The 72,089-nt window shown below is 44.3% G+C and overlaps 1 protein-coding gene across 2 annotated transcripts; it reads left to right on the top strand.

The window, feature by feature from the left end:
- Positions 1–28,540: 28,540 nt before the first annotated feature.
- On the top strand, positions 28,541–64,467 carry LOC147105262 (cysteine and glycine-rich protein 1-like). 2 transcript variants are annotated; one of them, XM_086011438.1, is made up of 6 exons: positions 28,541–28,649; positions 44,295–44,407; positions 51,810–51,978; positions 55,742–55,871; positions 59,740–59,833; positions 61,132–64,467. In XM_086011438.1, the coding sequence occupies exons 2-6, from the start codon at positions 44,296–44,298 to the stop codon at positions 61,206–61,208; spliced, it is 582 nt and encodes a 193-aa protein (XP_085867564.1). In that variant the 5' UTR covers positions 28,541–28,649; position 44,295; the 3' UTR covers positions 61,209–64,467. The 2 variants fall into 2 exon arrangements, with proteins under 2 accessions (XP_085867564.1, XP_085867565.1); XM_086011439.1 differs by lacking the exon at positions 28,541–28,649 and adding an exon at positions 40,811–40,884.
- Positions 64,468–72,089: the final 7,622 nt, after the last annotated feature.

The raw sequence follows: 72,089 nt of genomic DNA, 5'->3' as shown, positions 1-72,089 counted from the left end.
TGAAACAATTTCACCTAACCTCTTCCTTTGTGCATTTGGTGATAATCTTAAATTTATGCCTTTCAAATTTTACGGTCTGATTTTAACTGGGAGCGGGAGTTGTGCGGGCGAGGACTTGGAAGAAGGCAAACCGCCTGGACCTCTGCAGCATGAGGCATGGGTGATTTTAACTTCTGGGCCTCATCTGCATAGGCCCCATCAGTCTCCCGCCTCAACCTGGTGGGAAGTGGCAACTGGCTGGCAGCCGGGATAGGAATGTTGTTGGTTGGTAGGAGGTTACTGCCAGGTATCCGAAGGAGCACTCAGGTAAGCAGTTAGAAGGGGTGGGGTCGGGGGGTCCTCACTGTTGCGGGGGGTGGGGGGGGCGGTGGGGAAGCCCGGGGCAGTAGAGGCCTAATCTTTTCACATGGGGTTCAGAGGAGCACGCCTGCTGACACTGTTAAGGTGCTGACACTGAATAATGGAGTTAGAACAGGGTCAATTCATAATTAATAGAGGAAGCAATGAAACAAAATTCTTAGCCTGCATTTATGACTCCACATCATGATTAGATCATACAACCTTGGAAATATTTCTATATAGATAAACACCTGTTCAATATGTGTCCACCACAATCTGTAACCTCATGGCCTGGCATATCCCTTACTCTACCATTACCACCAAGCCAGGGGACCAACCCTGGTTCAATGAGGATTGTAGAAGAGCATGCCAGGAGCAGCACCAGGCATACCTAAAAATGAGGTGTCAACCTGGGGAAGCTGCAACATAGGACTACATGCATGCTAAACAATGGAAGCAGCATGCTATAGACAGAGCTAAGCGATCCCACAACCAATGGATCATATCAAAGCTCTGCCACATCCAGCCATGAATGGTGGTGGACCATTAAACAGCTGACGGGAGGAGGAGGCTCCATGAACATCCCCATCCTCAATGATGGCGGAGCCCAGCAGGCGAGTGCAAAAGACAAGGCTGAAGCGTTTGCAACCATCTTCAGCCAGAAGTGTCGAGTGGATGATCCATCGCAGCCTCCTCCTGAGGACCCCACCATCACTGAAGCCAGTCTTCAGCCAATTTGATCCACTCCACATGATATCAAGAAATGGCTGCGCACACTGGATACAGCAAAGGCTGTGGGCCCTGACAATATTCCGGCTATCGTGCTGAAGACTTGTGCTCCAGAACTAGCCGCGCCTCTAGCCAAGCTGTTCCAGTACAGCTACAACACTGGCATCTACCCGACAATGTGAAGAACTGCCCAGGTGTATGCTGTCCACAAAAAGCTGGACAAATCCAATCCGGCCAATTACCGCCCCATCAGTCTACTCTCAATCATCAGCAAAGTGATGGAAGATGTTGTTGACAGTGCTATCAAGCGGCACTTACTCACCAACTACCTGCTCACTGATGCTCAGTTTGGGTTCTGCCAGGACCACTTGGCTCCAGACCTCATTACAGCCTTGGTCCAAACGTGGACAAAAGAGCTGAATTCCAGAGGTGAGGCGAGAGTGACTGCCCTTGACACCAAGGCAGCATTTGACCGAGTATGGCATCAAGGAGCCCTAGTAAAACTGAAGTCAATGGGAATCGGGGGGGAAAACTCTCCACTGGCTAGAGTCATACCTAGCACAAAGGAAGATAGTTGTGGTGGTTGGTGGTCAATCATCACAGCCCCTGGACATCACTGCAGGAGTTCCTCAGGGCAGTGTCCTAGGCCCAACCATCTTCAGCTGCTTCATCAATGACCTTCCTTCCATCATAAGGTTAGAAGTAGGGATGTTCGCTGATGACTGCACAGTGTTCAGTGCCATTCGCAACTCCTCAGACAATGAAGCAGTCCATGCCCGTATGCAGCAAGACCTGGATGACATTCAGGCTTGGGTTGATAAGTGGCTGGTAACATTTGGGTCATAGAAGTGCCAGGCAATGACTATCTCCAACAAGAGCCAGCACCTCCCAAAACCACAACCTCTACTACCTACTGACTTGGAAATATATCGCCGTTCCTTCATAGTTGCTGGGTCAAAATCCTGGAACTCCCTCCCTAACAGTACTATGGGAGTACCTTCACCACGCGGACTGCAGCAGTTCAAGAAGGTAGCTCACCACCACCTTCTCAAAGGCAATTAGGGATGGGCAATAAATGCTGGGCTTACCAGCGACGCCCACAACCTAGGAATGAATAAAAAACAAACGGTGTCACAGCATCAGCACCAAAACACCTATTGCAATGTGTACATTAAAGGTTGAAGGCTGTGGTAAGAGGTGTGAAATTGGTAATATTCCAATCTTGTGATTGATGGGTCAAATTGCCTGAAGTGCTTTTAATCTTGGAAAATAAGAAAGACATCGTTACTGGATTTTTAGCAAAAACAATGAAAGAGACAGATTGATCTCAGCAGAGAGAGGAGAAAGAAAAAGCTTGTCTGTTTAGAAGCAATCAGGAGAACTCATTCAATTCTTCTTCATCATCATTATCATAATCATCAACAACAACAAGAATTTGCATTCATATAGTGCCTTTAATATTAAAAAAATAGACACTAAACCAAAAAAGATACAAGAAGGGGTCATCAAAAGGCTGGCTAAAGGGATGAGTTTTAAGTAAGTCTAGGCAGTTGAAGATACGGCCACCAACGATGGGATGAAGGGAGGGGGATCAGAGGAATGGAGAGTTTGGGTCAGGGGATGTAGCACTGGAGGAGGTTATAGAGCTAGGGAGAACTGAGGCCATTGAGAGATTTAAAGGGAATAATTTTAAATTTGAATCATTGGAGGAACAGGAGCCAATGTAGGTCAGTGAGGACAGGGGTGATGGGTGAACGGGATTTGATGCTGGATAGGATACAAGCAACAGAGTTTTGGATAGTCTGAAGTTTGTAGAGGGTGGGGGATCGGAGGCTGGCCATAAGAGCATTGCAGTAATTATGTCTGGAGGGGGAAAAAGCATGGATGAGGTTTCCGCAGCAAGGACTGAGGTAGAGGCAGAGGTGAGTGATGCTACAGAGGTGGAAATAGGCAGCCATTGTGATGGAGAGACTATGAGGTCAGAAGCTTAGCTCGGGGCTGAGGTTGGAACCGTCTGGTTCAGCCTGACAGTGGTGGCGACAGGGTGGAACTGATGGCGAGTTTATGAAGCATGTGGTGGAGGCCAAAGACGATGACTTTGGGCTTTCCATGGTTTATCTGGAGCAAATTGTGGTTCATCCAAGACTGAACTTTGGACAAGCAATCTGACAGCATAGAGGCAGTGGAAGGGTTAAGAGAAGTGGTGGAGAGGTAGAGCTGGGTGTCATCAGCATTCACCTGGAAACTGAGGTAAAAGAGGGAGCCAAGGATAGATCTTTAGGGGACTCCCAGGGTGAAGGTGTAGGGGTAGGAAGAGAAACCATTAGCAGAGATGCTCTGGCTTAGATCGGATAGGTCAGAATGGAGCCAAATGAGTATAGTCCCAGTGAGCTGGACAGTGGAGGAAAGGTTTGGAGGAGGATGGTAAGGTCAAATGTGTTGAAGACTGCAGTGAGGTCAGGAATGATGAAAAGAGATAAAGCACCATCACAATCACAGATAAAATGTATTTTCCAGTGTGCTGTTGCACCAGTACCAATTTCTCAAGGTTATTTTCAGTCTGAAAGAATGTTTGAGACTACACTGACAAAATCACATTTGGTAAAATCAGAAGATTAGTGGGAATTTACAAATACAAATACAAATGCAAGTCTAGAGATTGCTTTTGTGTTTTATTTAACTAACATTTAACATATTCATATGGTATTCCTCTGCTTGTGATTTTAACACAGACATTAACTTATTTATTTTAAATGGGCCAATGTCTCTGCTAAAATAGCAGGCAGAGGAATGTCTTACGATGCATTACACGCTCATCCATTATTATTGCCAACGTCATGTCTGAAAGACTATTCCACTACATGTTAAATCTGTATTGGATGTGTATTTTGTAAAATCACCTTTGTATTCAACAAAAATGTACCTGATGACGACTAACAGATTGTAAACACTTGTTATAACCTTACACATGCACCTTGATTCATTGTACCACATGTATTTTTGATATGTAACTTTTAAAGTTCTTTATATGATCACCTTTTTCATATTAATCAAACAAGTACTGTATACAGTAGTCATTAAAACCTAAAATTTGTCAAGCTTTGCAAAACTGAGAAAAAGAAGCATTCTGCCTCCACGCAATTAACACAGTGTGAGAATTAACTAAATGGTCTTCGGACTAAATAAGACACTGGGCTCGATTTTGTTACTGGGGCGGGCTGGGGTCGTGTAATCCGCTTTTCGTGTTAGCCACCCCATTCTAAATCGATGTGGGAGAATGAAGCAAATTTAACTTAAGTGGGCAATTGAGTTCCAGCGTGTGGGAACCCATGGCCCAATTAGTTTTTTCAGTCTGAAACTCGCCTCCGATGATGTCATCATTGCTGCTGCCTTTAAGGTCTGCAACAAGCCTTGCTTCTTCTGCAGACTGCCAACCTTTTGGCCTTTCATGTTAGAGGGACCTGGAGGCAGAATGACCCGCGACAGACCTAGGTCTGCTCCCAGGTTTGATGACGTTGCCTTGCAAGCTTTAGTGGAGGGAGCAAGAGCCAATAAAGAGGTGCTCTTCCCTTCTTCAGGGAGGAAGAAGCCTCCCCAGCAGATCAAGGATGTGTGGATCCAGGTGGCCCAGAAGGTCAACTCTTTGTCGATAGCCCGCAGAACCTGGCTTCAGTGCAGGAAGAGGTTTCATGACCTTCTGCGCACTGGAAAAGTGAGGATGACTTTCCCATCACCCTCAATCTGATCCCCATTGCCTCTCCTCACCAGCACTCAGCTTTAGCAATCTCTTCCTCCACATCCCACTTGACACTGACATCCATGCACTCTTACCCATTCCCTCTCTCTCTATGATCACATTCACCTAACTATTCAACTATGCAGCCCTCACTCTCCCTATCACTGTGATGCTATGAAAACAACTTACAATACACAGGGAGGACCCTTGGTCTTGCCACCTCACTCCATCTTTGTCTCCTTCTAAGCATCTATGCTATGGATTCTCTACACTCACTCATTCATTCTCACTCAAGCTCCACTTGTCTCCCTCATTGCAGGAAAAGAGAGCTCACAATAAGAGGGAAAGAGCAAGGACAGGAGGAGAGCCACCCTCAGTAGCCCAGCTCACCCCCTGGTAGGAGGCGGTCCTGGAGATCATGGGAGTGGAGGATGATGCGCAAGTGGGGGACGGACTGATGGGTGCATCACAGCAAGCTGGTGACAGAATAGTTTTCCATCTCTCTCATTGACATTGCATGAGTCGCTGATAATGATTCTGATGCTCTAACAAATGGACTTATGATCATCTGCAATATGCAATGTGCATGTAACCTTGGCATCACATCTCCGACTCTTTCCTTTACTCCCCCACAGGACCATCGCAAGCACCCGTCCCCACTAGCCAGGAGGAAGAGCCTGAGCATCCAGACTCCTCAGAGGAAGCTGCAACCTCTGAGGGCGCAGCATCAGCAGAATTCAGTGCACCCAGCACCAGCGCAGACATTCACACCTCGGTGGGACCTTCGCGAGATAGATTAGTGTTGTCACCTGGTGTATCACAGCTCACAAGTGAGCATCAGCAGATGGTGGAGACAGGGACAGTAGTGGAGAGTCCTAGTTGGAGGGCGCAGGACTCTGCCAGTTCGGCTCAGCTGCATGTCGACCCTCTGCCTCTGGGTCCATCCACAAGATCAGCGGTGCTGGAACTCCAGGAACAGATGCAGGAGTCTCTGGCAGGTTTTGTCTCCAGGGTCGCTGCAAGTGTGGAGTGAATGGAGGAGTCCATTGTGAACATGAGCAGAGCCTTTGTGGAGTCATTGGTGCATGAACGCCATGGAAAGGATGGCAACCTCCATGGAGGTGATAAGTCACCAGAGTGCAGAAAACATGGTGAGTGTTCTGGAGGAGCGATGATCATCTATTGAACAGAGAAACCAGACCTTCGTGGAAGTCCTTCTGAGTAGGACTGCCAGTGCAGATACGGGTCCCCATGGCCCCCCTGATGTGCAGCAAGATGCTCTCAAGCCACTTGCAAGCGCTGAGGGAGACCTGGCCCATGAGAGGGAGGTTGGTGGCAGACATCAAGGAAGTGGGGGCTCCTCTCCAAGCGCTCACACTTCCATGCCACTTGGTCAGAGCCCCACCAGAGTCCCCACCCAACTGAGATCGGCGTCTCAACCCCTGCACAGCCGCAGGAGCAGCAGACTGTTGGCGAGCCCTCACAGGTTCGCAACCCCAGAGGATGCCCGCCAAAGGTGTCGAGACAGGAGCAGCAAGAAAGTGAGCAAGGGGCCTCCACATCTGCTGAAGCCACAGGGGAAGCACCACGTAGGAGCGTGCGTAAGAGAAAGATACTGCATAAATAGTCACAAGGGTAGTCACTTGGGTGAAATTTGATGTTTAATGTTAAAAAGCCATCAGGTGGTTACTGTAAATAAAAAATCTGACGGCTACTGCTGCAGTTGTGGCGTGTGTCATTTCGCTAATGGGACTTCCACATTGAAGCACTCAGTAAAGGTTGCGAGAGGGGTTTCCCAGGAGGTCACACTGGAGATGGGTGTCAGGCTCCAAACTTCCACAGCTGTGGTTATTTTAGTGTATGTACCTTTAAGGGGAGAACTACTTTTTACAGCTCCTGTATACTGTAGTACCAGCAGTGACCACACCTGTATATAACCCTGAGTAGGGATCTGTACTGTTAGTTTTAGAGTAACCCTCATCCAGTAAACACCTGTTGATTGTTCCTCTGCAGTCTCTGTCTATTTATTGAAGGACACCATACATCAAGATTCACGGATTTAACATTGGCGACGAGTCGATTCGAACCTACCTGCACCTCTGCAGAAGAAGGCCGATTCCAGGGGCACGGGTGTCGACCATCCGGCGGAGACTCCAGCGAGACGGGCTGGCAGCAGGTACGGCGCAGGCCCTTCCCGGACGGCGGCGGCTGGAGCCGGCCGACGGCACAGGGGAAGGCCGAGCAGCGTCGACGGGGTAAGAGAGAGGGTAAAGCGCACAGGGCGCAGCCGGGGTTGAAGACCGAGTGGCGTCGACGGAAAAAAAAAGAGAGAGGGTAGAGCGCACGGGGTGCAGCCGGGGTTCAGGGCTGAGCGTCGTCAACGAGAGGCGCGCAGGAAAACGCTTCACTAAGATTGATCTGGCCCAGGCGTACCTGCAAATGGAGGTTGAAGAAGCCTCGAAACAGTACCTCACGATCAACACTCATAAAGGTCTCTACCAATACAACCGGCTGGTGTTCGGGGTAGCATCAGCTCCGGCTATTTGGCAAAGGGCAATGGATCAAGTCCTGCAAGGGATTCCAGGGACCCAGTGTTATTTGGACGACATCCTGGTCACGGGCGAAAATGACAGTGATCACCTCGCCAACCTGGAGCAGGTGCTCACTAGATTGAAGGAATATGGGCTCCGAGCTAATCGCCACAAATGCGAGTTTTTCCAGAAGCAGATCTCGTATTGTGGCCACGTTATTGATGAAGAGGGGTTACATAAGTCCCCTGAAAAGATTGAGGCAGTAGTCAAGGCTCCAGCACCGGAAAATGTGTCACAACTGAGGTCGTTCCTCGGGCTGGTGAACTACTACCATAAGTTCTTGCCGAAGTTGTCTACAGTACTACACCCACTGAACACCCTACTGCAAACGGGGGTACCATGGAAGTGGAATGAGCTTTCCAGAAGTGCAAAGAATTGATCACATCAAAAGATCTCATCTCATTTCAACCCAGCACTACCAATTCGGTTGGCGTGTGATGCATCACCCTATGGTATTGGAGCGGTGCTGTCGCACAAATTCCCGGACGGCTCGGAGAGGCCAGTAGCCTTTGCGTCTCGGTCACTAAGCTCAGCCGAGCGTAACGACGCCCAAATTGACAGGGAGGCCCTCAGCCTAGTGTGGGGAGTGAAAAAGTTCAACCACTATCTGCACGGGCAGAAGTTCACCTTGCTGACCGACCACCAACCACTTGTCTCCATCTTTAATCCAAAGAAGGGCATTCCGGTGATGACTGCGCAACGGCTACAAAGATGGTCCCTTTTTCTAGGGGTGAACCAATATGAAATAGAGTATAAGGGCACGAAACAGCATGGAAACGCTGATGGGCTATCACGCCTGCCACTGCCTACTGCGGAGGAAGCACCAGCAGTGGACCCTGTCGAAATATTTTATTCGACTATAATTGAACGCTTGCCGGTAACTAACGCGGATATAGAGAAGGAGACCCGAAATGACCCGACACTGTCTCGGGTATATGACTTGACGGTGAAGGGATGGCCAACACATGGCGACTCACTGTTGCCAGCATTCTCATCCAGAAGAGAACAGCTGCCAGTATGCCAGGGGACCTTGATGTGTGGATCCCGAGTGGTAATTCCACCCAAGTTAAGGGAGAGAGTGCTCAATGAGCTTCACGAAGGCCATCTGGGAGGGGTGAAAATGAAAAGCCTTGCTAGGGCTTACGTGTGGTGGCCGGGGATCGATCAGCAAATCGAGGACCTGACAAAGAGCTGCTCAGGATGCCAGAAGGTCCAAAATGCACCACCACATGCCCTTCTACACCCATGGGAGTGGCCCTCCTCTCCATGGCAACAGGTGCATATTGATTTTGCTGGTCCATTCATGGACTCAATGTTTTTAATAGCCGTGGATGCGCACTCGAAATGGCCTGAGGTGATCAAAATGTCGTCCACCACCACGGAGAAAATTATTGCAGTCCTACGGACCATATTTGCCAGGAACGGCTTGCCAGAGCAGATTTGCTCTGATAACAGACCATAGTTTGTGTCCGAAGAGTTTCAGAAATTTATGAAAAGGAATGGGGTAAGGCATTACACATCCGCCCTGTATCATCCAGCTACAAATGGATTGGCTGAGAGGTTCGTACAAACCTTTAAAAAGGCAATAAGGGCCATGTGCGATGACGACATTCCACTGCAGCATAAGGTGGACAATTTCCTGTTAGCCTACAGAAATGCGACACATGCAGTCACCAACCAGACCCCAGCCATGATGTTCTTTAACCGAAGGTTGAGACCTCGTCTGGATTTGCTCAGACCAAATGTACGAAGAGATGTTGAGAATAAGCAATTCCAGCACATCAATGAGAAGCCAACAAGGAGCTTCAATGTAGGGCAACCAGTCTTGGCCCGCGACTACCGAACAGAGAAATGGCAACCAGGAACGATATGCACACGGCAGGGGCCACTAATGTACACAGTGGATGTTGGGGAGAACATTGTGAGACGCCATGTCGACCAGATCCTAGAGTCACAGGAACGAGTCAACCCCATGCCTCGCGTACCTGGTAATGAACCCGACATACAGGTAGCATCTACCCCAGAAACAGTAGCATCGGAAGCTGATGAACCAACCGACGACAGGGGGCCAGAATCGCCTCTGCACCAAGAGCAAGACACTCAGGAAAGGCACTATCCAGAAAGGATCAGGAAGCCGCCCCAAGACTGAATTTATAAATGGACTATTTTCTGTTAATGTTGCATGTTAAAAGTGTTAATTGTTAAATGAATGTTATGGTACTGTTAATCTAAAAGGGGAGGAATTGTAGTGTATGTACCTTTAAGGGGAGAACTACTTTTTACAGCTCCTGTATACTGTAGTACTGGCAGTGACCACACCTGTATATAACCCTGAGTAGGGATCTGTACTGTTAGTTTTAGAGTAATCCTCATCCAGTAAACACCTGTTGATTGTTCCTCTGCAGTCTCTGTCTATTTATTGAAGGACACCATACATCAAGATTCACGGATTTAACAGTTATGCCTTCTAAAAGTTCCCCCAGACCTGAGACAACAAAGTCCTGCCACCTGCAAATGATGGCTGATCAAATATCCTATTTAATGGTGGAGCTGCAGCTAATAGTCAGCAATCCAATTGTGCTCCCAACAGGTTCCACCGTCGTGATTCAGAGCAGGCGTGCTTCACGTCGGAAAAGGGTTAAAATCACCAAGGCCTTTCAAAATGGGATAATAGAGGCAATTGTTAAGGGCCTTGAGGGCCTATCCCGCCTCTTGGAGGCAGGACGGAGACAGGAGCAGTGAACACGATTTCTTGAAAATTGCTTGGTGGCGGGATGGAGGCGGGGTTGGGCCCGCCCACCACTTTTTGCAATTTTAACACCCCACACGCCTCCATTCCTGCCTCCATGGCCCTGTGAATTTTGAGCCCACTGTCTTTACAATAGGGTCTCAGAATTACCAGGCCTGGAACCAGACAATATCTGTAGAACAGGAGGTAACAGGTCCTGAAGTTGCTGGCTAAGGCCTTGAGCAAAAGCAAGAGCCAGATAAGATAGAGGAACAGCCCTCTTCCTCTGTTGTAGGCTGATGATTGGTCGGCCATAAAGATATGACATCTTGAGGACCAGTGAACAGTCAATCACCCCTTGTCCATCAAAGATAGAGATGAGGAGTGGGCTGACTCTTTCCTTTGTCTGAAAGAAACTCGACAACCTATTGGCCACCTCACCCTTTGGACAGACCCCAATAGGGTAGATACCTGTGTCAATATTGGCCCCTGTAACCGCCCTCAAAAGTGCCATAAAAGGGGGACCACTTACGAGAGTTAGGCTGTACAGCACCAGGAGCAAGGTCTGACCCTGGAGAGGAACCAGACAGAAGTGGCCCACGAGAGGAGGATCCAAAACCAATCAGCGGTTACCCCAGGTGGGGTGAGGACAAGAAAAGGGCCAACGAACAGAGGATACCCCAGGCGGGGTGAGGCCAAGGCAAGGGCCAACGAACAGAGGATACCCAAGGCGGGGTGAGGTAGAAGAGACCCCAGATAGGGTGGAAGCTTCCTTCAAGACTCCTGTCAAAAGGGCACCAACTCTACCCAGGATGACACGGGTGATATAATTCTTGTTCTGTACTATAAACTACTGCTAAGGAACATATAAGTGCTGACCTTTGTGTAATACCTAATAATACACCACTGTACCATATTGGAGTCACGTCGAACAATTGGGAAAGGGTGCAAAAACCCTGACATGTCTACAATAATAACTTGGACTTATACAATACATTGAACATCTAAAATGTCCCAAGGTGCTTCAGAAATGGAAATAGGCAGATGTATGACAAACTATATAGGGAGAGATTAGGAGGGGTGACTGGAAGCCCCGTTTGAATTATGGATTTTGAGAAAGATTTTAAACAAATCAAGAAAAGTGGAGAAGCAAATGGGTTTAGGCAGGGAATTCCAGAGAGAGGGTCCAAGACATCTGAAAGCTCTGCCAATAACGATGGAGCAATGGGAGGCATACAAAAGACCAGAATGTGAGAACCAATGGGATAGGTGTATATATAAGACAAGAGGTGGTTGCAGTGATAGGGTGGGACAAGGCCATGGAGAGATTTGAAAGTGAGGAGTTTAAAGCTAATAATTTGGGGAAAAAGAAAGACTTGCATTTTTATAGCACCTTTCACGACCTCAGGACATCCCAAAGTGCTTTACAGACAATAAAGTACTTTTGAAATGTGGTCACTGTTGTAATGTAGGAAACGCAGCAGACAATTTTCACACAGCAAGCTCCCACAAACAGCAATGTGATAATGGCCAGAAAACCTGCTTTTAGTGATGTTGATTAAGGGATAAATATTGGCCAGGGCACCGGGGATAACTCCACTACTTTTCTTCAGATATTGCCATGGGATCTTTTATGTCCACCTGAGAAAGCAGACAGGGCGTCGGTTTAACTTTTCATCCGAAAGACAGCACCTCTGACAGTTCAGCATTCCCTCAGTACTGCACTGGAGTGTCAGCCTAGATTTTTGTGCTCAAGTCTCTTGGCGTGGGACTTGAACCTATAACCTTCTGACTCAGAAGGTGAGAGTGCTACCCACTGAGCCACAACTGAGCCAGTGTAGGTCAGCGAGGACAGGAGTGATGAGTGGGACTTAACGGGGGACAGGTCTGATTTGGTCTGAGTAATTGGCCAAGAAAGGGCAATGGAATCAACAGTAAGGAAGTGAAATTTATGGCAGGGGTGACTTTAATCTTCCTGATTTTATGTTGGAGGAAATTGTGGCTCATCCATGACAATGACAGTACAGAAGTGGTTGAAGGGTCAAGAGAGCTGGTGGAAAGGTAAATCTGAGCATCATAAGCATACATAATATGGAAGCTGACCATATTATAATGATCAGGGACAGCGTTTAGATTTGGAAGAGAATGGGCTCAAAGACAATACTTTGGAAGATAAGAAAAAAGATTTCTAGAAATGTGCTTGGAGGCTTGGATAGATAGGAGTGGAACCACACAAAGTGAGTCTCACAGAGCTGGACAATAATGGAGAGGCAATGGAGGAGAATGACGGGACCACATTATCAAATGCTGCAAAGAGATCAAGGAGGAGAAGCAGGAATAATGCACCACGGTCATAGAGGATGCCATTTGTGACTTTGGCCAGGTGTGCCTTGGGGCTGTAAGCATGGTGGTGACTGAACTTGAAGGATTCAAACAAGGAGTTTTGAGAGAGATAGACATGCAAATGGGAGGTGATAAAACAATCAAGCACATTAGAGAGGAAAGGAGGTTGGAGATGGGGCAGTATTTTCAGAGAACAGATGTAATATATTTGGCTGTGTCATCACTCCAACGCTCTTCTCGATCTTCCTTGCTGCAATGCTCCATCTCACCCTCAGTAAACTCCCCGCTGGAGTGGAGCTAATTTGCAGAACAAACGGGAAACTGTTCAACCTCCGTCACCTCCAGTCCAGATCAAAGGTCATCCCATCCTCTGTCATCGAATTACAGTATGTAGATGATGCTTGCGTCTGCGCACATTCTGAGGCCGAACTCAAAACCATCGTCAACACCTTCACCGGAGCGTACGAGAGCCACAACGAGGCCTTGGACAATGTGGACCACTTTCCATACCGCAGGAGCCTACTGTCAACAAGGGCAGATGTCGATGACAAAGTCCAACACCACCTTCAGTGTGCCAGTGCAGCCTTCGGTCGCCTGAGGAAGAGAGTGTTTGAAGACCAGGACCTTAAACTCGGCACCAAGCTCATGGTCTACAGAGCAGTAGTGATACCCGCCCTGCTGTATGCTTCAGAGACATGGACCATGTACAGCAGGCACCTCAAAGCACTGAAGAGGTACCACCAACGCTGCCTCCGCAAGATCCTGCAAATCCATTGGCAGGATAGGTGCACCAACGTCAGTGTTCTTGCTCAGGCCAATATTCCCAGCATTGACCACGCTCGATCAGCTCCGATGGATGGGTTACATCGTCCGCATGCCCGATATGAGACTCCCAAAACAAGTGCTCTACTCGGAGCTCTGACATGGCAAGAGAGTCACAGGTGGGCAGAGGAAACGCTTCAAGGACACCCTCAAAGCCTCCTTGAAAAAGTGCAACATCCCCACCGACTCCTGGGAATCCATGGCCCAAGACCGCACAAAGTGAAGGAGAAGTATCTGGGAAGGCGCCGAACACCTCGAGTCTCTTCGCCGGGAGCAAATGGAAGCCAAGTGCAGGCAGCGCAAGGAGCGCACGTCAACCTAAGCACCTCACCCACCCGCCCCTTCAACCACCGTCTGCCCCACCTGTGACAGAGACTGTAGGTCCCGCATTGGACTCATCAGTCACCTGAGAACTCATTTTTAATGTGGAAGCAAGTCATCCTCGGTTCCGAGGGACTGCCTAAGAAGAAGAAAAGATGTTTTCCAATGGTGGTGAGACCAGAATTCAGGGTCTTAAATATAAGATAGTCACTAATAAATCCAATAGGGAATTCAGAAGAAATTTCTTTACCCAGAGAGTGGTTAGAATGGGGGGGGGGGCGGGGTGGGGGGGAAATTTGTGGGCGCTAACAGAAATGCTGGTGTCACCAGCAACACAAGTTTTTTTTTATTCATTGATGGGATGTGGGCGTCGCTGGCTGGCTAGGCCTGCATTTAGTGCCCATCCCTAATTGCCCTTGAGAAGATGGTGGTGAGCCGCCTTCTTGAACCGCTGCAGTCCATATGGTGTAGGTACACCCACAATGCTGTTAGGAAGGGAGTTCCAGGATTTTGGCCCAGCGACAGTGAAGGAACGGCGATACAGGTCCAAGTCAGGATGATGTGTGGCTTGGAGGGGAACTTGTAGGTGGTGATGTTCCCATGCGTCTGCTGCCCTTGTCCTTCTAAGTGGTAGAGGTCGCGGGTTTGGAAGGTGCTGTTGAAGGAGCTTTGGCGAGTTGCTGCAGTGCATCTTGTAGATGGTACACACTGCAGCCACAGTGCGCCGGTGGTGGAGGGAGTGAATGTTGAAGGTGGATGGATGGAGTGCCAATCAAGCGGGCTGCTTTATCTTGAATGGTGTCGAGCTTCTTGAGTGTTGTTGGAGCTGCACTCATCCAGGTAAGTGGAGAGTATTCCATCACACTCCTGACTTGTGCCTTGTAGATGGTGGAAAGGCCTTGGGGAGTCAGGAGGTGAGACACTCGCTGCAGAATTCCCAGCCTCTGGCCTGCTCTTGTAGCCACAGTATTTATATGGCTGGTCCAGTTCAGTTTCTGGTCAATGGTAACCCCCAGGATGTTGATAGTGGGGGATTCAGCGATGGTAATGCCACTGAATGTCAAGGGGAGATGGTTAGAATCTCGCTTGTTGGAGATGGTCATTGCCTGGCACTTGTGTGGTGCGAATGTTACTTGCCACTTGTCAGCCCAAGTCTGAATGTTAATGGCCACCGAAAATGGCCACAGTGCTACGGTAGAATAATTGGCTCTGGGGTTGGAGATGTGGAGCGCAGCACTAACTTACTGTGCAATGCCCTCCTGGTGGCATTAATGGAGGCCTCGACCCGAAGTTCCTGTCCATAGTCGACGTTGCTGCTTCTTACAGCCTCTGGGATTGAGGCTGTGGAGTTTGCCAGGCATTGTGGGCAATTAAAGCGGCTATGAATTAAAAGGGCAATGTATTCAACACTAATAAAAATTAAAATCAAGTGAAAAAAATGCATTTCTCATTCCTTACAGCCTTTCAAAAAATATATACATTAAAAATAATTCCCAAATGGCAGTCTTCAGCTCTTAAAGCTGAATTGTCTTCCACATCTAAAAAAATGGTTAAAGTGCTTCAGCACTAACACAAATGGCTCAACAAGCTAGGGAAGGGACACCCAGGGTCTCGCACACAGCACTCCAGCTGTGTGCAAGGGGTCAGCTCTGCAAGAGAGGTCCTCTACCACAGGGGCCAGGAGGTATTCCAGCAAGAATGATGTGAGACCACATCACCGAGGCCAGCAGTGTCGTCCCCACTACCTGGCTCCAGTGCCCAATGAAGCTTCATGACCTCAGACCAGTGGTCAAGATCAGTGAATGCATCTTCAAAAGCCGTCTCCTGCCAACTCCATCACTAGCCTCAAATACGGCTCAATGTACAGCTCCCCCCGCCCCCATCACCCACCTACCAACAATCTGTATTAATCACGAGGCACATCTCCCATTTCAAGCTTCACCTCACCCGCTTGGAGGAGACGGTGCAGGCCATTCTTGGCAGGGGCATGGCTGAGCCCTTGGACAGTGGCGGGACTGAAAGGATACAAGATGCGGATATCCTCGTATGTTATCCTCCTTCTCACATACACCTCTTGCTTTCCTGCCCTCCCCTCACCACAACTGCACCCTTGTGCCTTCCTCATTTCACACACTCAGGAAATGTAGCCTGCCCAGCCAATGAGTGACCAAGAAGAGGCAGAGGAGAGAGAAGAAGAACAAGAAGAAGATTGATTTGACACTCCCAGCCACCAGCCCCTCAAGGTCAACCAGCAAGGCCATTTGCAATGTCCCCCACTGAAAGTCAGCAGCCTTTCACCAGCCATGCTACAGCCACTGGGGTAGCACTGTGTGATTTCAGTAGGATAGGCAAAGGCACACACAAGACAGTCACTAAGGGAATGCATAAGGGTGATGAGGTGATTTCTTGGTGTCATATTGGATGGATAGATGTATAAAGTTGGATTGGAAAGTTTGCTTTGTGGTGGCTTTTATTTTAGCATCATGGCCAAGAGGATGCTGTGATGGTCAGTAACAGAGGGAAGGTAAGGTGTGGGGCTAATGTTGAAAGGGGAATTGGGGTTGTGGTCACTGGGACCACAGGCGAATGATTCCATCCCGGATATCCTGGCCACAAAGGGACTGTCTGGGTTGCATGCTTCTTTCTGCTTCCTCCTCTTCTGCTTCTTCCTATTTTGTGCCTTCCTCTTCTGTGTCTTCCTCCTCCCTCTGCGAGCAGATGCTGTAAATCTGAAATGCCAGCATAAAATGCTGGAAATACTCAGCAGCTCAGCCAGCATCTTGACCTGAGATGTGAACTTCGTTTCTCTCTCCACGGATGTTGTCTGACCTGTTGAGTATTTGCAGCATTTTCTGTTTTCTCAGAGGCCTTCCTTTACCATCCGAGGCCTTGAAAGCATCCAGCAGCACTCCCTACACACTTAAAAAAACTTTTAATATCTATTGCAGCAAGCCACTACTTCAATAAAATGAAAAAAAAAAGTCCAAAAGCTTGAATGCAAACTTAACTGAAAAATGTCTGCGTCCCTTTAAGAGGTGCTGACAGGGCCTCTGTCAGTCTCTTTACACACTGGATTTCCCTGGCGTGGTTATGGTCACTCAGCACTGGGGTTGAAGTAGGATGTGGGGATGTTAAGTTGGCGCTGCACGCTGACTGACATCTCCAATCCACCATTTTTTTTTGCAGGGCGTTAATACTTATCGGCAGCACTACGGAGAGGAGCAAAATGGAGAATGCTGCGGGACCCGCCATCAGCTGGCGAAAGAGCAGCGATTACCACTCTTTCGCAATTTTTGCCGGTAACAGGTGGCATTAAGTCCTTGAATTTTTTGCCCTGGAACTCTCTAGCACAAGGTATAGTTGAGGCGACTCGCATAGCATAGATGTATTTAAGGGGAAGCTAGATAAACATGAGGGAGAAAGGAATAGACGGTTATGCTGATAGGATTAGATGAAAAGGGGTGGGACGAGGCTCATGTGGAGCATAAACACTGACATAAACCTGTTGGGCCGAATGGCCTGTTTCTGTGCTGTAGATTTTATGCAATTCTATGTCACTCTATCGGTTGAGGGGGTGTTTTTAAGAAGGGATTGATGACAATGTTTTGAAAGGGAAAGAGACGGTACCTGAGAAACTAGAAACAGGAGCAATGTTAGCTAGCATGGTAGTCGGAGGATGGCTACCCTTTAAAGTGTAATTATAAAATCTGGTTTTCTGATTATGGGATAAATGTGATTGCGTTGGCCCAATGGATAGGCTCGCCCCTGCCTGCAACATAGACGATTGGTCTGGCCAAAATATTTCATGGGAGTTCTTCCCTCTAATTTGAATAGACTACAGGCACAGTAAAAACTTGGCCAATGGATGTGACGTAAATCACACCTGGTTGGGAATCAGGAAGCCCACTGAGACAACAGCTAGGCATTAAAGAGGAAGTTGTGGTTAGACTGAAATTGATCAGAGTGGCACAATGGAGACGTGGGTAATACTGAGATCAAGTATGGCACAAAACGAAGTTAAGAACTCGCACGCCCTCTGGGAGCAACTATTGCAAGCTTTGTGCACAATAATTGCCCTTTTGCATACATTCTTTCATTGTACCAAAACTGGAAGTTATAGCTGGTTAACCATTTCCCCTTTCAGACTCATTGGGCTGGATTTTCATTGAGGAGGCGGGTAGGAGGCGGGACTACAACTTTCGGGGTTGTAGTCCTGCCTCCATCGAGTTCCAGCCAACCCATGCGATTTTGACTTGATTGACCTTGTTGAGCCCGCCCAGCGGCCATTCTGCTTTCTGTGCCGGTGAGATGAGGGACTCCCGAGACCTGAAGGAAGGAAGGCTGTAAAGGTAAGTAAAACTTCTTTAAACACTTTAAACACACCAAACACACTTACCTCTGCACTCATGCACCCATCACTCACCTGAACACCGGACATCTCGACACTCCAAGCCCTTCAGCCCGACGGCCTGCCTCGCTAACTTGGTGTGGTTTAGAGCTGTCGGGAATCCCACACTTCAAGAATGAAAATAGGGATTAGGCTAAAAACTGCCTGTTAACTACCTGTTAACAGGCAGTTAATTGGCACTAATCCCCTTCCCGCCTCGGGGAGGCGGGTCCCAGTGCGGGTTGGGTACCCACCTCCTTTGAAACTGGCATGGAGGCGGGTTGGGGGTGGGATGGGTTCGTGCCCCCTGATTTCGGGATTTTAACCCCCCACACGCCTCCAATCCCGCCTCCACGGCCCAATGAAAATCCTGCCCAGTCTCTCAACATTATTTTTGACTTTTTGGTTAATTATTTCACCATTTTTACTGAATTTTTCAACTTCTGGTGGCTGTAGAACAGCAAGCAGATTATCAGACTTCCAGCTAATGCCCTCTTCTGCTGTTGGGAGGTCTCTCAGTGGGGTCAGCACTCAGCAGACACAGATGCAGAGGTTAGCGCAGGTATCATAAATCCGTCTCCTCCCTCTGAGTATTTCTTCTCCCAAAAATGTAGCCTGGATAAAGGCAATTGATGATATTTCTGTGACCAGATACCAGCTGAATATTAATTGAATACAAATCCTTTCATTCCGTGTAGCCCTTAGATATAATGAATATTGATGCTCATATGGATGCCATCTGCAACACCTTGTACATGAGGAAAGCCTACCAGCTAGTGAAAGCTCTTTGGCCCATCCACCTGCCTTTGTTCTGCTTTTGGTTTTGTTTTAACCCTAGATTTTTTTTTAGCCTCTGTGTTGCAGACGACACTTGTACATGAGCTGTAGCTCAATATTCCAATGTTTTCAGCTTCTTAGAGGTAAAAGTTAGAGCATGTCCAGGTAACAAACAGAGAAACCTTTTCCGATTATTTCAGCTATTGGTTCTATGTTGTGTCTTCACAGGATCGTCTGTGACTTCGAAAAGCAGCAGAAGAACACTACACTAGACTTTGTCTTTAGCTTAATTGCCAAATAAGCTTATTAAACAGTTATAGAACAAGAAAATAGTGGCATTAACACAATATTTTATTTGATAGTAGTTAAGCTTGGCTAGTTCCCCAATGTAACAGAAAATAATAAATAATTCCCAACTGGTATGCTAAACTATGATATAACTCATTTTCATGCAGTGAATCTTTTTCCTTTCCTTGGTCACTAATTCACTTCACGTTTCACAGATTATAAAAGGACAGACTGATAAATACCTTCAAAAAAGTCACCAGGACCCAGTGAATTTAAAGAACTGTCTGAAAAGCCCATTTTCACAGTCATATTACTCTCCTCAAGCCTTGACTCTGGCTCTGACTCATTCCTCATGGAGTTCAGCTGAAATGGCTCCGATTTGGACTTGCTCATGATTGGCCTCTGTGATATTCAATGCCTCTCCAATCACTGCTCTCATTGGTTCATGGAATCCACCCTTTCTGTCATGTGTCACCATAGATGAAAGTTTATAACAAGACATTAATCTATCATCCTCTTTCAGGTGCTGTGGGGAATTTTCAACACTTTCTGTTAGTTTTATTGTTCTGGAAATCTTGATCTTTATCTACTTGCTTATTGTTAATGAAGTACTGTCATCGTGGAATTGAGAATAAAACCATTCATAGGAGCAAAATTAATCAAGAAAATATATTGGCCCAGATTTTGCTGCCAAAATATCAATGAGTTTAATGGTTATTAATGTGTAAATCTTGTGGCAAGGAAGAGATACCCCATGAATTGTGAATTGACGATTTATGACACTCTGCTGTTAGCATCGCGAAAACAACAGCTCGCCCTCAACCTCCCCATGAGTTTCATGAAATTGCTGCATTTGTGCATTAATTGTCTATTAAACTCGCCACAGAAAGTTAGGGCTGCTATCACAAGATACTCATGAATAAGGAAAACTATTTGACTCATGTCCCTCCAGAAGCCCTTACAGTCCTCCCATTTTAACATCTAATTGTCTCTTAAATGATTCCAGGGTTTTCGCCTCCACTAATGTATCTGGAAGTTGACTCCAAGTGTTGCTCACAAACTTTGTTTAACTCATTCTTTAATTTCTGGGCTGCCTCCTACAATTGGACTCCTCTTTTTAGTGTGGTATCATCTGCGAATTTTATCATCTTGCATTGACATTCTGAATCCAAGTCATTGATATACATTTGAAAAGATAGTGATTTCGACACTGAGCCCTGGAGCACCCAGTGCTTCATCCCACCTCACTGCAACAGAACTCCTCTAACCAATAATCATGGTTTATTACCCTTCTGCAAATTTCCCAACTTTTACACTGAATCCAAAGCTTTCAAAATAACTAGTAACCTTTTGTGTGGAACTTTATGAAATGCCTTTTGGGAGTTTACCAAGGCCCACTTGTTATCACTATTTTTAAAGTAAAATATTCAATTTCTGAATTATTTTGATGTTGTCTCCAGCACTGCACTAATGCTGTCCTCTCTGTAGCAAGGTAGCTGAAAAAGTATTAGTAGCTGTAATGGAGTAGAAAAGGAAAAGAGGGAAGAAATATAATAGCCAATTTGTCCACTGCTAAATTAATGTTACCATAAAGTGTGGTGGTAACACTACTTAACAGTTATATTCATGTAAACAATTGCTTACACTTAAATGGAGCACAGCTGTAGAAAGGATTAAATTGGTAATCTGATGTGCAACAACACGATCACCAAGGAAACCAGTTTTAAACACAAAGAGAAAAGCTAGCGGTACATGCTTAGCAAAAGGGAGGGGAAAATATCTTTGACTATTGTGACATAAATCACAAATTACACAGAGATGCTATTGAAAAGTGAAATTGTGAAGGAGCATGTAATATAAATGTGCCTTTATGCCTTGTTTGAGCCGAGTATAAAGGTCAAGCCTACCAGCTCATTACATTGATTGAAGACTCATGGGCCAAAGTATGTAATGTTGACCTTTATAATACTGTAAATGATAAGTTCCATGTTCAAAATGATATAGGTAATCCATAGATTGAAATCAATTGAAAGTGAACTAATTTGCATTATCCACTACCAATGAAACTCTTGTTTATCATATTTAAAATTTCTCTTATGACATTATGGGATTTAATTAATTTTATTTACTCAAGAAGCAATGTAAAGGCCAAGGTCCTTCGTACAGCATACCAAGTTTGAAAAGAGTACGGGAAAGGATGAGATGAATTATTATCAATTGGGTGAAGTCAAGCATAGGTTTTAAAAGCCTAAAGGTTGTAAAAGGAAGAAAGACTGAGGGAGGTAAGGAGTGCCACAGTTTTGAGGTCCTTGGGAAGAAATGAGTTCAAGCAGGGAACTGTAGAATTGGTCTTGATTTTAAAACAGTGAGAAAGATTGCCATGCAGGGTGGTGTTTCCAGACAGCAAGAGGGAACGATTCCTAAAAGCCCTGACTATGCTAGAATCGATAAAGTAGGAATTGGAAAGGAACACTGTGACAGAGAATTGGATCTAGAGATGAGACAGATTGCTTATCAGATGACAACATTTCTCTGTATCCTGTCCAAGAGTGAGGGAGAGGTACTAGAAGAGCTTCTCTAACTTTGAGAGCATTATTCGTTATTCTTGGGAGGAATTGGCTTTATAGGTGTTGAGAGTTGTCAATGGGCAAGAAAGAAGTGTTTGGCATGTAAAAGGAAACCAAGCTTCTTGGGGCAGTTGAACATTGTTGGTGGTAAGGCAAAGAAGATGGTAAAACCATTGGCAAAGTTCAAGCCAAGTGGGAAACTAAAAATGTTTTTCTTTCAATCAAGGTAAGATATGTCAGTGCTGGAAAATGGAACACTTTCTGATCTGGGGGCATTCATTGTTAGCATTGAGCATTCAGTTATTGTGCCATTGGAAGGAAACTTCTGTGGATTTTCCTTTCTGCACACCACCCAGGCACTGCTAACACCCAGGTGGTAAAGACAAATATCTACCCCATTGTGTTTAGCTTGTGGACTATAATGTAGGAATATTATACCCCTATGTAACTGGCTTAATGCATTCCGAATCCTTGGGCCACTTTCTGTGACCTGCTGGTACAAGGTGTGCTATCTTCTTCTTAGGCAGTCCCTCGGGACTTGCTTCCACACTAAAAATTAGTTCTCAGGTGATTGATGAGTCCAATGCGGGATCTACAGTCTCTGTCACAGGTGGGGCAGACGGTGGTTAAAGGGGCGGGTGGGTGGGGTGCTTGGGTTGACGTGCGCTCCTTCCGCTGTTGCGCTTGGTTTCCGCTTGCTCCCGGCGAAGAGACTCGAGGTGTTCGGCGCCTGGTGTGCATAAGGTGTGCTATGGGGAGGGTGGGTCAGGGGAGAAGGAGAATTCCTGATCCTTTGTAACTGATATGTTGTTTCATGTCTGTTAGATGTATCAATGTCATCAATGTCTTGTTCAGTAGCCCAGTCTGTATATAGTATGAAAAATGTAAATTTTGAAAATTAACATTCCAGAATCCGAGGAGCATTAAAAACGAGAGCAACTGTCTTTGTCAGTGGTGTCAACTTGTTTACTTTACTGGCTGGGCTCTGCACTTATCATTCCTCTTTAGATGTTTATTAGTAATCTACTTTAAATGAACTGTTCTTTTCAGATTGTACAGCCAAGCCTATTATTCACTTACAGACCTTGATGTCCAGGGTACAAGGAACACATTCTGCAGTTATCTTAGGCAGTATGTTTTGCTTTCTGAAGTTGTTAAAATGTTGTTTTGAGAATAAGCATAAATAATTTACTTAAATAAATAGGCACTTTACAGCCTTCTGGACTCAACATCGAGTTCAACAATTTCAGAGACCATAACCTCTGCCCCTATTTTTTCACGTGGCAGCTGTTGATGATTCTGCCATTCCCATTTACACCTCTTCTCGACTCATCTTTTGTTTCTTTACTTGTCCCAATACCATCTCTTTTTGCCTTGCACCATCATCCCTTTTGTCAAGGTTGTGGCTTTTCATTGCTATGGTCTTCTCCTTTATTGTAATAAGGGTGACCCCTGTGAATATCTTCATGCTGCTGTGCCATGGCTGGGATGGTAGCAGGACCTGAAGCAGCAGTTTGGGTGTCCATTCAGTATGCCCCCGAGGGAGCTGGTAAATGGGCAGCATAACTGTGCCAAGTGGTGGGTGGAGGAACAGAGAAACAAGTGTGAGCATGAGGAATGATGGTATGGGAATGGGAGGAGGTTGCTGGATCAGCTGGCTTTTCCTTATTCTTGGTGGCATGGAGTATTTGAGTGGTCAGGGGAGGGGTGATTCTTGCTCTGTGGTGGGTAAACTGTTGTCTGTGGCTCAGAGAAGGGCCAGGCTAATTTCTTCAGCAGCTGTCAAAGGGGCTTATAGCTGTATCATCTAATCTGCATCCAAATAAGCCATATCACAAGAGGGTGCAGAGTGACACTGTACTGAATACAGCCTCCATCACTAAGTGTAAAGGAATAACAGCATTCTGATCAAATAAAGAAGCAGCAAAACCATTGTTGAATCAAAAAAGCCAAAGATAAAGTCAATTGGCAATAGCAGCCTGCCCCATAAGACTGATTTGCTCATTCCCGTTTTGTGCTACCATGTAAGACAAATGTATATCCCATAGCATCTAAACAGCAGCTCTGCAATCAGTAGCACCAGGTTTTTCTGGAAGCACTTTGCCCCTGACTGCACGTCGTGCTATTAGAAGACATTTGACTGCAAAGGTCTCTGGTATTTATTCATTTAAATTTTTGCACCCTCATCAGGTGCAGTCAGATTCAGACACCGGAAAAGCTATGGAAGAAGATAGTCACAAGACCAAAATGGCAGCAAATGATTAACAAGCTCCTTTCCTCTGCATGCATTGCACCCAACTTTGCCACTATTTGGAAGCTGGGTCGAGCAAAATCATCCCTGAGATGTTTACCAGATAGTGTTGCATGGGTGAAATGTTTCTAATAGAAATTGCTGACAAGCCACAGGTGTGGCTATGGTGACACCATTGAGCCACATGCATTAATTTTGGTCAGAAACGCCTTGTGTATGCTCACACAATACAAATAAGTATACTTCACATGTACATTCAGTAATCAAGGAGGTAAAGCACTCACAATGATCAAAAAACACTTGCACACTCTGCTTTACGTCTTACATCTTTACGAACAAAGGTTAAATTGCAAGCTTACACCATACAAATATAAATATCGTGATCACGTGCCCAACGACAGTGTCTATGACACATTTTTATTTACTAATCAGAAATGCAAGTTGCCACATCTGGATTCCCATTTAGCCACATGTGGCTAGTGACTAATATATTGGACAACACAGCTCTATAGATAGCACTATAATGTTAAGTTACTAAAAGTAATTTAATGGACTATACAGATAATAAATGTTAGGGAATAATGTTAGCTTGTTAATAAAGATTTATGGTTAAGAGAACACTGTCTTGACCTTTTCACGTGCAGCATAATAAAAGCATTAGTAAACCATCTGGAGGCAAAAAATAAAGTAATACTGTTTCAAAATTGCACTGCTGCATGAGAATAAAAGAGCATCGTAACCTTTTATTATCTTTTGAGCAACTGCACCACTGAAGCCAGATTTCAAATGATTGCCGGCTAGCATAATGTACTAACTGTCACTTTGCTGGCCCACAGATAAATTTCACTGAATATGTTAAAGCATCACCTCAGATATTAAAACTTTCACTTTGATAAATATCAGTAGTCCAGTAATGTAAACAATAACAGCAGCTTGCATCAAATAGCACCTTTAATGTAGAAATATGTCCCAAAGCACTTCACAGAGGCATAATCAAAAAATAGATACCGAGCCAAGGAAGAACATATTATTTGGGAAAGATTTGAGTTTTAAGCAGGGTCTTAAAGGAGGAGAGAGAGGTGGAGGGGTTTAGGGAGGGATTTCCAGACCTTGGGGCCTGGGTGGCTGAAGGCACAAACGCCAAAGTTGGGGTGAAGAGGGAGGGGGGAGGGTTCATACAAGGCCAGAATCAAAGAACTGAGAGATTGGGGTGGGGTGGGGGGTGTTTAGTGCTGGAAGAGGTCAGGAGAGATGGTGGAGAAGTAGAGTTAGGTGTCATTAACATACATGTGGAAGCTAACCCCATGTCTGCAGATAATGTCACCAAGGGACAACGTATAGATGAGGAGATTCTTTTCGTTCTAAGGAATTGTGGGAATGATGAGCACAAATTTAGAAGGTGACAATATGTTCAAGGGTTTGGAGAGGAAAGGGACGTTTCAGAACGGGTGGTAAAGCGGTTGAGGGTGGATTTTTTGAGGTGGTGGGTGATAATGATAGCTTTGAAAGGGACAGGGGCAGTACATGAGGAGAGGGAACAATGCCAGCTAGCATAGCGGTTAGCAAGATAATTTGAGTGGTCAGGAGTTTATTAGGCAAAAAGGTGAAAGGAGCAGGAATTGGGTCTCATGGATGAGATGAGCTCAAAGAGGGCATATGGGGTGATGGCAGGGAAGTTAGAGAGAGAGAGAGGCAGGTTCAGAACTAGGCCAGAGGGGAGCCTAGGGAGAGATTTAGCTTGATGGCAAAAGTTGAAGTAGCTGAATGTGTGGTCACAATCTTGGTGATGTGGAAGTTCATGAAGCTCCTGCACTTGTATTTGGAGGTGAGGGTGGAGGGGCAGGGGAGAGGGGATAAAGAGGATGGTGACTTCAGAGCAGGGAGGGGAGTGTGATTGAGAATGAGTTGTAGAATCATTGTCATAGAGTCATAATGGCACAGAAGGGGGCCATTCGGCCCATCGAGTCCATGCCGGCTCTTTGTAGAGCAATCCAGTCAGTCCCATTCCCCTGCTCTATCCCCGTAGAATATGAAATCATTGATTTGGCATCCCTGTTTGGCATAAAAATAAAACAAAGAAGGTGACTCAAATGTGGCTAACAAGGGAAATTAGGGATAGAATAAGATCCAAGGAGAGGACATATAAATTGGCCAGAAAAAGCAGCAAACCTGAGGATTGGGAGCAGTTTAGGATTCAGCAAAGGAGGACAAAGGGGTTAATTAAGAGGGGGAAAATAGATTATGAGAGTAAGCTTGCAGGGAACATAAAAACTGACTGTAAAAACTTCTATAGATATGCAAAGAGAAAAAGATTGGTGAAGTCAAGCGTAGGTCCCTTGCAGTCAGAATCAGGGGAATTTATAATGGGGAACAAAGAAATGGCAGACCAATTAAAAACATGCTTTGGTTCTGTCTTCACAAAGGAGGATACAAATAACCTCCTAGAGCTGCTGGGGAACATAGGGTCTAATGAGAGGGAGGAACTGAATGAAATCAGTATTTGTAGGGAAATGGTGTTAGGGAAATTGACGGGATTGAAGGCCGATAAATCCCCAGGGCCTGATAATCTACATCCTAGGGTACTTAAGGAAGTGGCCCGAGAAATAGGAGATGCATTGCTGGTCATCTTCCAAAATTCGATAGACTCTGGAACAGTTCCCATGGATTCGAGGGTAGCTAATGTTACCCCACTATTTAAAAAAGGTGGTAGAGAAAAAATGGGGGATTATAGACCGGTAAGCCTGACATCGGTAGTGGGGAAAATGCTAGAGTCCATTATAAAAGATGTAATAGCAGAGCACTTGGAAAACAGTGACAGGATCGGACAAAGTCAACATGGATTTACAAAAGGCAAATCTACTGGAATTTTTTGAGGATGTAACTGGTAGAATAGATAAGGGAGAACCAGTGGATGTGGTGTATTTGGACTTTCAGAAGGCTTTCGATAAGGTCCCGCATAAGAGATTAGCGTGTAAAGTTAAAGCACATGGGATTGGGGGCAAGGTACTGACTTGGATAGAGAACTGGTTGGCAGACAGGAAGCAAAGAGTTGGAATAAACGGGTCTTTTTCCGAGTGGCAGGCAGTGACTAGTGGGGTACCGCAGGGATCAGTGCTAGGACCCCAGCTATTCACAATATATATTAATTATGATCTAGATGAGGGAACTAGATGTAATATCTCCAAGTTTGCAGACGACACAAAGCTGGGTGGGCGTGTGTGCTGTGAGGAGGATGCCGAGAAACTCCAGTATGATTTGGACAGGTTGGGTGATTGGGCAGATGCATGGCAGATGCAGTATAATGTGGATAAATGCGAGGTTATCCACTTTGGTGGCAAAAACAGGAAGGCAGGTTATTATCTGAATGGCAATAGATTGGGAAAAGGGGAAGTGCAACGAGACCTGGGTGTCCTTGTGCACCAGTCACTGAAGGTAAGCATGCAGGTGCAGTAGGTGGTTAAGAAGGCAAATGGTATGTTGGCCTTCATAGCGAGAGGATTCGAGTACAGGAGCAAGGATGTCTTGCTGCAGTTGTACAGGGCCTAGGTGAGACCCCACCTTGAGTATTGTGTGCAGTTTTGTTCGCCTTATCTGAGGAAGGATGTTCTTGCCATGGAGGGAGTGCAGCGAAGATTCACCAGACTGATACCTGGGATAGCAGGAATGACATATGAGGAGAGATTGGGTCGATTGGGCTTATATTCGCTGGAGTTTAGAAGAATGAGAGGGGATCTCATTGAAACTTATAAAATTCAAACAGGACTAGACAGACTAGATGCAGGAAGGATGTTCCCGATGGCGGGAGGAGTCCGGAACCAGGGGTCACAGTCTAAAGATATGGGGTAAGCCATTTCGGACAGAGATGAGGCGGAATTTCTTCACCCAGAGTGGTGAACCTGTGGAAATCTCTACCACAAAAGGCAGTTAAGGCCAATTCATTAAATATATTCAAGGAGTTAGATATATTTCTTAAGGCTAAAGGGATCAAGGGGGTATGGGGAGAAAGCAGGGACAGGGTACTGAATTTGGATGATCAGCCATGATCTCATTAAATGGCGGAGCAGGCTCGAGGGGCCGAATGGCCTACTCCTGCTCCTATCTTCTATGTTTCTGAGATTTCTGAGGAATTGCTAAGTGCAGATGTGAAGTTCGAATGGCGGGAGAATATCTCGGAAAAACACCAGTTGGGGCTTGGTGGGGGGATGCGCAAGAATTATAAATGATAGGTGAGCGGGCTGGAACAGGGTGAGGTGTTCAAAGGAGGGAAAATGCCAGAGGAATAGGGTGTAAAATCCATTGGGTCTGTCAACAAGTTTGATTTGAGACAGACGGTGAATTAATTTTTTTTTTAAGCAATTTTTGTGTGAAAAATACCTCCCCTCATTTAGCACAACTTGATCATGAAGCAACCACATAAATCATGGCAGAAACTTCTTACAGTAACAAAATAACACATGGTTTTTTTATTCGTCCTCGTCAAACAAAAGAGAAGGGCTGGCAAGTGTTTCCTACACCCTTTTAATTAACAGTTACGAATCAAAATAAACTATCTTACTTGTAAGTGTTTAAATTATTAAGGCTTTAAAAACCGAGAAAAAAATGTTTTGGCGTGAAAACTTTAGACATGATAACGTCATCCTTAGTGCTGAGTGCAAAGCGACGAGGCGTTGTCTTTGGCCACAGTTCCGCCTTAAATTCAGTGCTGAATGCACAGCAGCATTTTCACGGAGCGAGTGGGATTCAGGGCGCAGTGAGCAGTTCCAACAGCAGGTAAACTTCGAAAGTGATACACGGGTTGTTTATTGCAAATGTATTGGTACGATTCTGTCAATTTCAGGTGCAAACAGGCAGGTGGCTGGAGAATGGGTTGCGACGTTTTTTTTTCCTTTCTCTAAGCCATAAGCAAAACTTTCCAATGACATTTTTTTTTTCTGGGCTTTTTCTTTGCCGGAGCGCAGTTCAGTAGAATTACGTTGCAAGTGATGGGCAGGCAGGCAGGCTGCTGCGCGCAGGAGTTGTCCGTTTTTTAGTCCAGTTTCCATATAAGGTAAAACTCAAAAGATACGGAGATCGAGATGACTTTATGCAAACTTGTTTCCCCTGGAGGGGAGCGAACCAACTGTTGATAAGAGGTAATAGGAAACGTAATGGTCTAGTTGGAATTGGGGTAGTCCCCAAACCATGTGAGCTGTTTGTAACGATAGTAACGAAACGGCTGTATTAAAATCGCTTGCCAAAGTTGAAGTGGATTTGGTTTGGGATTTTTGTGGTTGCTGTTATAGTGGTAAATGGTATATCCCTTTTTGCGCACACTCAATTTTATTGCACAGCACATACAGATTTTAAAACACCCCTGCTTTTGCAAAGCCCAGATATTAAGGACTTCTGAAATAAAAAAAGTTATAATCTCAAATTAAAAAATAATTTTTTAATTTTAAGTTAGAAAAATACAAGCTGGAGCTCACTGGATGACTGAAGAAATTGAGATTAAAATGAAAAAGAAGGCTTATGATCAATGTCAAGTTAATAATGCAGTTGAGAAACGAGCAGTGTGTAGAGGAGAACTGAAAAAGAAATCGGTGGAGCAGAGACTATGAGAAGATTAGCAGGCAACATAAAAGGGAACACTATAATAAAGTATTATAAACAAAGAGTAAAAGGATAGTCAAAGAAAGGGTATGGCCAAGTATGGATTAAAAAAAGAAATCTTGTGGAGGCAGAGGGCATGAGTGAGGTACTAAATGAGTACTTTGCATCTGACTTTAGTAAATAAGAGATGCTTCCAATGTCACAGTAAAGGGGGGGTTAAAGAAATTGGATAGGAGAGAAATAGATAGAGGAGGTACCTAAACAGCTGGCAGCACTCAAAGTAGAAAAGTCAGCCAGGTCAGATGGGATGCATCCTAGATTGCTGAGGGAAGTAAAGGTGGAGACTGCTGAGGCTTTGGCCACGATCTTTCAATCCTCCTCGGATATGGGAGTGGTGCCAGATGACTAGAGGGTTGCAAATGTTTACGTCCCTGTTCCAAAAAAGTAGCGGTAAACCGGTAGCTGCTGGCCAGTCAGCCTAACATCAGTAGTGAGGAAACCTCGATAATCCAGGGAAAAATTAATTGTCATTTGGAAGGACAAGAATTAATAAATGCCAGCCAATGTGGATTTGTAAGGCATCTCCTGTCTGTGAAATAATAGAGGGTTGATGAAGGTAGAACAGTTGGTGTGTATGAACTTTCAGAAGGCATTTTGATAAAAGTGCCACATAATAGACTAGTTAGCAAAATTTGAAGCACCTGGGATTAACGGGGCAGTGGTAGTGTGGAAATGGAATTGGCTAAGAGGGAGAAAGCAGAGAGTAGTGATGAATAGTTGTTTATTAGACTGGAGGGAAGTATACTGTGGCATTACCCAGGGGTCATTATTGGGATCGCTGCTCTTTTTTTTGCTATATATTAATGACTTGGACTTGGGTATAGGGGGTAGAATTTCAAAGTTTGCATATGAGACAAAGCTTGGCAATGTAGTAAACAGTGATGTGGATGGTAGCAGACTTCAGGAAGACCTAGGTAGACTGGTGAAATGGGCAGACACATGGCAGATTCAGGAACAGAGACACCTTGGGGTTCACATACACAAATCTTGAAGGTAGCAGGACATTTGAGAAGGCTGTTTTTAAAAAAAAAAAAAAAGTACAAAAGCAAGGAAGCTTTGGTAAACCTTTTATAAATAACTGGTTAGGCTGCAGCTAGAGTATTGCATCCATTTCTGGGTACCACACTTTAGAAAGGATGTCAAGGCCTTGGCGAAGAGCAGAGGAGATTTACTAGAATGGTAGGGATGAGTGACTTCAGTTCAGTTATGTGGAGGGATTAGTGAAGCTTGGTTTGTTCTCCTTGGAGGAGAGAAGGTTAAAGGGAGATTTAATTAAATATTTAAAATGATGCACTTTGATGGGGAGATTTTGAGTGTCCTTGCCTGGTGGTAATTGTTTCAATATGGGATCGGTAGCCTCACCGCCTCTAACATGGTGATGTGGCTGGTTCCATTTTAAAAGGGGCCTACTAGTGGGTGTCCAGAGTGCCTGTCTGTTTCAGGCGATGGGCTCTTTTTTAATATGGAAACCGGGGTCCTATGACATGAAACTGGGGTCCTATGAGATCAATCGGACCCTGATTGCCACTTAAGGTAGGAACTGCACAGTGCAGGTTCTTATCAGTTCCATGGGAGATTGGGAAAAGATACCCTCGAAAGGCAAGTCTTGAATTATTTTTGCTCCTGCTCCTTCTGGACCACTGATGCCCTGGAACCCCCATCCTCACAGAATCACAGAAACCCCACAGTGCAGATAGAGGCCATTTCGGCCCATCGAGCCTGCACCGACACATATCCCACCCGATCCCTGTAACCCCTACACCAACACATATCCCACCCTATCCCCGTAACCCCACGTATTTAATCCCCCTAACACTAAGGGTCAATTTATCATAGCCAATCAACCTAACCCGCACATCTTTGGACTGTGGGAGGAAACCGGAGCACCCGGAGAAAACCCACGCAAACACGGGGAGAATGTGCAAACTCCACACAGGCAGTCACCCGAGGCCGAACTCGAACCTGGGTCCCTGGCGCTGTGAGGCAACAGTGCTAACCACTATGCCACCGTGTTGCCCTGTGATGATTTCCTACCAACAGCTTGCCTTGTTGGCAGCAGCTCTGGCCTGCGATTTCCAATATTAAGTCTGCCATGCTGTGTCACGATACCTGTTTGCTGCCGTGTAACTTGCACGGTGAATGTAAATGAAGCTGGAGACTTCATCACAGGGGCCTGTTCCTTGCCAGAATGGCTGAGCGACTAGCGCGCTCTCCCAGTGGGTCGGCTAAAAGTCAAAACCGTCATGTTTCTGTTGGTGAAAACACCTTTCCGATGTGATTTTTCAACTCCTGGTCGGTTACAGTGCAGCCTGTCTTTTGCTTCAAAGGTGTTGTGCATGGGACTTTCTCCAAGCTACCTCTGCAATCTCCACCAGCTCGATGTCCAGTGCTCTCACTCCATTCTTCTGACTGGTTTATTTTGTGTCCCCAACTCCCTCTGCTCCACTGTTGGCTCAATGGAATTCATACTGCAAATATGGCCCTGTTTCTATTTGTGATGGTGATTGATCTGTTGTGCATTTTCATTTTTTTTATTGGAAGCAAGGTTTAGTTTTTTCGACCCCCCCCCCCCCCCCCCAAAAACCTCCGGCCAATAACTATGGAGTTTCAGATCTCTGCTGGATCTTAGTGAGGAAAGGGAAGCGGGTGTGTTTGTAGAGTATAGGTGGAATTGTAGGACACGTTCTGATGGATTGATTTTACACCATCTTGAAACCAGTTACCTTTTTTTGTGGGTGTCGCTGGCAAGGCCTGCATTTATTGTCCATCCCTAACTGCCCTTGCGAAGGTGGTGGTGAGTCGTTACCTTGAACCCGCTGCAGTCCGTGTAGTGAAGGTACTTCTACAGTGCTGTTGGGGAGGGAGTTCCAGGTTTTTGACCCAGCGACAATGAAGGAATGACTAATACTTCCAAGTCAGGATGGTGTGTGACTTGGAGGGGTACTTGGAGGTGGTGGTGTTCCTATGCGCCTGCTGCTCTTGGCCTTTCTAGGTGGAAGAGGTTGCGGGTTTGGGAGATGCTGCTGAAGAAGCCTTGGTGAGTTGCTACAGTGCATTTTGTAGATGGTACACACTGCAGCTACGGTACGTTGGTGGTGGAGGGAGTGACTGTTTAAAGTGGTGGATGGGATGCCACTAAAGCGGACTGCTTTGTCCTGGATGGTGTTGAGCTTCTTGTGGTGTTGGAGCTGCACTCATCCAGGCAAGTGGTGAGTATTCCATCACATTCCTGACTTGTGTCTTGTAGATGGTGGAAAGGCTTTGGGGAATCAGGAGGCGAGACACTCGCCACAGAATACCTAGCCTCTGACCTTCTTTTGTTGCCACAGTATTTGTGGCTGGTCCAGTTAAGTTTCTGGTCAATGGTGACCCCCAAGATGTTGATGGTGGGGAATTCGGCAATGGTAATGCTGTTGAATGTCAAGGGGCGGTGGTTAGACTCTTGCTTGTTAGAGATAGTCATTGCCTGGCACTTGTGTGGCACGAATGTTACTTGCACTTATCAGCCCAAGCCTGAACATCGTCCAGGTCTTGTTGCATGCAGGCATGGACTGCTTCACTATCTGAGGAGTTTCTGCCTTTGCTCTGAAATGTGAAGGAGGAAATGGTGGGATTTTCTACTCTGCAGTTACCATTCTGCTCCTCACTCTCCCCTCCCCACCCCCTGGTCCTTAGAATGAATGGGCACAAAATTGTAGGCTGGCGAGCACAGAAGTGGAAATCCCAGCCAGCATGTTTTGAAAGTGAACCGGGCAGCAAATAGCAGTGCATTCTGTTACTTCCCCTCCTGGTTTCAATGTGTGTTAATTACAGAAATCCCACAAGAAGAATGTTCGCATATCCTAAGTTTCTGGAGGATGTTTAGCAGAATGCCTACAATGGTTTCATTTCATGTTGACCTTTTTCAAGGGGCGTTGGCATGTCCCTTTTTATTTTATGCAGAAGAGTGTGCACTGACTGAATTGATGATTTGTGTGTTAATTAATCTTTTTACTTTTGATGGGTATCTTTGTCTTGCCATTGTTTTAGAGTTGACAGTGCTTCCTTGGACTTGTGCACAAAGAGAATTGGAATATTGATGTATCTGAAACTGTGTAAAAGTTCTGGTGTGACCGCATTTGTAATACTTTTGTCTGGGATTGGTCACTTGGATTCACAAGACGTTTGAAAGGCTTCATAGAAGGTCAAAAGTATGATGCCAGTTTCAGATAATGAAGTAAATATTCTTTTGGGGGTAGGGGAGAAACTACTGAAGGCCATTGTAAGTCTGTCTTGTGTATGTTTGAGAGGGTTTTTTATGATCGTATGGAGGCACGCAACTTTCAAATAACAAATTTGAAGAAGTCAACTATCTTGCATCTGACTGCCACATAGCCCAAGTGCACATATAATTAGCTGAATTCAAGTGAAATGGCTGCAGGAAGATGACCAATGTGGGATTGATGTAACTTTAAGGGCATGAGCAGGCCCTATATATTGACTGCTATACATTCTCCTTGCTTTATCCACCTTTTTAATCGTTGGTGATGTAGCAATATAGTAACTAAATATATACTCCTTGTATAGGTCCTGAGTGGCCACTTTTAGTCCGGCTGACCTGTTTGATTTCTCATACGGTACAATAATTGCATGTTGGTTGAGGTTTGAATTTCAAGGTAGTGACCCAATAGCATTTGCCGTGTCATAGTTGGTGTTTTAGAAATAGATGAGAATTAAGTCTGCTGTAGAAGCCCTGAGTTGCATTTGGTATACTTTTTGTGAAATATTTTTGTAACTAAATACATATTCTTTTGTAGGAATATCTAGTGTGCTAAATAAAGTGGTAGCTTCTCTTTCTTCACCACCCCACATGCAATACTCCCTTACTGAAGGCACTGATGCATATTGGGGTGCAGTTTGTCATTGCCACCACTCCTCTGACAGCTCACCCAACTGGTCATTCTTTATCCATGTGTTGTCAGGCTATTGGTCCTTGGGAGACCCTGCAGTTGAACATGACCCTGGCTTCACCTTGCATCCATATGTATGCACAACAGGGGCCATTGGCTAGTGATCAGGATTGGGAACTTGGGCTTCTCTTACCCACAATCTAATTTCCTAATCCAGGGCAGTGCATTGCCCATTGCTGTGCTGGCTAAAATTGGTGAACTTGGCACAGAGCAGGAATTAAATCTTGCAGGACTGTATAACTCAATAATGCACCATATTAGGGAGTCAAACTAATGGTAGTTACAACGATTTTTACATATGGCGATGCTTCAGTCCTCCAACCTGTAAATTCTTGCCCAATAGCCAAATGATTCTTTGGGTTAGGGTCCCAGTGGTAATATGGTTTGTGAACCCAGTAACTTTCATCTTTTTGTGGTTTAACTTTATCCCAGTTCTTTGTGGCCACACCTATCCCTCAAGACCACTACCAGATGGAACAAAGGAAACATTTTGGCTGGTGAATTTCCCACATTCTGTCAGAATTCTAAGAGCAGGTCAAAGGTCAGCTGTCCACTTTCTTAACTAAGGAATGATGTACCAGAGAAGATGAGGTGGGGCTGGTGGGAAGGAATGGAGAGAAGGCATCACAGTATGACCTTGTCTTGCTGCAAAGCTATAAGCACAACAGAGCCTTTAAATTCCAGTGCTGCCTTCAAACGGTATCACTGTCTTTTGAAATAAGAGTCCACTCGCCATGAATACTGGGGCAGTCCAAAATGCTCAAGTCAATTATTGAAGCAGTATTGTCATCTTGAACTTTTGTTTTGAATGGAGAGGAGGAAAAGCTTTCTTTTTTACAAATCTCATGTTCAAGTGAAGACCTCTTCCTGCTTTTTCTTTAAGATTGTGCCTCCTACACTGATCTGAACGTTCCAATTCATGTTATCACTTCACACAAAGCCGATTTGACTATAGGTGGGGCGGTTGAAAATTCCAGTGTCTTGTATTAAGAGGCAACATTCCATGCCATTCTCATGTCTCGCCTGACTAGCTCTACACTATAATTAACATGTATGAATCGTAGCAAATTGTCAGTTGTTTATTCCAGTTATTGTGTAGTTTAAAGGAAAAATAATGCTGCCCTCTTGGACTAATAGCTTGATGCAATTGTCTGATTCTGGCCTACCCTAGGAATCTCTGGGTATTTTGCTTGGTAACCAAGTAGAAAGTATTTTTAAATGAAACTGCTTGCTTTGAGTGTACAAACATTCCTTTTTTTAAAAAAAAAAAAAAAAAAAAAAATGAATTGTGGTGTCCTAACTTTAAAATGCTGTGTAGCTTTACTTTTTTGACTGGAACCTGACAAACTTGCTATTATACTGGTATGAATTTAAAAGCAAATTTAAGACAATGTGCTGTTTTATTATATTACACCGACTGGCTTTACATTGACACCATTTTAAAACTGTTGCACATGGGAAGACACTTGGAGGGAAAAATTGGGTTGCTTTGCGACTCTTGTTGGCGCCCCTGGGGGGTGCAAATGCCTGGGCGCCGCTAACGCCCCCTGCTAAATTCAGCAGGAGGTTAGCGGTAGCTGGTAGTGCGCTGCGCCGGCGATGATGACGTCATCGTGCGCAGTGCCCCGTCTGCACCCTGGCCGCAAACTTCCCTTGCGCCCCCTGACCCGCAAACTTCCCTTGCGTCCCCCTATCGCCTGGCGATGGGACTGACCGGATCAGGGGGTGGCTTTGCAGCAGCGGGCGGCAGCCCTACTTAAAGGGCAGGTGTCAGGCGGCCATTTTAATTTTGGCCGACTGCCAGCACCTGCCCACTTTTAACATTTCTACGCGGGGTGCTGGCCGCGATCGCTTAGCCTGGCATTCTGCTTGGAGGCTAGGCTGTTTTCCCGGCACCCTGCTCCCCAGTGGCCCAGTAGGGCCCCGGTGCGTGCAGCGCTAGGCCCCACCTTTAATCAAGTGAGGAGGCCTGCAATGACATGGCGCTGCTGCACGTAGCGCCGCGACATTGAGTAGTAGCGCCCCAAGAAGGAGGTGGAGTGCTTCCAGTAGAGCTCCACCACCTTGAGGCGCTACTACTGAATTTACAGGGGAGGGGTACTAACATTTTCGGGGGCTCAAATGAGTGCCCTGGCGATGTTGGCGCCCCCCAATTTTTCCTCCTTGATGCCTGCCTCTAGCACTCTCCAATTTAGGGTAAACTGAGCCCAGCTGCCACCACCTAAAATGTTAACGTTTTCTGGTAAAAGATTAACTCAACTGTTGACTCTTTACTAGATGTTAAACTTTCAAAGATAACTACCCTGTTGGTCTATTGGGTAAAGTCAGCTCCCGTATTAACCTGAAGGTCTCCGATTTGATTCCTAGTTAATGCAAAGTTAAGGAGCCCAGCTGGAATTATATTTTGGTTTCGGTGCCCTGGACTAGGGCAAGAAATCAGCAAGGGGCTCCCTGTCCTGAATTATATCAGCAAATCCTTGGGTAATGTTTAAAATTTAATTTTGACTCTTGATGATGTTGCATTCGGTGTACTAGAGCCAAAGACGTGTGAGACCTCCCCTTCAAATTGCGCATCATCATAAAGTAGTTTAAGTTTTGCAGTAATGCAATGTACAGTATGCTATATTAAATAAGTTGATCAAAATGTGCCAGTAATGGAATATGAGGAATAGCTGTACAGATTATGCCTCTAAATCGGCAGCTTCTGATTTTTAAACGCTTCACGGATGCAGTTTCTAATGGGCAGGCAATAAGTGCACAACTTGGTTTTGGATCCATTCTCTTCAATGTAAAATGATGTGTTACTGTGTGTCTTTTAAGATGGTTTCCCCCCCCCCCCCCCCCCCCCTTTCCTTAGAGACTTTTCAGGATAGAAAACCTCAGGATTGCTTTTATTGTGTAGTAGATACTTTTCATCCAGACCAACGGTTAATCTGTTTTCTGCAATCTTGTTTAGTTTCAGATTGTATTTATACTAAAAATGTTTTGATATAAAATCCCACTGGGAAAGTTGGTAATAAATGCAGTGGACTCCTAATATTGCTGTGCCTTGTCATGTGTTATTCAAAAAACAGCCTTGATCAGATGTATTGTCTGTATTCAGCCTTCACTACAGTACAAAGTACATTTAGTTTTTACAGGAAAAGTGTTTAATTATTGAGCAGAACACTGAATGAGCCCACATAATTCATGAAGTAGCCTTTCTGCAACTTTTGTGTCAAGGGGCGGGGGGTTGCGTGGTAATGAGGTGGCCAGCTTGGGAGGGGGTGGTGTGCAAGTGAATGGCTTGCCTCCACTAATGTTGACTAAGAATTAAGTCTGTTCCATTAATTATAGGGACTATGGCCCATATATTAAGATGGAGCCTGGTAGCAGGTGAAGAACCCTGCAAGACCGGGTTCTGGAGGCCCTGTCAATTATAACATTTGGGCCTCATTTAAATAATTCGATACAGACTCTTGCTGTGCACGGGAGTGGAAATTTAGCAGCAGAAGGCTGCAGCTGGGGACCCATGGTGGGGTGGGGGTGCTGCTGGGAGTAGTGGTAAAATCGAGGCCTGTAAGTACATTCAACCCATCCAGTTTATTTGCCACAGACCACCACGTAAAATCTTTGTCAGGGACTCTATGGCCGCGATTTTGCCGGCGCTCAGTGTGCGCATTCGGAGGCAGGTCCGCTGTCAAAATCTAAATGATTGACAGCGGGTTGGGAACCCGCCTCCATGTAAGTTTCCAAAGTGTCTGGTCTGCGATTTCAGAACAGATCCGACACCAAGCAGCGGGGGAGGCATTTAAGATAGTTAAATGCTTGTTCAACATTTGTTAACTACTATTTTGCCAGCCTATTTCTATTTTACCACTTTTTTTAACGGGCTTCACGTCATTTGGCGATCATGTCAGGGAAGTAGGTCGGGTTCTCTGTCTCCCCATTGCTGTGAATAGGTGACTGCTGCAAAAGTGTTATGAAAGCTACCATTTAACAGCTGGTCACTTTCCAAAGTCAGGAAGCTTGAGCCTTCAGGACTTGGAAGACACTTTTTGAGCTTTATGCAGTTTGGAGCAAACTCTGTATCCACTGTCACCACCTTGGAGCAAGCTCTCTCACCATTGACATAGCTTCTGTCTCTCGACTTCAGCTGCCATCTATTACAGCCATGGTGTGGAGATGCCAGAGTTGGACTGGGGTGGACAAATGTAAGAAGTCACACAACACCAGGTTATAGTTCAACAGCTTTATTTGAAATCGCAAGCTTTCGGAGCGCTGCTCCTTCGTCAGGTGAAGTGGACCACTTCACCTGATGAAGGAGCAGCGCTCCGAAAGCGTGCGATTTCAAATAAAGCTGTTGGACTATAACCTGGTGTTGTGTGACTTCTTACATCTATTACAGCAACATTGGTGCCCTTGGAAAAAATCTCACTTTGGTCCTCTGAATCCCACCACAATCAGCACCAACATCACCAATAATAATACCAACCTTCTCCACAATCACCTAATGCTGCACAGGGCATCAGCACCCGACAACATTGCTGCCCGGGAGGCTAGCGATGACATCACCATGGCCAGATTTACTTCTCTTGACGCTGTACACCCTGGCTGCCACATGATGATGCACCAGGTTGACACCACCCCACACCAACATCATAAAGCATCCCTACAAGGATTCCTTTCACACTCATCACAATTGGGGGGTGGGGGGGGAAGGTTATGGGCTCTATTTTTCCAAGCCCCGAGGAGGCGGGAGTGGTGGGAAAATTGCAGAATCGGGGCAGGAACCCATCCCGCCTACGTGCCATGTCCCAGGAGGCAGATACCCGACCTGTGCTGGGAGCCGCCGCCTCCCCAAGGTGGGAAGGGGATTAGTGCCAATTAACTGTTATTGAACAGGCAGTTTTTTTTTTGCCTAATCCCTATTTTTAGCCCTGAAGTGTTGGCTGTCCGATGGCTCCGAACCATGCCAAGTTAGAGGCGGACCATTGGTCTGCCGGGGGTGGAGGGGTCGAGATGTCTGTTGTGCAGAAGTAAGTGTGTGAGGTAAGTGTAAAGTGTTTTAATAAGTTTTACTTTCTCCTGCAGGCTTCCTTCCTTCAGTTCTCAGGAGTCCCTCCGCTCACTGGCACATAAAGCAGAATGGCCACTGAACTGTCAAAAGCTGCAGCCTCTGCTTTCTGGTCTAGAGAGCTCTCTAACTGAGTCGAGTAGAAGGACTCCAGTTAGCAGATTCAGTGTTTGACAGCTTCACAGAGCTGTCAAATGCTGATTTTTCATCTGTCAAAAGCTCTTGACAGCTGAAATGTCAATCGCTGACATAACCAGGTGTCCCTTAATTGGCCTGCTGAGCCCGTTGGGCAGGCTTAACAAGGTAAATCAAGGGAAAATAGTGTGGGTTGGCCACCAGTCAATGGAGGCAGGACTACAACCCAAAAAGTGGGAGTCCCGCCTCCAAGTTCCCCATTGATAAAATCGAGCCCTATGTCTCAACATTCACTGGAACTCACTAAGACACTTCTCAAAAGTGAGCACAGATCTGTCCAAAAAGGTAGTGTTGCAAATATAGATTTTAATGTTTGATAATGCATTAACAGAAACTTCATATGAATATTGGCTAAACCACCCAGGTGCCTACCCTTGTGTGTTTATGCTGCAGTAGGATGAGGAGTGTGAGGGGTGGCTAGTGAGATGGGGATGTGATGATGTAGATAGAGAGGGATGGGTGGAGGAGCAAGATAAGTTGGTGTGAGTACAGATGTGCAGGAGTAGGATGGGGATGTGTTGAGTGGAACAGCAGGATGAGTTTGTGGATTTGCAGTAACATTTCATGATCTAATGAGATCATTGAAAGATTTGTGTCACAGCAGCCTGTTCCTCCTGACGACATCCCTGCTTGTGCCCTCCTGTGCAATGTGCAACCAGGCTGCGTTGATCTCCTGGGGTGATCTCTTCTGCCCATGGGAAGGGAAGAGAACCTCCCTGCTTGCTGTGACTCCCTCCAAAAGCATTTGGAGAGCCTGGGTGCAAGCATCCACCTTTGTGCAGTGCTTGTCAGTGTTTGCAGCACCTCAATGCTGTAGAACACTGACAGTAGAACTGTCAAGATCAATTTGGACATGGTTCCTTTAAGGAAACTGGCTAATGACACATCATCAAATTACGTCATCAGAACCGCTTCCTATTAATTGGCCGGGAACCTTGCAGGGCAGGTTTAACCAGCCCAGTCAATGAAAAATCTGTGTGGGCTGGAGCAGGCAGTGGGCTGGAACCGCGACGATGACCTGGGCCGCCTCGGTTGGCAAAATCGTGGCCTGTATCAAGTAAATCCAGCACAACTATACAATACCTTCAAGCTTATTCCTGATGATTCAGCGCATGACTTGATGTACTTCTGTGGTATAAAGACTAGAAGGCCCCAGGTTTGACCACTGCAGAGTGCTGAAGTATTAATACTATCAATTATACTGTATAAAGTCTGTGGAAGGAACAGATTTGTTGGGCAAAAAAATAACTTTTTTTAATAAATGTGCCTTTTAGGAGAGATAATACTTGTCCACTGAAAATTGATCTGTTCTTGCATGTTTAAGATTCGTTCAGTTGACCTATAGATAGGGCCTCCGTACCATTAAAGGGACTTGTTGCTGATACAGAAGTAGTGTGAATACAACAGCTGAGAAATTTTTTTTGTAACAAATTACATTGAAGTGCCTTTATTATTAAGAAAATCCAATATATTTTTAGCTTTGGGCTACGCATAAAGATAATTGCATGTCATGCATGAAAAACTTTAATGTTAAAGTTGAATTCGTCTTCAATAAGCCGACTCGTCAGTGTGTTTAAAACCAAAGTACAATTGGCAGTGGTGCAGGGTATTGACAGTGTGCCCCGGCACTTGACCTGGTAAGTTAATGATCACGGTAGCTCAAGTAATTGACCAAAAAGAAGGAAATTAAAGGCGCTCCAAGCCGCTGTCACTTAACGTTTGTTTTTTCTTTACAACTGAAAATTTGATCTCTGTCGCATCCCTTCACGTCATCTGTGTAATTATGACCGTATGCTCTAATTTGCATTACATTGGAGCCCTGATTTGGAAACTGCTAAATAACATGGCTATTGTTTCTGTGTCCTGTGGTTTGTTGTCTAATTGGCAAATTAGGTTCAGTTGGAAATGGTTTATCTGTTTTTGTTTTTTTTCCATCCCTATTCAAAGTTACACATATCATAGATGAAACGAGAATATTCTTCTGGCCAATCCTTCAGCTCACATTCTTGTTTTAACAAGCTTTGGAGCTGCAATTAGTCATTTGGGTTTTAAGCACTTTCAAACAATCATATGTAATGGGTGCAGTTGGACTAACTGTCTCGCCTTCAAAAATTGCATCAAAGGCATACTTTATTTTATGGCGTTGACTTCATTTTTCCCTTCAAGACTCTGATCAAAGTATTTGTGCAGTAATACCATAAAAATGCCTGAAGCAAATTCTGTTCAGACTTGATTGTGTCTGTCCTGCCTTGCATTGCATGTCGACTAGTTGTTTAATCTGTTACGTAGAATCTTTCCAGAATTCTGGATTCACTCAGGATATTTTTTTCCAATGCCTGGAGTAAAGACCTGTGTTTTATTGAAGTTTTAAGTTGCTGCAAAATCGATTTTTGAAGAGGTCCCATATTAAAGTTATCTTTCTCTTACACTCCCCCACATCAACTTGCAGGTTACCTACAGCTGAATGAACTGACTATTGCCTGCAAAGGCAACTGTTTATTTAATGTTGTTTTATCCTTTTTACTTTTTTTTAACTTTTACCAACGTAGTGTAAAAGAACACTTTTTTTTTTATTATAGTTGAGTCTTAATTTAAAATTAAGATCATTAGTGCCTTGTGGAGAACAGCATAAGCCCCCCTCCAAAAAAATTAAAACATTGCGTTGCTCCCAGTCTTGCAAACATTGGATCAAAAATGTATTCATCCTTATTTGGCAATACTAAAAGTAATCGCTATTTGATAAATGTACAACTCTGATGACAAAGTGAAACTGCTTACTGGAACTGACCCCAGAACACTCGTTCTCTGGATGACATGGTTCATTAACTTATGCAGTGATCTTATTTTACACTTTAAATCATAGCTCCATTTATGCTGCTTTCATTGTGCAACATGTAAGGACCACTTTTCACTTGAAAGCAATCACCCCAGGAAATGCTCTCTAGTACCTCACACATCTGGGAGCTTAGACAGTGGGCCAGAATTGGCTGGCAAAATATTAGTGCATTTAATGTGCTCGTCGTTCTTAATGTGTAAATCATCCAGCAACTTGTGGCGAGGAAGCGATAACCCGTGAGTTGCAAATCGGCATGATTTGTGCTGCTCTGCCATTAGCCTCAACAGTAGCTTGCCATCAACCTTCCCCCCCCCCCCCCCCGGCCTCCCCAATGAGTTTCAAGAAATTGCTGCCTTTGTGTTACTGCAGCAAGTTTAATTGGTAATTAAGTTAGGGCTGGTACTTAACAGTGTAAGGAACCATTTTAATGATGCAATTTATGTTCCTGCAATGCTACTCAACCTCTCTGGACCAGAAAGGAAGCAGTTGAATCTGTGGAGTCTCATTCCTTCAGGTTGTAAATTGCTCTTGGCAATTTAAAAAAAAATTATTCTTGGTTTCCTTTTTTTTTCTCTCAAGCCAATCTTTCATTCCCTCTATTTCTCTTTTCTGTACCTAATTTGACACTAATTCACCCTATTTCCTTCTTTCTTTCTCAATCCTTTTGGTTAATGAGAGACTGTTGGTCCCGTTGTTCACCTAAGGTCCCAGATACTCCGTTGCCCTCGCTGCATCGTTATCAGGTCACACTTCCAGCAATTTGCAGTGCAAAATTTTTTTGCACTAAGTTAGGGGGAAAATTCTAACAAACGGGGCATGCCGCAAGATGCCCCGCTCCATCAAATTCTGAGCCAAAGTGTTGGCCAGCTCTTTTGACCGAGAGGTATCATATAGCCAAATCTGATCTCCTCTAGACCCAAGACCAACACGCTTACACTTTTTACAGTAAGGAGTGATGGAATTACCATTTTCCCTGCCCCCCCCCCCCCCCCCCCCCGCAACAACTACTGTAGTTAACCCCCCTACCTTGGCCTAGAGCAGCCAATTCCACGCCAACCAGAGTTGTCTAGGACCTTTCTGGCCTGTATGATGCAGTACTCCATCCTGAGGTGCATTTGCTGTGGCTCAGTTGGTAGTGCACTCCTCGGAGTCAGAAGGTTGTGGGTTCACAGTCCCACTCCAGGGACTTGAGCACATAAAGCTAGGTTGACACTCCAGTGCAGTGCTGAGGGAATGCTGCACTGTTGGAGGTGCCGTCTTTAGATGAGACATTAATCCGAGGCTCAGTCTGCGCGCTCGGTGGACGTAAAAGATTCCATGGCACTATTTTGAAGAAAAGTGCGGGAGTTATCCCCGGTGTACTGGCCAATATTTATCCCTCAACCAACATAACAAAAACAGATTATTTGGTCATCATCACATTGCTGTTTGTGGGACCTTGCTGTGTGCAAATTGGCTGCCGCGTTTCCTACATTACAACAGTGACTCCATTCTAAAAGTACTTCATTGGCTGTAAAGCGCTTTGAGATGTCCGGTGGTCGTGAAGGACACTATAGAAATGCAAGTCTTTACCTGAGTAATCAATCCTCTTTTTCTTAAAACAATAGTGCAGTAGCTGATAAATGCGCTTGTTTTTAACTGCCACTTGCTGAGTTTCAAATGTTGCGCATGACCAATGACCATATCCTATTAAGATGTTCAGGAAGAAATGTGTTTGTTCTTTATTATAGAATGCCAAACTTTGGTGGTGGAAATAAATGTGGCGTCTGCCAGAAGACTGTATACTTTGCTGAGGAGGTGCAGTGTGATGGGAAATACTTTCACAAGTCCTGTTTCCGATGCAGTGAGTATTTTATGGAATTTGAACTATTTCTGCTGTTTTGATACCCAATAGTTAAATGGCAGGTTCTGTAAATCACTAATGAAAAGTTGACTTTTTTTTTTGGAAGTATTTCCATTCTCCGTTTGTTACAGAATAAGATTTTTGAGGAGCAATAATCAAACCCACAATATTGACCTTTTTACTCTCTCGGAGCCCAAACAGTGAATTTTCACTGAAATATTGAAGAGAAGGATTACCCAAGTTGAGTCAGCATTTATTTAAAAAAAATAAAAATAAATAAATAAATAAATTCCAGTATTATGTGCACTTCAAATTTCAATACACAGGATTTGCTGGTAATAGAGTAGTCTGCAATGTCCCTAATACATTTAATTAGTGAATTTTATAATCTCATTTGTAGATTGATGCTGCACTCAAAACCCACAGCTCTGGCATGTCTGAATCATTCTATTTTCTCTTCTCTTTCCTGCTCCCTCTCTGCTATATCTCCCTCTTTCCCTCCCACCCTGTTGATGACCTCCTCAGTACCTTTAAAACATATAGACCAGAAGGAACCGGACTGCTCTCCTCTCTTTTTTTTTTCTTTCTTTTTCCCCCCCCCCCCCCCCCGGGGCCCTGCATCGAGTCCTTGAGCCTCCCCAGGCCCAACCTTGCCTCTCCCTCCCAGCAGTGGCACCCCAGGAGCTCCCTTCCCAGCACTAATTTCATGCTGGGACAGTTACTCTTTGTTCTCAGACTCCAGACACAATTTCTACTCCTTCCTGCCAGTTGCGAGTGAGAGACATTGACGGATTATTGAAATAAGCCAAGGAGTTAAAATGGCCCCATACTGAGCTCTCTGCAGGGGTTTTGCTCCTTCCCCGTGTGGGTGCCCTGCATTAAAATCGACCCTGGTATCTCAACTCTGTCATTCTTGTATAAATGGCAGAGTAGGCTATACTCTTTTTTTTTAAAATTAATCTATGCTGTTGGGGTAACGTAAAGGAAACCACTGTTTGTTTTTGACCTACGATCACTGGAGTGTCTGGGGGTGGGGGGGGAAGGGAAATGTGCCATTGGCATCTTTTGGCTTAATGAGTATAAAGTTCACCCCCTTCATTTATCTTTTTTGAAGAAAGATCTACTCCAGCACCATTTTCCCCCATACTTGTCAGCGTCCTGTTTGCTTAATAGGAATTATTGTGTAAACTGAAATATTGCTCAGCAAAGCATTCTGGTCCACTGATGTTTTGAGGCGCTGTTGTGTACATTACCTCATAGCAACTAACTGGCTGAACAGTGAGCAATTTCTTGACCTCATCTTTGTGCTTGGAAGGAATTGTCTCTATTACTAATCTCTGTACCACAAAATAATAAGTCTGGATGAACATCTTGCAAGTTTCCTATTAGCAGTTAGGAGTCGCCATGGTCTGCCCACATATGGTTTGATACCACAGATCCCCAAATACCCCATTGCTGCCTCCATTTATGAGAGTGCCTGTAATTGGAATGTTAAACTAAGGGATACTTTAATTAGTTATATTTAGAAATCCAGCTGGAAAATGTTCAATTACTAGACACTATCATCACTATCTAGGCAAAGGATAAGAAAAGCTTGTGGGGGTGGGGGGAGAGAGTAAAAGTAATGACTATTTCAGCCCCCCACCACCTCAGCGACCATTTGATTTTCTTGGCTTGAATGCACTCTAGCAATCGGCAGCATTTCTTGTGACCGCTCTTGTCTGGTGCTGTAACTCCCATCAGCCAAGTGGCCTATGTAGGGGGAAGATTTGAAATGGTAAACTTACAGGGAGGAGGAACAACAAACACAGATCTGAAGTAGAGAATTTTTAAACCAGTGTAACTGCGCTGCTGATGTGCAAAATAGTAAGCCTACATCTACATGCAGATGAAATTCTCATTTCAAACTAATGACTCACCTCTTAATTGTTTTAAGCCAAGTCTCTCTCCATTCATCAACATGGTTGGAAATTTAAATGGTTGTATTTTTACTTTCTTTAGTTTCTCTTACAAATAGTGACTTGAGGTTTCAGTGAACTGTGTATAATCCCATATATATTTATTTGAAATAGTCCTAATGTTTCACATGTATAAAATGGCATTGTTTGATTTCTTGCTTTGTGACCTAGCACCATCTTCACTCTTTAGTGTCTAGATTTTGTATGCCATTTTTAAATGTTAAATGTGTTTTGGGGTTAATTTTTAACTGAGGGAGTGCTGCATGGTTGGAGGTGCCATCTTCGGATGAGACGTTCAACCGAGGTCCTGTCTGCCTTCACAGCTGGACATAAAAATCCCATGGCATCATTCGCAGGAGTTTCCCCAGTGTCCTGGCCAGTAGTTAGTTATCCTTCAAACAACATGGCTAGACCAGGCTGCCCAGGTGAACCCTTCAAGGAGGCAACCAGCAGCTCCTCCTTGCCAGGAGCCAGCTGCCATGTGATAGGGGTTACCTCCATCCCATGACTCTTTGTACAACATGAGGAGCCAACCACTTACTAGCCCTCAGATTGCCAGGAACGCCTCGCTTCCACCCTTAGCAACCGATCCTGACAGCTGCTAAGCAAAATGGAAACTGGTGTAACCTACTATGTGCATTAGCCAGTTAAGTCCAGAAAATTCCCATCCTTGGAGGCACATGTAAATAGGGCCAGTGGTGACTAGCTGGCAGCTTGCGAATGGCTCCAGAATCACAAGGAAGCTCGAGGGAAGCAGTTTAAAGATGTGCATGTACCGGGAACCGTTTCGGCCCCCCCCCCCCCGCGAGGTTCCTAGCTGGAAAAATTGCCATCGCTATTCCAAGATGGCCAAAATCCTGGAAACGGCAAGGAAATTCACTCCCATAGTGTTCTTTGTTTTAGATTGTATTGTTCTAGCAAAACAACTGAAAACTCTCTCTTCCCAGTCACCGTGCTTGTGGACATTTAATGATTTTTCATGAACCTCCAGGTTTGCTCTTTGCCTGGGGTTTCCCAAAACCAAATGCATAAAACTGCACTTGCCTACATTTGCCACACATGGTCCTGTCCCCTAACTTAGGTAAATTGCACTGCAAGTTATTGATTTTGATCTAAATTTGCACACTTATGTCCTCTGCAAACTTGTGACTGGTTCCATTAATGGCCTCATCCAAATCATTAAGGTGATGAACCACAACCCTCCCAATACAGAGCCCCACAAGACCTCACTTGTGATGTGGGCTCCATACCGATCTATTCCCATTGATAACCGCTGTGGCTACACGATTGCAGCCAGTTACCTTCCCACCATAATGGTTAACTGCCAATCCCATATGATGTAATTTCTTCCAATAACCGCACTCTATCAACAGTTTCCTGGAAATGAAGCTATATAACATCTACTGGACTGTCACCATCCATGAATTTGGTCATATCCTCAAATTATGAATTTCCAGTACCACAGGCTTTCAATTCTCTAAGGTTTTAATGGGATACAATGAATATAGTTCTTTGAGTGCAATTTCTATTGATTTGTGCATTTTACACCACTCCTAAACCTAACCTTTGCTGGCATGAACCTGAACCTTAACCTAACCCCTAACCTATGACTCCGACCCTGGAGATGAAATGAAGTGCTTGCCATTTTAACTAGCGTGGCATTAGTTGCTAGCTACAGACTCTGGCAGCTGAATCAGTTTTGCAAAATCTGTTCCAGCATATTTACTGAATTGAAGGAACTACAATTGCTGGCTGCTGTGGATTGGTTCACGTGCCAAGTGTGGTACTGCCGTGCTATAAAGTAACTAAATTTATATCTGACTGAAATAGCAAACACTGTTAGAAAAGTTGTCAAAGTTTAGGTTCTATGGCTATCAAATTGTTACTTGTGATCCTAAATTGTTCAAGCCAGGCAACAGACACTCCTCTCCATAAATGTTCTGCTGGGTGATGAACCTATATCTGCACCTCTTGAGTCCCATTACCCGTGTAGCAGCTTTGCTCCGGTCAGGATTGAATGTGGCATACTTGAGGTATGACACTTAGCCACTGCAGGAACCCAACAAACCATGAACAGGCTTGTAAAGTCCAAGTATTGTCAAAACAAACCTAGTTTAACTTCAATATTGAGACAAGGGCATTTCCTATTAAATGCAGAGTACTTTTTTTCCTGGCTGTGCAGCTGTTGGGAACTCTTCCAACTGATGCTTTCAGTTTTAAAGCCTTTGCCAGTTAAATGTCTAAGACTAACCATAATTGGTAAAAACTCTGCTTGCCTGACTGCCATGTATGAGTTGAGAGGTAAGCCAAGCTATTGGAATGTTTCATGCAGCAAAGGCTGTCTGGGTTGAATATTCTAGATTTTTCACGTAAGCAGCTCATTAACAAGGATGGGTTTTTGGAAGGCACTGTAGCTAAGCTAATCTGGCCCCAAATTCTAGTTTATCCTATCCTTCAGTGATATTGTAATGTTGTTCAGAGCATGGTATTTAATTTTGCATGGAGAACAACATTCCCGCTGATGCTCTCGGCTCCTTTTTATTATCTCCCTTGAAATCGCCCTTTCAAGGGAAATGAAAATTAATTGAACAGAGCTTCAGAAAGCTGATTTTTCTTTTTCAAAATATTTCTCTTGTGACTCAGCTTTGACATTTAAAGAATTCATGGAGAAAAGGGGCTAGACTCCATGCAGTCTTTGATGATGGATGTGGGAAGATGAATTTTATCTAGAAAAATAAAAACTTGTTTAAAAGTGCAGTTATTCAAGTGTTAAAGTCAATAGCTTGGAGTTCCCATATAAATGTACTAATGAGTTCTAAAAGCTTGGTTTGTTCACCATATTCCTCTAAATCTATAGTGCCATTAGAGTAGCTGTATAATGATGTAGTTTGTTTGCAAATGTGTTGTCTGCATTTAACTTGGAAAATAAATTAACTGCATTGGAGGCATCTCTACACTGGTTTAAGCACCAGAACATCTTGCCTCTGGAATGTAGGAGGAAGATTTTAAGAGTCTCAAAGTAGCAATGGTGCAGTTTGTAAATAATTTTTTAAACTTCTGGAGCCTGAAACTTTCCAAATTTCTACTGCACTGGCAGAGACTTGTGGTTTATAGCCAACACAAATTTGAACAGCAAGGTCTGAACCATAGAGGTTCTTCCAAAAATGTCACTTTATTAATCATCAAGGTTATTGGAGGTTGAAATAAGCTTGTGAAATAATATCTACTTCCGGTCTCATTTTTGCTGCTAGTGTATCTTTTTTTAAAGTTACTGGCCCCTGTAGGGGTGGTGAGAGGCAGTATGATTGTGTCAATGCACAAAATCCTAAGCTATTGCTGTACCAGGATAATGACATTTTATGCTTGTCAGCTAAGAGGGATAAATGGTGCCCATGACAAAAATGGGTTTTAACTCTTACTCAACAAGATATATTAGACTGTATGGGGGGGGGGGGGGGAAATAAACTTGGCATAAAAGCAGGGGCTTGTATCAATATTGTGGGGGGAAAGGGGATGGTTGGTGCCAAAATCTAGATCATTGGCAGATCTATAATTTGGAAGTTGTAGACTATAAGCCTGCTATGATATTGTAGGGTTTCAAAGATGCCTTTTTATGAGAACTCCTGCACCCGATATGCTTTCATGCTTGAACTGCAATTTTACACTAGTGACCAAGATTAAAATGCACTCTAGGGTGATCCTTAAATTTAACACTTGTGTTCACAGTTACCTAACATTAAAATAAAGCCCAAAATATGCCCTGATATTTATTTTTCTGATGATCCTGGAAATCTAAGACAATTGAAATGTCCTGTTTCATATACGTAATAAAAAATGAAGTGAATGAATTAAGGCCTAGAAATTCGGTGGGCTGTGCCAACAGTTAGCGCCTAAAGAGGGCACTCAGTGGCTTTAGCGCCACTGGCCACGCCTCCCGCGATATTTAGCGGGGCGCTAATGGCTGCGTTAGCCTGTAACACTGCGCCACCACCGATGACGTCACCGGTGTGCGCAGCGCCCCGAGCGCAATATTGGGTCGCGCGCCCCCCCCCCCCCCCCCCCCCCCGTAGTACTGGTTGCAAATCACGACCGGTTCAGGGAGGCCTACCTGTGGCGCTGGTGGCACTACTTAAGGGGAGGTGCAGGGCGGCCATTTTTTTCAGTGGCCGCCTGCCAGCACCTCCTCGTGCCGGCCTCCTGATTTCCCCCTGGCCCCAGGCAGTGCCGGCTGTGTCCCAAGAGCCCGGCACTTCTCCTCGGTGCCGGGCTCTTTTGCCGGCACTCACGATCGGTGATCGTGCTGGTGCAGGCCCCTCCCCCTCCCGTAGCGCTGCAATATTCAGTTTGAGCGCCCCAAGCGGGACGCGGGGAGCCTCGAGCAGCGCCCCGAGTCCCTCTTGGGGTGCTCCAACTGAATATCAGGAGGGCGCAAGCGCCTCCGCCCGGAGCACAAATTCCGGCTCAGACGAGCTTGGCGCCCCAAACGCGGCACCACCGAATTTTTAGCCCTAAGTGCCTTTTTGGAGGGGGCAGGGGATATTGGGAGTATTCTAGTAAGCGGTCATCGTTTCATTTATACTGGAAACTGGTACTATTGGGGAAAAATGGCAGATGATTCAATAGTGGGATTCTTCCCTTTAGAAATATACAGTGGCATACCATAACATAGTGCTATGTGCGCAAACTTGATTTGGGATTTGTCAGTGACCAGGTATTTGGCCTAGCCTACATTGGGCCATAATTTGCAGTGCGTACGAGGTGCAAACTCACCCGTAAGGGCTGTGCACGTTCCGGGTTTAGGCATGCACTAAAACCCGGAACTTGCGATCTGTCAAGAATTTTCTTGACCGATCCTCCACATCCCCAGGAAAAGGGCATCTGTAGGCAGAGAGTTGGGCTATTTGCCCAACTTCTGCCCAGCGAATGCCTGTGAAATCCTTATGCCTAGTAAAAGCAGACGTAAGGTCTGCTTTTACCAGCATAACTTTTTTTAAAAACTCTTATCAATTTATACAAATGTAAATCTGTTTTAAATGTTTAATTAAATGCCATTTTAATTCATTTTAAATGTGATTTAAAAAACATAATATTTGAAGTGTAGAGGTATTTTTGGGGGTATTCCCATTCATGCTTCTGGGGATTCAGTACATACAGAATCCCCATAAGGATGAATGGGGATTCCCTTCCTCCATTGGTTCGGCTGGCCCATGTGATCCCAGGGGCGCTTGCAAACTGCCTGAGATAGTGGGTCTTTTCCCGCGGGTACCCGGGGAGGCCCAGGACCGTGAGTCTTTGTACCTCCTGGACCACCGGGTAGGCGCAGATTTTATTTGTTGATGGGGGGCATTTCCCCACTGGAAGCTTCCGACCACAAATTTAGGGCCACTATGTATACCAGGTGCTGAAAGACACCATCTGTTAATAATCCTCTGATTTGTTTTCAGTGGCCTGTAAGAAGAACCTTGACAGCACTACACTTACTGTGCATGGAGATGAAATCTACTGCAAATCATGCTATGGCAAGAAGTATGGACCCAAAGGCTATGGTTATGGCCAAGGTGCAGGCACTCTGACCATGGACACTGGAGCAGGTTTGGGAATAAAACCTGTGCAGTAAGTCTTTTTATCAAATCATTCATGAGCTGTTCGGGTTAAATAAAACTATTCAGTAACCTAAATAGGCAATAACATAGAAACATAGAAGATAGGAGCAGGAGTAGGCCATTCGTCCCTCGAGCCTGCTCTGCCATTCAATGAGATCATGGCTGATCATCCAAATTCAGTACCCTGTTCCTGCTTTCTCCCCATATCCCTTGATCCCTTTAGCCTTAAGAAATATATCCAACTCCTTCTTGAATATATTTAATGAATTGGCCTCTACTGCCTTCTGTGGTAGAGAATTCCACAGGTTCACCACTCTCTGGGTGAAGAAATTCCTCCTCATCTCTGTCCTAAATGGCTTACCCCTTATCCTTAGTGTGGAGATGCCGGTGTTGGACTGGGGTGGACAAATGTAAGAAATCACACAACACCAGGTTATAGTCCAACAGCTTTATTTGAAATCACAAGCTTTCGGAGCGCTGCTCCTTCGCCAGGCGAAGGAGCAGCGCTCTGAAAGCTTGTGATTTCAAATAAAGCTGTTGGACTATAACCTGGGGTTGTGATTTCTTACCCTTATCCTTAGACTGTGACCCCTGGTTCCGGACTCCCCTGCCATCGGGAACATCCTTCCTGCATCTAGTCTGTCTAGTCCTGTTAGAATTTTATAAGTTTCAATGAGATCCCCTCTCATTCTTCTAAACTCCAGCGAGTATAAGCCCAATCGACACAATCTCTCCTCGTGCGTTATTCCTGCCATCCCAGGTATCAGCCTGGTGAATCTTCGCTGCACTCCTTCCATAGCAAGAACATCCTTCCTCGGATAAGGCGACCAAAACTGCACACAATACTCAAGGTGTGGTCTTACCAAGGACCTGTACAATTGCAGCAAGACATCCTTGTTCCTGTACTCAAACCCTCTCGCGACGAAGGCCAACATACCATTTGCCGCTTTAACCACCTGCTGCACCTGCATGCTTACGTTCAGCGACTGGTGCACAAGGACACCCAGGTCTTGTTGCACTTCCCCTTCTCCCAATCTATCGCCATTCAGATAATCTGCCTTCCTGTTTTTGACACCAAAGTGGATAACCTCGCATTTATCTACGTTCTATTGCATCTGCCCAATCACCCAACCTGTCCAAATCATACTGGAGTTTCTCGGCATCCTTCTCACAGCACACACGCCCACCCAGCTTTGTGTCGTCTGCAAACTTGGAGATACATCTAGTTCCCTCGGCTAGATCAATAATATATATTGTGAATAGCTGGGGTCTCTGCGGTACCCCACAAGTCACTGCCTGCCACTCCGAAAAAAGAGCCGTTTATTCCAACTCTTTGCTTTCTGCCTGCCAACCAGTTCTCTATCCAAGTCAATACCTTGCCCCCAATCCCATGTGCCTTAACTTTATACGCTAATCTCTTATGCGGGACCTTATCGAAAGCCTTTTGAAAGTCCAAATACACCACATCCACTGGTTCTCCCTTATCTAATTTACCAGTTACATCCTCAAAAAATTCCAGTAGATTAGTCAAGCACGATTTACCTTTTGTAAATCCATGTTGACTTTGTCCGATCTGGTCACTGTTTTCCAAGTGCTCTGCTATTACATCTTTTATAATGGACTCTAGCATTTTCCTTGCCTGTAATATGTTTTATACTTAATGATTAATAACTGGTGCTCAGAAAAGTGCATTTAAAAGGGATGTAAATTGCAGTAGTTTCCCCTGTGTTATCAGCTCTTTATCACACTTGTATTGCTTTGTCCTTTTTAAAAAAAAAAAAAAAAAAAAAAAAAAAAAAATTCCAGTATAAGATTAATGAACTGTCATTCAATTCTTGATTGTAAAAAATATTCCTGGCGACTGTTTTTAATCGAGTTAGGAGATCGTGAAACAGCTGAGACTCCTTCACTGTAATTGGATGGATAGAGGAGTGGAAAATAATGGCTTCACTGCTGTGCTTTAATTCCACTTTAACACCAAGCAACATTTGTTTAAATCGGAGGTGCAGAAGTTAATAACGTGGTGCTGAGTTCTATTCTGATTCCTTTCCGACCAAGTTTGATTCGAAAGAAGTTTCACCTCGCTGTCGGATTTTTAATTCTGCCCGAAGTAGGTGGCACGGCTGTGCTGCTTGCCCAAAGCCAGCGCTAGGAGGCTTGACCCACTTTTGGGGTTTGGGCCACATTTGAATGCTGTCCGTGAGCTGCAGGTGCTAAATGGGCATCCCGCTGCAGCTCTCTAGTTGTGGGAGGGTGGGGTAATTGGCCAGCTCCTATGCTGAGCCAGTTGGCAGGTCAGACCTGGGGAAGCAGGTCCCAGGGGGGTGGAGTATGGGCTGGCAGCATGCCATGGTACCTTTTGTGGCGCACTCCTGCTCTTCCTGGCCCTAAAATTAAAACGCTCCACACATTTTTATCTCTAGAGTGAACACAATGAAACAGGCAGGTTTCCTGAAACAAGCTGCTGTTCCATTTACAGGCTTGCCTGAAAATTGCTTCATATAGGCCTTGGGCGTCAATTGGATGGCCGAGGTGTCCCACCCCCCTCCCCAATCTTCAACCGCTAGCCACCCATTTTTCCAGTAATAAATGGGTGGTTGTCACTTGCATATTTCCCCCCATTGAGTTTGCAACTGTAGCTGGGCTATTGGACACACTACAGTAGAGGTCAGCCTTTCAGTAACTACTGGTGTGACCTTGATATTGGCCTTTGAGCTGGCTTCCTACCCACCCTTGTTTCCAGGGAAGAAATTTTCAACTTTGAAAATAAATCAGTCATGGCAATTGTCTTGAGTGTCATTGGTTTGTGGAAAAACTAGTGCATGAAAGATGTTCACTAACAGTACAGGAATTCTAGATACTGTAATACAATTCTTGTATGAATATTGTCCCCAGAATGAATTGCAGTTGAAATAGGATTTATGGTTAAAAACGGAATCGTAAAATGGAGAGCAGTTAATTCTGGGGCAGAGCAATTTGACCAAGTCCATATAGTGTACATCTTGTTCAGTATGGTCACTTCTGCTCTTGGGTGAATAAGATGCTGTCATTGTTTAGCCTCAAGTCACTTATAAGCTTGGCATGTTTTGAGTATGTCAGGTGAGTATCTTGCAGAACTGCCATGCATGTGTTAAGTGTTTTTTTAGGTAAATCAGGATTTTCTTCTGTTTGGTTGCATCCCTTAACATTCAGGGAAATAATTGAATTCTGTTTTAGGAGGGATTGGGGTGATGGGTTTTGGGCCGATTGTGCCCAGTGCTGAAGCCTGCTGTGGATGCTATGCACAGAGCGAGAGAGCAAGCATCCCAATTGGGGGAGTGGAATGAAATTTTCTATCATCATTTGGGATTCATGGGGGTTAATTTGATGACTTTATAGCCACTTTCCTTGGTTGTGATGTGAAGAAGCTTTTTTTTCTAGCTTTTTGAGTTCTGCCCAGAATTATCAGTCTAGGCAATTGCCAGAATCGTGGTGCCACTGGAACTCTCCTTTCTCTTTCTTCCTCTTCCATGTCCACAGCTGATGCCACCATGTATTGCGACTTGTGACCTGCATTAATCCAGTCTAAGTATGCACATCCAATATAAAGTTGTACAGAGAAACTAGATAGATGATTAGGCTAATTAAGCCCTGACAACTCTTGGTCTAGCACTTGGATATCTATTTTAGAAATACATAGATGGACAGTTAATTGTTAAATGTTTAGTCTGCTTTAACTGTAGATATGGTCTACTGTAACTTCTAATTTTCAGTCTAAAACTTTGCATTTACAGATCTCCAGCTCATTGCCCAACCACCAACATCAATGACTCCAAATTTGCTCAGAAATTTGCCAGTTCGGAAAAGTGCCCTCGATGTGGACAGTCAGTTTATGCTGCGGAGAAGATTATTGGAGCTGGCAAGGTAATGGCTCACTCAGAGATTGGCATTCTCTCTTCTGCACACTTTAAAAAAAATTATGTTTATATAGTTGAAGGTATAAGACCAAAAAAAAAAAAAAATCTGATAATTAATATTCTCCTGTTAGTTCAACATTTTTTTTGCTCAAGATTCATATGAAGGAGTTTAAACAAAGTGACACGAGGTGATTTTTGCACAATTTTAATTTGAAATGGGCAACTTGAGATTGAAGGGTGATTTTTTTTTTTTTTTTTAACTGGTGGAAACCAGGTTGATGACATCCTGCACCGATCCCGCTGCCTTCTATTTCTAAGCGACGGCGAGCACACCCACTTGAAGCAGATATGGGCCTGAAAATGCCATCGGACCCTGACTGCCATTTTATCTGTGGCCTGAGTGGGGAATCCTGCCAGGTGAAGACAGTGGGAGGAGGATCTGGGACTAGAACAGGCCCAAAAAGTTAATTTAAAAAAAAAAAACTAACTTCTTTCTCCAACGCCCCGGCCCACCCAATTCTTGATCTCTGGTTAAAGTCAGGTCTTGAGTATATTGAGGCCTATCTCCTTGAAGTCCTACAGCTAAAGTTGATCACCGCCAGAGATTTGAACATGGAATGTTGCTAGAGAATCAAATAACCAGTAAATGTTGTTTTAAAGTTTATTTTTCCTCTTTTATCTTTATGATAATTTAGAAACATAGAAAGATAGGAGTAGGCCATTCGGCCCCTCGAGCCTGCTCCTCCATTCAATGCGATCATGGCTGATCATCCAAATTCAGTACCCGGTCCTTGCCCTCTCCCCATCCCCCCCCTTGATCCCTTTAGCCTTAAGAAATATATCCAACTCCTTCTTGAATATATTTAATGTATTGGCCTCTACTGCCTTCTGTGGTAGAGAATTCCACAGGTTCACCACTCCTCTGGGTGAAGAAATTCCTCCATTTCTGTCCTAAATGGCCTACCGCTTATCCTTAGACTGTGACCCCTGGTTCTGGACTCCCTGACCATCGGGAACATCCTCGCATTCATCCACATTCTATTGCACCTGTCATGCTTCTGCCCAATCACCCAACCTGTCCAACTCATCCTGTAGTTTCTCAGCATCCTCCTCACAGCACACATGCTCACCCAGCTTTGTGTCGTCTGCAAATTTGGAGATATTACATCTAGTTCCCTTGTCTAGATCATTAATATATATTGTGAATAGCTGGGGTCCAAGGACTGATCCCTGCGGTACCCCACTAGTCACTGCCTGCCACTTGGAAAAAGACCCATTTATTCCAACTCTTTGCTTTCTGTCTGCCAACCAGTTCTCTATCCAAGTCAATACCTTGCCCCCAATCCCATGTGCCTTAACTTTACACACTAATCTCTTATGCGGGACCTTATCGAAAGTCCAAATACACCACATCCACTGGTTCTCCCTTTATCTATTACCAGTTACATCCTCAAAAAATTCCAGTAGATTAGTCGAGCACTATTTACCTTTTGTAAATCCATGTTGACTTTGTCCGATCCTGTCACTGTTTTCCAAGTGCTCTGCTATTCCATCTTTTATAATGGATTCTAGCATTTTCCCCACTACTGATGTCAGGCTTACCGGTCTGTAATTCCCTGTTTTCTCTCTACCACCTTTTTTGAAGTGTGTGGTAACATTAGCTACCCTCCAATCCATGGGTACTGTTCCAGATTTCATCGAATGTTGGAAGATGATCAGCAATGCATCTCCTATTTCTTGGGCCACTTCCTTAAGTACACTAGGATGTCGATTATCAGGCCCTGGGGATTTATTGGCCTTCAATCCCATCAATTTCCCTAACAGCATTTCCCTACAAATACTGATTTCTTTCAGTTCCTCCCTTTCATCAGACCCTATGTTCCCTGATATCTCTGGGAGTTTATTTGTGTCCTCCTTTGTGAAGACAGAACCAAAATATGTATTTAATTGGTCTTCCATTTCTTTGTTCCCCATTATAAACTCCCCTGATTCTGACTGCAAGGGACCTACGCTTCACCAATCTTTTTCTCTTCACATATCTATAAAAGCTTTAACAGTCAGTTTTTATGTTCCCTGCAAGCTTACTCTCATTCTATTTTGTTTCCCTTTCTTAATTAATCCCTTTGTCCTCCTCTGTTGAATCCTAAACTGCTCCCAATCCTCAAGTTTAATGCTTTTTCTGGCCAATTTATATGTCCTCTCCTTGGATATTATGCTATCCCTAATTTCCCTTGTTAGCCACGGCTGAATCACTTTTTTATGCCAAACAGGGATGAACAAATTCTGTAGTTCATCCATGCGGTCTTTGAATGTTTGCCATTGCCTATCCACCGTCAACCCTTTCAGTGATATTCCCCAATCAATCCTACCCAACTCGCGCCTCAGACCATCGTAGTTTCCTTTATTTAAATTGAGGACCCTAGTCTCTGAGTCAACTACTTCACTCCATCAGAATTCTATCATATGATCGCTCCAACCCAAGGGGCCTCGTACAACAAGATTGCTAATTAATCCTTTTTCGCTACATAATACCCAATCTAAGATGGCCTGATCTCTGGTTAGTTCTTCGACATATTGGCCCAGGAAACCATCCCATAAACAGTCCAGGAATTCCTCCTCCACAATGTTGTTACTAATTTGGTTAGCCCAATCTATATGTAGATTAAAGTCACCCATGATGACTGCTGTGCCCTTATTGCACGTGTCTCTAATTTCCCTTTTTAATGCCATTCCCAACCTCCACATTACTGTTTGGAGGTCAATATACCATGCCCACTAATGTTTTCTGCCCCTTGGTATTTCTCAGTTCTACCCATACAGATTCCACATCATCAGAGCTAATATCCTCCCTTTCAATTGTTAACCCCTTCTTTAACCAGCAATGCTACCCCACCTCCCTTTCCTTTTTTGCCTGTTTTTCCTGAATATTGAATACCCCTGGATGTTGATTTCCCAGCCTTGGCCACCCTGGTGCCATGTTTCTGTAATCCCAATCAAATCATATTCGTTTACCTCTATTTGCGCAGCTAATTCATCCACCTTATTACGAATGCTCCTCACGTTAAGACACAAAGCCTTCAGGCTTGTTTTTTTTAACGCTCTTAAACCTATTAGAATTATTATTTACTCTGGCCATGTTTGATTTAAACCGTTGATTTCTCTGACTGCCACTTTTGGTTTTTCTCCTTCCTATCTTTTGCTTTTATCCTTGTTTCCTTTTTTCCTCTGTCCCCCTGCTCAGGTTCCCAACCCCCTGCCATTTTAGTTTAAACCCTCCCCAGAGCGCTAGCAAACACTTTTCTCCTCCTCCCTCCCCCCCCCCCCCAAAGGACATCAGTCCCAGCCCTGCCCAGGTGCAAACCATCCAGTTTGAACTGGTCCCACCTCCCCCAGAACCGGTTCCAATGTCCCAGGAATTTGCATCCCTCCCCCTTGCACCATTCCTCTAGCAATGTATTCATCAGAATTACAATGTACTCTCCTAAACTGAAGTTGTTTGTCCAGTAAGCATTTTATAAAATCTCCCTATCTGAGCTATGGCATAAACAATAAATGTACAGTAGTAGGATCCAGCAGGACTTGGCTTATGATGGGGAAACTGGTGTAGTAACTGATTGTATTCAGTTCATATTTTTCACTTGCCTGGCATAGACTATTGCTGATGGAAAGGGAAAACCTAATATTATATGCCATTGGTAGCATTTCAGAGGTGTGAATGTAATTTAGTCAATAAATCTCTCCTATAAAGCCTTATGCTTTCAATCTTTTAAGAAGGTTGTAGGGGGTCTTTAATTTGTATGCAGGATTGTGGTTCTGATGATTGGATTTATTATTGGTACTATTCTGTGTAATTCTATTGTCTTTGCCTGTTTTAGTCCTGGCACAAGGCGTGTTTCCGCTGTGCCAAGTGTGGTAAAGGCCTGGAGTCCACAACATTGGCTGACAAGGATGGCGAGATCTATTGCAAAGGTTTGATTCTGTTTTAATTCTCAGCTACAGCTCCAAAATCGCTGTCTTTGGTGAATTCTGCACATAGAAAAAAGTAAAATAATTAAATATTTCAAACATCATTGGTCCATTGCAGGGATGATTTTTTTTTTTAAACTATGGGGTAATTCCCAATCTGTGCTGAGTTAGCTGATTTTCAGTTGGCAATACTGTCAGCTGGTGGGTGGCTGCCAGTGCTTGTGGAAATATAACTCTCCAAGATTCAATGGGTGGTAACTGCTTCAAAATGGGGTCTGTAGTCTTGCCACCGTTAAGACCAATGCAAAGACATTTTGAACAGGGTCCACCACTGGGCACCTGAAGTGCTCACCTGTCTTGCTGGCAGGCCCCTTTTTTAGCATGAAATTCGGGGTCCTAGGACACTCCAACCAATTCTTGCAGTGTGAAAATTTACTGCCATGTTTGCCATATATCTGGGAGACGCTACAGATGCATTCGCACCCGAACGACCAGATTTAGGAACAGCTTCTTTCCCAGGGCTGTCATCCTACTGAACTCCACAAATAAACTCTAAAGCCTGCACATCTGCCAATGCACTTTATAATGTTAATGTATTACAAGCCAAATGAATGTTGAATGTTTAAATGTCTTAATCAAAATGTACACTCTCGGGAGCCGCAAGCCTACATTTCGTTGTACTGCACTTGTGCACTAACGATGACAAAGTTTATTATTATTAGTTTGGATGGACAGAACTCTTGTTCTGAGCTAATCTATCGAGTGGGACATTTGCCCCATTTGTATTTTCCTCCTGTTGGAATCTTTTAACAGAATACATATCTAAAAGTTTTACAATGTATAAACTGCTCTGTTCTTGTACCTGAAATAGTTATAGTAGTAATCCCCATCCTCTTAGTCTTTGCAGTAGTCTAAATTTCCTTTTATCCATCTTCCAAATGCAGTGAGTGTTGGCTTGAAGTTCCTCAAGCAGCGCATGATCTTCTGTACCTCACCTAGTGGCCATTCTTCGTCAGTGAGCTTGGGCGGGAGGCACAGAGGCTAATTGAGCATCTTATTGCCTCCTGAGCCCAATTATATTATTTGCTTCAACGGCCCTCTTACTTGTCTGTTGCCCTTCAGGTAAAAATATTCTACTTAACTTCCCTTCTTGCTCCTGGTATTAGAGCCACTCAGTTTGGATTTATTTGTGTAGAAGTTGTTTTCATATACTTTCATATCTTTTAAATGAGCAATAGATGCTTGTGAAATTCTTCAATTTTTTTAAAGTTTGCATAATTTAAATCTTTTTTCTTCCATAGCTTGTTATAGTAAAAACTTTGGACCTAAAGGATTTGGCTTTGGTCAAGGAGCTGGTGCACTCGCCAACACCCAGTAAAAGAGTAGTGAAAGTCTGCAACCAAAGCAAGCCACGCTTAATACCGACAATGTATTTGCTGAATTCCTGATGTTCCATTAGTAGTTATTCAGATTACAACACTATGTTTGTATATACAAACAACAAATGTTTTCTAGAGCTTCTGTATTGCTTGGCACAAGCTACTTCATGTACCGTATTATTTTTTAAAGTCACTATGACTAGTGTTTTAAGGTTAATATAGTAACACAAGTAGAAATGAATGAAGACTGATGATATAACATGGTCCAAAATCTAATTTTAGTGCATTGAATTCACAAGTGGTGATTTAGTTGCATGGGATTTGCAAGAGCTTGGCAGTTACATTTCTCCTCACTCACTCAGTATTTACACAAGTTTTGTTCTGCACTATTTCACTAAATCAAAGTTCAGTTTGTCTTCCTCGTGCTGCATGTTATTGTAAAACTACAATGCCATTAATGCTCCAGTAGTGTAGGTAAGCCTTCCAGAGTACTGCTGGAGGCTTGTTTGCTTGCACAGACCAGCCAAGTTTCAGTCTGCTTCAGATGTGATGTCACTAATTTAATAGCTGCAGTCAACGCAGCAGCTAAAAGTTGAATCTGGCCTGGACTTACTAATGTTTGTCGCTCCTCCAAATAATTTTAAAGTGTCACAGGATTAAAACAAGCGACCATTGCATGCTGAGGTTTACTTTAACGTTGTGCAGTGATTCACTAAATTTAAACTAATTTTTAGGGAACTGGACCACCCCCGTGACTGAAGTAGTTCAGATGGTAGTTTAACAACCTAAGCTCGTACTGATACTATAACTAATGAGTAAACAAGTTTATTGTTACAAGTGTCTTGCTTTCAGAGGAATCCACCCAACTTTTAAAAATTAGATCCTGAATGATACATTGGGTTAAATTCCTGTGTTTCACCTCTGGGGAATTTAATGTAAATCTAGCCCCAAATAAATAGGACCGTGGATTTCTTGTTTGTGGACTAAAGCATGTAAAGCTTTGCAAATGAAAACTCAATCGTAGCTCATTTCCTGCAGCATAAGTATGGTGGGGAAAAAATGGGCAGACTACATATGTTTCTGTAAGCAACTTATTTGCTAATTGATTATTATCTGTTATGCTTTTTATTGGTCATGATGTTATTTAATTTTTTTCCATGTTGCATGAAAGCAGTGGTTTCTAAAATTCCTGAAGTTTATTAAAAGCCAGCTGGCCCCCCTCCCACAAAACATAATCTTGATTTGTTTTTTTTCCTTTTGTGTGTCTTGAGTTTTTGAATGCCGATGGTCCCTTTGGGTTATACAAACATTTTAATGTTTTTTAAATATTGTGCTAGATACAGGGGGGTGATTTTTCTCAAGGGAGAGCTTTTGGAGGCGGGACTCCCACTTGTCAGGTTTTAGTCCCGCCTCCAACTTCTGGCCAACCCACGCTATTTTCCCTTGATTGACCTTGTTAAGCTCACCCAGCAGGCTTAGCAGGCCAATTAAGGGAAAGCTGGTTGCAGAGGACGTCAATATGACGTTTCCTCTGTCAAATTTTTGACAGATGAATTGTCATCGTTTGATGGCTCTGAAGCTGTCAACAGTGACATTCTCTGTAGTTTGAGGTCTTGAATTCAAGACCTCACAAACCTCTTTCTTTTGCAGAAATGAGATGGTTGTTGCATTGGAGAATGCAACGACCATCTGTCATCTCTACCACGGAGGTGCGAGACTCTCCGCATACACACCGACTGAAGCCTGCAGGAAGAAACAAAGGTAAGTAGACTTTTACTAACATTTTGCACTTCCCTCATACTCGCCTCTCCATGCTTGCACCCATCACTTACCTCCACAGCACACTTTTGGACCCCTGAAGACCCCCTACTCGCCTTGGTGACCTGGTGGGGTTCGGAGCCTTTGGGAAGCCTGCCCTTGTGTGGGCAAAAAGGGGATAATCCTATTTTCTGCCTATTAACTACCTGTTAACAGGCAATTAAGTGGCTTTAATCCCTTCCCGCCTCCAAGGAGACAGAACCTGGCGCAGGATGGCTACCTGCCTCCTGGCAAGATGCCATGGAGGTGGGTTGAACCCGCCCCCAAATTCTGCCATTTTCCTGGCAGTCCCGCCTCCCTGGGCTGGCAAGATCATGCCCATAATATCCGCATGAGAAGAAAGGACACCACTCTCCAACATTGCTACATATAGGAAGGAGGTTGATTAAAACCTAGTGAACTAGGCTAAGGACAGTAATAGTTCACAAAGTTTTGCAACCAAAATCTTATGCCTCATGAGGGGAGAGAAACTTTCAAATGCTAATAAAAATATGGCCCAAACAAAATACCTTTTTCATAAAAGGATTTGCATCATTTTGTCTATTGCTCATTGTGGCATGGTGGGGGTGTGTTTTGTAAAGGCTTCTGCAGAGGAAAAAAAATACAATTTGCTGACTCCGATCTACAGTTGAAGTAGCTCTGTGGTAGAGCACGTGCTTTGCATGTAAAATGTCCTAGGTTTAATCTCCTGCATCTCCATACACTTCTAGAGTTGTTTTAGGGTATGCTTCATTCCCTCAACTACACCTTCCAGGAGAGGAGAACCTATCCTCTGCTCCGTGTTTGCACTCAATGCTATAGGTGAGATCAGCCGTTTAATATGTGGGATCCAGCCCTTGACCCACCACTCCAGGCCACTGTGTACTAACGTACGAATCTACATTTTTGTGAAGGAAGTATTGTCTACCTTTGATGCTTTCTCTTCCTTTTTCTCCACCCCCCCCCCCCCCCCCAACATAAAGATGTAATATAGAACCCATTGAGGTAGAAAATTGCCATGGGAAGTACTGTAAAATGGGCGGTATCGTATCTACTGCCCGTTATGCTCCCTGCCTGATATTCAGTTCCATTGACTTCAACAAAACTGAATATCAAGCAGGGCCTATAATGGGCAGCCGATGCAACACTGGCCATTTTGAACTACGGCCCAAGACAAATTTCTACTCCATGGCTTTTTTTGCTCGAAGCATGCGTGCTGAACACCCTTGGCACTAGTGTAAACATCTATTTGCAATGTCTTAACAAAAAAAATTCTACCTTTAGGCAGGAAAATTTTGGCTTCCTGTGCTAAGTAGATGACACAATACCATATGCTTATAGAGCTAGTCATAAGAGACTTGCAGCCTGTGATAACTAATCTCATCCTGTTAATTTACTTTTACTCTTGTGTGTCTCTCACCATCTGTAGCAGATTTTAAGTAATAAATAAATCAACTGGTACTTTGCTGTTTGTGATTTGTAACATAGACTCCAGAGGAATGTTTGGTTTCTATTACAAAGCTTTTACAATATTTGTGAAAAATGGGAGAACTAGAGCAAGTTTCATAAGTTCACTTACAATGTTGTTGCATAAAACAACTAGAGGAATTGCAGCCAAATTTCATACACATTTTTCTCCAAGTTTTCCCCTAACCCAGCTGAGTATACAAGTTTGATGTGGTTAACACAAGTGCAGTGATTAGTGTTTTAGGTTAATATGGTTCTTTAATAAGATTCTAGCCACAACTATGTCAATATTAGTCTTTTATTTTAATGTTTTAAATCCACTTACTGCACTAATGGGCTTTACACTATCATTACTAAAGATGCAGCTTGGCAAATACCAAACTGCTGTTCAAAATACATAAACAGTACTGTCTATGTTCTCAAAGGTGAAAAAAGATACAGTAAAACTGAATATAAACAAAGTTACAACCATTTTCTTTACACTGCATACTATTGTAGATATCTATTTATAGTCTAATGGTCTGGTACTACATAAGAGGAATCTCCAAGATGGTATCGTGTCTCAAATGATCACCCATGAATGACTGAGGGGGAATTTTTCAGGAGGTGGCAGGTCGGGTGTGAAATTTTTCTTTGACCAGGTAGGCAACCTACTGTCAACCTGCCACCATCAGACTTTCCCAGATGTTGGGTCTATCATCGCTGAACAGACCCAACACCAATTAAGAGCTTGTTAATAGCCACTTGTAAAATTTAAGGTGAGCTTAAAATAGTTTAAGTTCACCTGTGGGTTCCCTGCTGCTCGGGGATCACGTCAGGTAAGCAGGTCGGGAGTTGTCACCATGGGATCATTTCTTAACTTGACAGCTGCAAATGTGCTAGAACAGCTCCCATTTCACAGCTGTTCACTTTCCAAGGTCAGAAGCTGTTGCTTACTGCATTTGGAAGACAGATTGAGCTTTATGCAGCTTGCATGTGTTTGGAGCAAACTCTATCCACTGTCACCTCATTGGAACAACCTCTCTTACCATTGACAGTGCTTCTGTCATCTCAACTTCACCTGCTACCTATTCCATCAGCATCGGTGCCCTTGAAACTCTCTCACCTTCATCTTCAGAATCCTACAACGATCAGCCCCAACAACAACACCAATCTTCTCTGCGATTAACTGATGCTGCACATGACAAGGCATCAGCACCTGAGCACATTGCTGGGCAGGAGGCCTGAGATAGCCTCACCATAGCCAGATTTACTTCACTGGACACTGTACACCCTGGCTGCCATATGATGTGCCAGGTTGGCACCACACCAACACCACAAAGCATCCCTGCAATGCCATTCCTTTCATACTAATCACCATTGCGGGGGGGGGGGTACCGTTATGTCTCACCATTCACTGCAACTCACTAAGCCACGTCCAAAGGTGCACACAAATCTGTCCAAGAATGCAAAGTGTTGAAAATAAAGTTTCAATTTTTGACCACATTAACAGAAACTTAACATGAACATTGGCTAAAACACCCAAGTGCCTACCCTTGTGTGTTAGTTGGTATGATTTGACTAGGATGGGGGGAGGGAGTGTGAGTGGTGGCTAGTGCGATGGGGAAGTGATAATGTAGATAGAGGTGGAGGTGCAAGGTAAGTTGGTGTGAGTAAGGATGTGCAGGAGTAGGGTAGGGAAGGCAGAGTGATGGGGATGTAGTGAGTGGCACAGCAGGATGAGGTTGAGTGTGGCTTTGCAGTAATGTTTTGTGATCTACTGAGATCATATAAAGGTTTGTGCCACTGCAGCCTGGTCCTCCTGACGACATCCCTGCTTGTGTCCTGTGCAATGTGCAACCAGGCTGTGTGATCTCCTGGGACGGTCTCTTCCGCCCATTGGAAGGGAAGAGGACCTCCTTGCGTGCTGTGACTCCCTCCATAAGCATATGGAGGGAGTCATGGGAGAGCCTGGATGCAGCCGTGCACCTCTGTGCAATGCTTGTCAGTGTTTGCAGCACCTCAATGCTGCAGAACACTGACAGCACAACTGTCAAAATCAATTTGCGCATGGTCCCTTTAAGGAAACCGGCTGATGACACGTCATCAAGTGACGTAATCAGACCCGCTTCCTTCAATTGGCCGAGAAACACGCAGGGCGGGCTTAACAAGCCCAATCAGTGCAAGATCACTTTGGACAGTGGGCTGGAGCCATCAGAGGGGTCGCAACCCACCACTGACCCTGGCCTCACCAGACCCGCCGAGGTAGGGGGAATCGTGGCCTGTGTATCCCTGTTTATACCCTTATCTACCTGTGTTTCCTCCCTCCTATTTTCACTTTCCTACTTGACTCTTTGTTGCCTTTCGGATGACACGTTAAACTGAGGCCCCGTCTGCTTTCTCAAGTGGACGTAAAAGATCCCATGGCACTATTTTCAAAGAAGAGCTGGGGAGTTATCCCCAGTGTCCTGGCCAATATTTATCCCTCAACTAACATAACAAAAACAGATTATCTGGTCATTATCATATTGCTGTTTGTGGGACCTTGCTGTGTGCATTACAACAGTGACTCCACTTCAAAAAATTTACTTAATTGGCTGTAAATTGCTTTGAGAAATCCGGGGAGTCGTGAAAGGCGTTATATAAATGCAAGTCATCTTCTTAGTATAAACATATACAAGCATTATTGGGATACCATCTCAGTAGTACAGCTCAAACGTTCAATTTCAACATTTCGCCCCTTGATTCACGATTCACAGAACAGAAATGAGGTAACCTCCAAAGCAATGCTTTGATGCATATCAAGTCTAATTTATACAGTTGTATATCATTCTAATAATTAGATCTGTATAAGAAGACTTCAAATTGAAGTAACATTTCAGAGTAATGTGTCCAAAGCATATGCTGAAGTTTCCTGGTCTGACTTCCTGTGCAGCTCAGTATTATGTTTCATAACAGGAAATCAGTAGCCTATAGGCTTCTGTTAAGATCATTATCAACAGGAATTCCTGCCATTAAACACAAGACAAATTCAATGACTTTGAAAGTGACTGTGACCGTTAAAAGTACAGTATCAATGTTACAAAGAAATGATTACCCTTTTTTTCTTTAAATTATGCTTATATCTGTCATTTACACCTATTTCCATGTTCAAAATTCCTTAGAAATGTTCACAATGCTATTAGGGGTAAAAATGAACCAGCTATATTCTTATATACACGTAGTTGATGACAAACATAAATGTGATTATAATGTACAATAGAAGTTGGAGATAATTTATATTCCTGAAATTCCCTCTGTCGTGTTTATTATGCACCTAGGAGAATTTCTTGAGTTGTTACGTGCGTGTGCAAGTTTTCTACTTGCCAATTGGAGGGATGTTCCTGCGGGCAATGGAAGACTTTCCACTTTTTGCACCCAATGTTGGCATCAAGTACTTCCACAATAGCTGGATTAAATGCAATGGAATCCTCCCTCTACACTTCCCCCTACCATGTAACATGTATTGAAGTTCCAACATTAGAAAAATTACTGTAACTGTGAAATTTTAATTTCCGAGAGCAGACTTCCTTATTGGTTGAGTAGATGGATAATTTAGTGCCAAACCTGGCAATTTTTTTTTTTGCTGTGGACTTAATGATACCGTAAAATGGATCGGAAAATTTTGCATAATGGGGCCTTCTAGAAATGGACTTGGATGCAGGAGAGCTTCTAAATATAACTTTATTTACATTTCTTTCCAGAAGCTTCTGCGCTTCTAGCTATGCCTTAAAACCCCATGTACACTCCACTCCAACTTTATCTTTACAGTGATTCAGTATTCTCTCTGATGGCCTATATTTGTTATGCAAAGATACATATACTTTAAAAATATTGTCATATGTTTCAGATTCTGTGCATATTATCCATTTGGCACAGAATCACTTGGAAGCCTTCTGGAAGCATTGGCATATGCCTGTATGAATAGGCTGAAGCTGAAGATTCTATTAAAATAGAAATGCCTGAGGTGTGTGAAAAAGGTTGTTAGTACCTCAGGGATCTGTCAGAATCCAGAACTGCCACCCAATTTTGCAAATACTGCTTTCCTTAGCTGGGCTAGGATCTGTCCACTGAGGGCACCATATGCTTCTCCGAGAACAAAGAAGTTTAAGAGGTGACCTAATAGAGGTTTTTAAGATAATAAGGGGTTTTGATAGAGTAGATTGAGAAAGGCTGTTCCCTCTGCCAAGTGGGTCAATAACTAGAGGTCATAGTTTTAAAATCGTTGGCAAAAAATCTAGAGGGGAGATGAGAAATGTTTTCACTCAGAGTTGTCGGGATCTGAAAGGTTCTACCTTAAAAGCTGGTGGAAGCTGAATCCATCAATAATTTTAAAAGGGAGTTGGACAGATACTTGAGGATGAGGAACTTGCAGGGTTTCGGACAAAAAGCGGGGGTGTGGGACTAAGCACGACTGCTGTTTCAAAGAGCCAGCACAGGCACGACGGGCCGAATGACCTCATTCTGTGTTATAAGTTTCTATGATTTTATGAAACCCCATTTTTTTTTAAAAGTCTTTGTATTTGTATTTCCTCATACTAGGCAGCATCCTAAGGAATCTGTGTTGTACCTTCACCAAAACGTCAATATCCTTCCTATAGTGTGGCGACCAATACTGCGCACAGTACTCTAACCAAGGTCTTATATGGTTTTATACAGGCTCATCATTATCTCTTGGCTTTTATATTCTTTACCTCCTGCTATAAAACCTAGAATTCCATTAGCTTTTTTTGTGGCCTTAACAACCTGAAGTGCTGCCTTTAATGTCCTGTGAACCTGTACCCCAAATCCCTCTGCTCTTCTACACTACTGGGCCGACTTCCATTCTGTATAATTACTGCTGTTATTTTTTTACCAGAATGAATCATCTCACACTTACTGACATTGAACTCCATCTTTACCCCGTTCCCTGTCTGATTAATATCCCTTTGTGACTTCCTTTAGTCTTCTAAAGAATGTTATAACCACACACTATATCTATGTCCAAATCATTGATATACACAGTGAACAGAAGTGGCTCCAGAACTGAAGCCTGTGAGACACCATTACTCATTTCCAAACTGCCCTTAACTCCTACTCTGTTTTCTCCCTTCTAGCCAATTTTTAAATCTAGTTTGCTATCCTCCCCTAATTCCATACCACTTAATTTTCTAAATAATCTCTGTTCCCCTGAGATCTTCATGACCTTTTTATCAGCCTTACTTGGGAGTTTTGCTGCCCTCGTCAAGTCACAGAGCAACTCTGGAGGATGTGGCACCTTCTGCAGCTCAGCCATCTTGTTCTCTTAGCTGAAGAAGATGGCATAGGAGCGACAAGCCTTTAAGAGAGATAAAAGCAGCAAACTGAACATTCAAATAAGATGCAATATGAGCGCCTAGTGGTGCAGATTTCCCAAATGAGTGATCCTGGCATGGAACCTAGCTCAACCAGTGAGAACATAGCAGGAAATTTCACATGTCCTGCTTTTAATATTAAGGGTGCTTGCAGATTATCTAATGTATGTACAGGGCCATGCCGGGCAGTGTGGAGCAGATGTTGGAGCAAATGGAGAAGGTGTGATATCCTGATGGATAGTGCATCAGTCCACTATGGAGCATGCAGTCCACTATGGAGCATGCAGCAACTGTTACGTCTGTGTATAATCAGACACAGACTGCGGAGAATGGTACAAACGGTGTTTACTCAATGTGGCTCAGACTGCAACTGATCTGTACAGATTACTACTCAACGTTATATACAGGTGTGGTCACTGCCGGTACTACAGTATACATGAGCTGTAAAAAGTAGTTCCCCCCCTTAAAGGTACATACATTACAGCAACTACATCAGGTCTGTAGCAAAGACCACCACAACAGAGGCCTTGAGGATAATATATACTTCCACCATGGATGTTCAGACTGCTGCCTTGGAGGCCTAAACTGTGTCTTCCAGCCTCTAATTGATTGGTCTGGACTACAAACAAGCATCTCAAGGGGCTTGACTGATTTCATTGACATCATTCAATTAACTTTCCTACAGATCAGTGGGTATGTAAAGCAAGCGCACAATACTAGTGTCACAGGAATAGTCACAGGTGATTGTTTTTCTCTCTCGATCACCGAATATAGGTGTCCTTTCAAAGGCCTCCTCCAATGCCTGTACATGGCTAAAAGGGTGCAGGGACAGTCTGCCCATGCATAAGAGGTGCAGTCTGCAGCTGGTCCATCCTGGGACTTAACTGCTGTGAGATGAGGGTCACCTCAGTCCCACGAGGCTCATATAGGAACCCAGCAGCCAGCCACCTCCCAGACTCCTGCCACTCAAGTAGCACCTATGAAAAGCAAAAGATTAGATCTAAGAGCTTTCACATCATACACTGATCCCAAGGGGAAGTGTGGTAGTGAAATGCACGAGGCATGCATACACTGTATGGATTTTAACTGAAATTGCACTAAAATTGTTGAGTGTGCAGTCATTGTTCTTGGCAAAGTTTGGAAAGTGGCTTTGATGAGGTGGCATGGATGGGAATTCTATGTCTTGATGCGCACAGAGAAAGGCCTGTCAATGATGGAATATGTGTGGTGGGAAGGGAGAAGATGTACACAGGACTGTTCATGCAGTAGCCAGATGTGGTAGTCAAAAGAATGTCTCCCATATCAGATTAGCACAAATGCCTCAAGTAGCTATCAATGATTGACCTCCAAATATTCTTCAGGCTGCTGTTGCTCCTCTTGCTGGTGCACTCTACAATCCCAAGCTATGCTCACTTCTGTGGAACTAGAAATAGTGACATATGCTTGTCAACCACGTACTCTCTCTCTACCAGGGCATCCTCAGCCAGTCCTGCACAACTCCCACCAGGAGTCCCACCACAGATCCCCAGTTATTTCTGCTTTTACCGTGGCAACAACAGGAGCCAATGGATGCTGGCAGAACAGGATGCAGGCTGGCAGGACTGATGCAAGGTGCCACCACTCTTCTTCAGTAGGGGAACAGGAAGAAAGAGAGGGGAAAACCTGGGAGCAGTGCTTAGCAGGCCACAGCGTGAACTGGGAGCAGAGAGGTCGCAGTACCAGCATAGACTGGTGGGATGGGGGGTTGGGGGGGGTGGGGCGGGTGCGCCGATTAGAAAACAATGCAGCATTGGGAGTAGAGTTCCAATGTAGACAGTGAAAGCAAAAGAGGACATGTTTGCTCCATCCTGCCATCCTTTGAAGTACAGTACTTCTCTTTGGCCTCGTGTGCCACATTCAACTAGTGATGCATCTGTGTACTCAATTCAATTCAATTCAATTCAATTCCAAATCGCTTTATTGGCATGATGACAAGTTACATCTTATGTTGCCAAAGCATCGAAAAACATTCATGTTTGTACACAAAAATACAGATCTATCCATACAGTGTATAAACAGATATATCCCCGAGTGTATAAATATACTTTCATATAATTTATATATACTCTTTTCTTATATTTAGTGGTTGTCCCTCTGTTTATGGCAAGCTGTAACATAGTGTGCCGCTAGTGTTACACAATTTCTCTCTTCCCCTAGTAGGTATGGGAGTTTTTGGTCGTCATTCAAATTTCTGAATTCCGGGCATATTTTTGTGAATTTTGGGTA

This window comes from Somniosus microcephalus, chromosome 18 (assembly GCF_052327205.1).
Source record: "Somniosus microcephalus isolate GS21.2 chromosome 18, FLI_Smic_1.0, whole genome shotgun sequence".
Taxonomy (NCBI): Eukaryota; Metazoa; Chordata; class Chondrichthyes; order Squaliformes; family Somniosidae; genus Somniosus; species Somniosus microcephalus.
Note: the sequence above shows the minus strand (reverse complement) of the source record. Positions and strands in the feature narration are given on the sequence as shown.

Coding starts and splice junctions, on each gene's coding strand:
- LOC147105262 (XM_086011438.1), top strand. CDS start 44,296: ATGCCAAACTTTGGTGGTGGAAATAAATGTGGCGTCTGCCAGAAGACT. Junction 44,408..51,809: donor CAAGTCCTGTTTCCGATGCA/GTGAGTATTTTA, acceptor ATTTGTTTTCAG/TGGCCTGTAAGAAGAACCTT. Junction 51,979..55,741: donor TTGGGAATAAAACCTGTGCA/GTAAGTCTTTTT, acceptor TTGCATTTACAG/ATCTCCAGCTCATTGCCCAA.